The 50,966-nt window shown below is 33.7% G+C and overlaps 2 protein-coding genes and 1 pseudogene across 4 annotated transcripts; all 3 read left to right on the top strand.

Moving 5' to 3' along the window:
• Positions 1-5,970: 5,970 nt before the first annotated feature.
• LOC145619125 (MADS-box protein AGL24-like) lies at positions 5,971-23,589 on the top strand. Of its 3 annotated transcripts, XM_081673728.1 has the most exons (9): positions 5,972-6,164; positions 6,641-6,834; positions 21,237-21,315; positions 22,211-22,272; positions 22,363-22,462; positions 22,559-22,600; positions 22,801-22,842; positions 22,937-23,076; positions 23,241-23,589. In XM_081673728.1, the coding sequence occupies exons 2-9, from the start codon at positions 6,653-6,655 to the stop codon at positions 23,266-23,268; spliced, it is 675 nt and encodes a 224-aa protein (XP_081529854.1). In that variant the 5' UTR covers positions 5,972-6,164; positions 6,641-6,652; the 3' UTR covers positions 23,269-23,589. The 3 variants fall into 3 exon arrangements, with proteins under 3 accessions (XP_081529852.1, XP_081529854.1, XP_081529853.1); XM_081673726.1 differs by having other exon boundaries at positions 5,971-6,164; positions 22,801-23,076; XM_081673727.1 differs by lacking the exon at positions 5,972-6,164 and adding an exon at positions 6,191-6,293 and having other exon boundaries at positions 22,801-23,076.
• Positions 23,590-41,787: 18,198 nt separating this feature from the next.
• LOC145620128 (uncharacterized) lies at positions 41,788-43,758 on the top strand. Its single transcript, XM_081674771.1, has one exon. It carries the CDS (start codon positions 41,788-41,790, stop codon positions 43,756-43,758), a length of 1,971 nt encoding a protein of 656 aa, XP_081530897.1.
• A 3,471-nt stretch (positions 43,759-47,229) lies between these two features.
• Positions 47,230-48,306, top strand: LOC145619150 (cold shock domain-containing protein 4 pseudogene; annotated as a pseudogene).
• Positions 48,307-50,966: the final 2,660 nt, after the last annotated feature.

Below are 50,966 nucleotides of genomic sequence, written 5' to 3' on the forward strand. Positions count from 1 at the left end.
AATGTTGTTGAAGATTGTTCTTGATCAAAAATTTGCAATAATGATAATATAATTACAATGATCTTCATCCCTTTGTCATTGTGTGAAATGATTTTGAGTTTCAGAGAACTAATGGAGAAGAAGGTGGGTTTTATTTTATTTTCTCTCTCCTCCTTTTCTTTTTTCTTTTTTTATATATATTTTTTGTTTTTATTCTTAATCAATCATAGATCAGTAATTATTTTATCTATGATGAGTCAAGATTAGATTTAAGATATATAATCAATTTTGGAGTTGGAATAATTATAATCGAATATTTGTATAATTTATGTAAGAAAAATGAACATTTATTACAAAATGAACATTAGTACAGTAAACATGAACATTTTACTACAAAAAATGAACATTTTTATTATATACAATGAATTTGAACTATTTGAATATGAAAATCATGTTCAATTTTAATATACTAATTGTTTATCACTTTGTTTATCATGTTCATTTTTGTACGTGTTCATTTAGTTTTTTTAAATGTTTTATTCAATTGCAATTGTATTTTGTTAAATTTATATCAATTTGATCTATGTATGAATTTCGATTTATTATGTGGTGATTTTGTAATGAATTTTGATCAATTCGATAAGGTTTTTGAACATGTAATTCATATGAATTGAATTTACGACCTTTAATTATGAACACAAGAAAATTGAAGAAATAAAAAATAAAATGATTATGAAAGATACATATTATAAGTATTAAAAAAAATATGAACATGCATCAAAAATATGAATATACACATTTTAGAAAATGAATATACGTATTCAATATATGAACATATGCATTATTGGTTCATTTTTTGAATGCGCATGAACATAAGCATTTCAGAAGGTGAACATATACATAAAAAATATGAACATATGCATTCAAAATATGAACATATGCATTGGTTCATTTTTGAATGTGTATGAACATAATTAAGCATTTCAGAAGGTGAACATATACATAAAAAATATGAACATATGGATTTAGAAAGTGAATGTATGCATTCCAGAAAGTTTATAAATGGATTCAAAATATGAACATATGAACTTCAAAATGTGAACATAAGTATCCGTTTGATTTCACTATTTTTTTTTTTACAATTCCAATAAAAAAATTCGAACAATAGAGTTTCGAACAATTTCAAACAAAATTAAGTGATAATCATATAATTCAAACAAAATTAAATGAAATTTACATAAAATTGCCTTTTTTTAGGGAAGATCCTTTTGATTTTGCATCTCTTTTTTAATGTCCATTGATGTTTTTGCAGTTTTTCAGTGAGAGAAAATGAAATAGAGGAGAAAGAAAGTGAAAAAGAGGAGAGAGAAAATCATATAGAAGAAGAGTTTTGAGTTTGAAAGTGACGTTACATTTATTGGGTGTGGGTGGGTGTATTGGGTGTGAGTGAATATATTGTAGTTACCGTATTTTTTTAGTTTTAGGGCCTTTTTTAATTGGGTTGTGTGTAATTGGGCTTCTGGGCTGCTGTTACACCTATATAAGGTGCACAAGGGTGCACCTTAGACCAATTGTCACTGTATGACTATTGGATTCGTTGTTAGTTGTAAAATCATACTTTGAGGATTTGGACATACTACATATTGATTAGTAATAGTAATTGAGAATTGTATTATTCCGTTATAAAATTCGTTGATGTCAGCCTTACTTGCCTGGTTTATGATAGAATTGTGTTAGTAAAAAGTTAACAACTCCTAAAATCCTGAGTTTATAAAAGCATTCTTATCAATAGTACTTTCCTTGTGTTTTCTAATGACAAAAATGTCATTTTGATTCAATTCTAATCACCATTCTATGGTTACAAGAAAGCTTATGTAAAGTAGAGTAACATATTAGGGTTGCATTGATTTCTCTATCGATCATGAATAGCTAGATGTATGAATAGATGGAGTAATACTCAATAGGACTTAAATTTCTATTTGACTTATTGTTTTAATATGAAAGGCAAGTACTTCCTAATTTTTTTTTAAAACCAAAGTACTTCCTAAGTATGATATTGCCCCATAAGGGGCCATAATGTTTAATTCATATTTTTAAGACTTAGTACATTATTAAAATGTGACTATTCTTTTTTTTTTTTTTTTCCTATAAAGTATTGAAAATATATACTCAAAAGATGATTAGGAAAAATTATAAATTGAGTATTTTTTTATTTAATATGTAGGAGTGTAGGACAATCTTAATGGAATTAATTCTAAGGTAATACTCCACAAGGCAAAGCATGTGCTAAGCAAGTACTCATAGAGACATAGAGTCATAGAGTCATAGTATACTCGGTAGCAACCTGTGTTAAAAATGGGTCATAGAATCATGGTAAAGTTTTCTAAAGAAAAAAACATATATAAGGGCCCATGAGCTAGCAACTTGTGCTGGCCTGCTAGGAATGGGTCCTAGTCCTTAATATTGTGGTGCCATTCACAAGATAGAGCCAATTGTCAAGAATGTGAATCAATTGTCCACTTTATACGATCAAAGAAGTTCCACCTCAAAATCATATGCCAATGAAAAGAGTAGTCCCTTTAACCTTATAAGGTGGAGACAACTTTTTTTGTTTTTCAATGCGGGATACATTTCCCACCACTTTTGTACCCTTTCAATGTAGGACAACACTTTTCACTCACTTGTGGATTTCTCATGGGCTCAACACCCCCTCTCACATGTGAGTTGTCTATAATATTGGCCCAAATCACAATGCAACCTAACTTGGCTCTAATATAATGTTAAGAGTGTGAATCCTTAGTTTGTATTGCTGTGTAAACAAGGTATATATACAACCTAAACCAAGGGCCTAAGCTTAGCCCATTAAGAAACTAAATACAATATATATACGTGGCTTAGCACCAAGATAAGTAATAAACTACAAGTATAAAACTATTCCTTTTTTTTAAAATAGGAAACTACTCCAGTTTGTTTAGAAAAAAAAAAAAGAAAAAGTAAAAACTACTCCTGTATTTTGAAAATTTGTATTGATTCTAATTTATGAGTAATATTTTCAATACTAATCCAACGTGTTTTTTTTACATGTCGTGCAAACTGTATTGATCAGTTTACTTGAACAGTACTAAGTCGTAAACCCTTGTCATTACTTGTTGATTTCGTGTTTGATTCGTGCTATTTTAGTTTTGGTTATTTCCAACTTATATTTGCTTAAGTAATAATAAGATACGGAGCAAAATATTTAGAATAAGATGAAACAAACACACCCTAAAATTGATATGGCTAGATGAATAACTTATTCAAATTTGAAAATTCTTCTGACTACAAAGTGGACCAAAGTCTTTTACCTTATTCATCATCAATATGTTCCTTATCCTCATCTCATAGTTCAATGTCATAGATCCTTAAATGGTCAGTGTGAAATTGAAGAAGCTTAATCTATTGTCTGTTATAAGGGATTTGTCTGACTGTCAAACAACATTTTTGATCCACTCAACTCTTAATTTAATGGTATTATAAATGCACAAATGTAAATAATCCTCAAAATTTCAGGTGCATAATAATTAATAAATACGGAGTATAGAAATTATATCAGTAGGGCAACTTCATTGTACCAACTTTCCCATTACCCATCCTTTTTTTTTCCTCGTGCAAATTATACTTGTGGTTTACATTTGGTCATTTGGTAATATTAGGAATTAATGACAGACTTTTAGTTGTTGTCTCTTAATGGTAAGCTCTAAATGCGACAACTATGACTTTCAAAACGCGACACTTTTATATTTATGAAATAATTCCAAAGCATCTCTTGGGACCAAAAAAAAAAAAAAAAAAAAAAAATTTACGATTACCATGTAAAATAAGAGTGTTTTTGACTTTCTTTTTTGAGGGGTAGAATGTTTTCAACCTACGTTGAGGTTATCTCTTATTTTTTAAGATCTTGAAAACATAACTTGTAGTATAAGAGGTCATGATTGTACTCTAAATTTGTCATCTTAATTGTTAGTATTAAGTTGATGACAAAATTGATTATAATTTCTTTAATTTGTTATTATTAAGATGATGACATAATTGGTTGTAATTAACCTGAGTTAAATACTCTGTACATTGACATTGTTCAAGAATATATACCCACTTGATTTTTATAAAGTGCGACCTCTTTGAAAGGATGACACAATGAATAATATTAGAAAAGACACTCATACGTAGAACGAGGACCACATATAATAATTCATCCTTGTTTTATTCTAACAAAGACTAACGGGCCAAAAACTGCCACGTTATCCTTATCTAGAGAGCCAAACCCTTACAATACGCAGTAACCTTAGCCTATGAAAACGATTTTTAAACCACTGCACATAATCAAAATCACTACTATTACTTTGATTTCATGTACTAGCAAAATATTATTCTGAATTCAAATCTTCTTTTAAAAAATATCTTAAAGGTACTAAAAGGAACAAGAAATATGGATAAAATGAATATAGTACAATAGAGAGAGACTCGTCAAGATGATGATACCTAGTTTCTGTTTAAGACTGTATTAGTAACAGAGTAATTAGAGTGAGTATAAATTAAAAATGGAAAGAAAAGGCGTAGTAGTAAAAGTGGTGGGGAGAAGTGGCAGAGAAAGAAATGACATGACGATTGACGGGTACGAGGGTACACTTTTACATTAATACAAGGACCCTCACGCCATAACTTGTCTGCTCAATTTTTGTACCATTTTTTTTTTTTTTATAACTTTTTTAATAATTCCGTACGATTACTCGGTTTAGTGGAGAGTCTCAAGTCTTAAACTGTGTATATACTGTATTCATTTTTTTCTTGAATTCTAGAGAGGTTGCACCCTATCGTGCGCCAAAATTTGGGTGATCGTTTTTGGGTTCTGCGCATGTATCTTGTTTACTCCAACATACTCCACTGTACGTCTATACAGGTTTTTATGTCACACCTTGATCGGCATATTTATCAATGCGTAACTTTCATCAATAATACTCATTTTTTAATCATTTATAAGTCTAAATTATTAAGAATTGGATAGCATACATTGAAACGATTCTAATAAATACCAATATGACTATGTATAACTTGTGTATAGACATTAACCGAGGTTAAACCGTTAATGTAGTACATGTGAATAGTTAAAAAGCATAGTGAGATATTTATTTTGAAACATCTGGGGTATTGTCATATACAAGTAGAATCTATTCAAATTACTTAGACCGGATTAACTTGTGTAAGATTCTGATTCGGTAAGACATTCTCTTAAACTTACCGGAAAAAAACCTTTTCCTTTCAAATATAATTATAAGCCTTGTCACAATAATGTTTCCATGATCTTGTAATCTTAGTGTTAATATAAGATTTATAGAAAGACAACACATAATACCATAAAACTGAAAAAAATTAAAATTCCTTACAATTAAATAACATATTTTGTGGGAAATCTACTATATAAATCCCTTTGACTACTTTAAAATAATCTAAATACCAATTCATTATAAATGAATCAGTACCGTTCTAAAACATAATCTTGATACAATTACGTGATCATCTATTCACTTTATTATGTGGATGCATAATATCGTTCTAAAACATAACCTTGATACAATTAAGTGATCATCTATTCACTTTATTATGTGAATACATTCAATTGTGTGTCGAACACATGTTAGACACTCTATAGCCAACATTAGGATGCCTCCTCATACGAATGATGTACATTATTATTAAATTAAACAAAATTATTAAATCAAATCATACAAAATAAAAGTACAGTTAAAATCATACAAAATAAAGTACAAGTACACACTCAAAATACCAAAATAATAAAGTTACTAAAAAAAAATAGTTTCCACTTTGGTTAGCACAATAACTCGAAAAACAACCAGAGTTAAAGGAGCAAGTTGGCTTAGATTGGGCTATATTTGGAATCTCATTATCTCAAAGTGGGCACCCACCCTTTTTCCTTATTGTTAAATTTCATTGCTTCTCTCTCTTCTTACCATTGGAGCCTTTGTCTATGGTTTTTGTGATTTCTATTACCTTCACATTATTCCACATTTTTTTCCCTCTATTTTCCTCCTCCTCAAAAAAAAAAAAAAAAAAAAAAACCAAAGCTTTTCTCTTATGGCGCCCACTTAAAATAGTGGGGATCCTACTCATTCAGTCTAAGTCTCCAATCGGTAAACCTCTTTTTTCTCTCTCCTAAATTTTATATTTTCTCCCTAATTTTGATATTCCCTCTTTCTTTCTCTTCTAGGGTTGGTCCATTTTTATATTTTATATTTTCCGGTCTCTTTCTTCTTTTTTTGGTAATCAATTTACTAATTTGATTAGCTTGTTTATGCTTTAATTACTAAATTGGAATTTTTGTTCACAATCAATTTCCATAATAACAGTTTTAATTACTACTCCGTAGTCCGTATTACAACTACAATAAAGTATAATACGATATACTAGTTTTTATTTACTATTATGAACTTGGGTTTTAACTTTTAAGCTTTATCATCAACATTTGGAAGATCTGCTTGATTTTGACTTGAATATTTTGTAATAAAGTCTTAAATTATTCCTAAATTATTTTTGTTTTGTATTGTATAAATTGAAGTTTTAAGGTTGATAATAGTTTGTTTATTTTAATTTATTATTTGGGAAGCAGTAGTCAAAGGAAATGGTGAGACAAAGAATCCAGATCAAGAAGATTGATAATGTAACTGCGAGGCAAGTAACATTTTCGAAGCGAAGAAGAGGATTGATTAAGAAAGCCGAGGAACTTTGTACTCTTTGTGATGCTGAAATTGGCCTTATTGTTTTCTCTTCTACTGGCAAACTCTTTGAATACTCCAACTCAAGGTGACTCTCTATTCCTCACTCAACCATTATTGTTGATAAATTTTTTTTGTATGTATGACTTTATTTATTCGTGTTCGTGTTTGTTAATCTTCGATCAAATGCTGTAGCTGTTGTTTAATTAGTTGAAATGAGAGAATGATAATAATCATGAAAAATGAGAAAGTCTAATGAAGCCTTGAAAGTATGTCATATGATATTGAAGGGTTTAAATTAGTTATGGTACTAAGGTGTGTAATTGCACTGTGATTTATTATCTGATTTTTGGGATGTTAACTTAATGGTGGGGGCTATCTAGGGTTTTTGATTTTAGTTTGATTTTGATGGATTTTTCTTAAGAAAAAACTTATGAGGTATATGCTGAAAATTAGTTGTTTCGACATGTTTGAGACATACTCAACTAGGGGATTTAATAATTATATGATTTCATGAACAACTTAGTGTTAGTTTTCTGAGACTTGGGAGTAATTTATGCAACAGTATTTAAATATATCAATTCAAAATGATCACAAAACTTAAGCAAATGTATAGGCACTGGAAAATGTTTCTAATAACATGTACGCCATATTTGTATCATACAATATACGGAGTAGTATAGAGAAGCTGTGACCCTTCAATTCATATTTGAATGACACCATAGCTGTTATATCCAATCTTTTTCTATTTTCGAATGCCTTGTAATCAATTATCTAAGAGAAATAGTCCATTAGAATTTTTTATTTACTACAAAACAGCCCCCGAAATTTCTTTGGTGTAACCTCCACCAATGGTTCTAAGTGTGGATTTTTGAAAAATTCATGTTTTTGATTGCAAAGTAAAGGTTAAAAAAATAACAAAATTACATAGAAGTAACATATAGATAATTTTTTCTCAAGTTCAAAAAGTTGGTAAAACACTTATATTTCCTTTGATTCAAAAGTTTACTGATATGAACAAATTACAAAGTTTTACTTACATAAGATATAGCATGACAGATATAAGTTACAGCTAGTGCGTGTAATTATCACTGTAGTATTAGTGATTAGTCACCTAGCTAAGAGTCATCAATTTTTTTATTTTTATTTTTTTGTTGAGGCAAAGGAAATGGAACCTTAAAGAGTCATCATTTTGAAATGGAAAAAAGTTACATTATCATCTTTCTTTCTCGGATGATATGAGATTTTTTCTTTAACTTTTGTTGCAACAATGTAATTTGGAGTAGTCTATCTACTTGTGAGTTGTGAAAATTGTTGTTGCTAGTTGCTACTAATGCTACTTTTATGTTAGCATCAGCCTAGCAAATGACTGTGTTTATGGTACAATTGTAGTACAAAAGAAAATAGTTTTTAGGGTGTACTTAGAGTTATAAGAAGAAATGAGATTTATATGTATTTGTGGTGGTGTTAGCGAGGTAGATATGAAAGATTACTGCTGCTGATCTCTAGGAGATTATGAGTTTCCATGCTCTAAAGGTACTACCTTGAATTTATTTTAAAATTCGTTAAAATAAGGGAAAATCGTCTGCGTTGGTTTGGACATGTAAGACGGAGACCCGAGGGTGCACCGGTGCGAAGAGTGGAAGAGTGGGACCATGGAGGGATTAAACGAGGAAGAGGGAGACCAAAGATGACTTGGTTGGAAGGAGTGAGGAAGGATATGAAGTGCATGGATTTACGTGAGGATGAAGTTTTGGATCGTAAGGGATGGAGGAGAAAGATTTATGTTGATGACTACACGGAATAATCAAATTTGGTTCATGTTAGCCGACCCCACTTTTGGGATTAAGGCTTTGATTGATTGATTGATTGATTGATTTGTATTTTACACTGTTCCTAAGCTAGGTGAGAAATGTAAAAAGGGGATTTTTCCAGGAAGTGATAAGTGAGGAAGAGTAGATTCTGATGAACATAGTTCACAAGGTGCATAGAAGAATGTACTGAAAGCGAATCCCTTGGTATATAATTTTCGCATCATAAGCCCACATAACATCTAAATCGTCCTTTTTGTCCACAAAGTAGAAGAGGGCTTGTTTCTTTTCCACAAAAAAATTGTACTAAAAGTCAGATCAAAAGGACTAAGATAATAGACTTAGAATCTTTCTAAAACAAGCGGATTTTTAGTGCCTTTATCGGCTGACCATGGCATAATAGCATGTCATACCACCAGCCACTAGATAGTGAATCTAATGAGTACGACTCTTATCTCAATTGAAGTGGTAAAACTGACCTTCCCAGCACATGTCATTGGTCCACTTCCTTGCTTGTCTGAAGACAACCCTCTTGTTCATTGATAGCTAAGCTACTTGGGATACCCTTTGAAGGAAGACTAAGAAGTGGGGGGTTGAAGACCCACAGGCCACAGGCTGTCATGTGTAAATTAAAATTCCAGCTGGTGTTCTTAAGGGTGAATCCATGCTCTACCTATAAAGGAAGAAATTAAAACAAAAAAGAATTTTTTTTTTACTACTATTCTCTAGGAGTTAAGAAAAAAATGGAGACAAGAAATTTTGCCCTAGGAGGAATATTGTGCCTCCTTAAACAATTGGGAGAATAAAGAAGTGAGGACTAAATTCTTCAAATTTCTGATGTGGATTCTTGACAGTTTTTTTTAAAAAATAGAGCAACTCTTTCTTTCAAAACAAGATGTGCCTTCCTTAAGTTCTCTCTAATTTGTCATCATCAAGAACTCAAAGCTCTAACTCAAATAATGACAGCTGGTATTATGAAATCATGAAAGTTATGCAACATTCTTCCTTTAAAGAGCTTAAATGAAGGAGCAAATTGAAGGTAGGATCCCTATCATTATTGACTATGAAGCTAGTACTTAATTCAACTTCATATTTCAAATAGAACAAATTATGCCAATAATTATTAAGGAGGTCTTTGATATATATGAATACTTAGTTTTGGAGAACCTATGTACTCATCAATTACCTCTTTAAAGTTGAATGAATATCTAAGGAATGTTGGAAAGAATTTGACAACACACTTATGCTACTTTGAAAATATCAACTTCTTCATTCTTTTGACCTCTCTCTTTGAAGAATCCTTTTTAGTTTCACATATTCTTGTTTTCCTTAATGGATAAATCTTGAACAATAATGGAGTTTAGTTGCCCTCTTTCTTTTTCAATGACCAATTCGTGTTTTCAAACTCCTCGAATTTATTCTTTACTTATTGCTATAAAGTTCTATCTTTAATTTTATGTTAACATCAATATTGTAGTTTTAGGCCTTATTCTATTCACCTTAATTTTGTTGAACTAAAATTATTTTTGCTAAACTTAAATTTTTAGAACTGATTATTATATATGCTCTTTAACTTATTTTTGCTGAATTGAAATTATCTTTTACTAAATTTAAATCATTTTAATGAATATTATTTGAATAAGGTAAACAATGCCTTAGTTTATTTAAAAACTAGTTATACCAAAGAGTTGGCTCATAAGTTGTATTGTTGATGTAAATTCTTCTCTGATACTTACACCTATCTTCTTTTGAACATTTCATAGAGCAAAATTGGATGGCAATGCCCTTTTTAGTCCGTAAATGAACCTTTGTGAAACAAGTTACTCATTGTCTCCAATCTTCGGAATAACATACCCTATCTACTGAAACCGCATCATTTTACCCAATTATTTGGCTGGGATCTCCTTGCATGTCATATTTAGTAATTCACACACATGATCAAATAAGCTATGCTTGTTTATTCTGTTCTAATGTTGCAAAACCCTTTCCTAAAACTGTGAATTTTGTGATCTAACTCTAAAGAAAACCTTTCATTAGCTCACACTGAAAGAGTGAAAGAGCTAATGTCCAATCACTAATGAGCATGCTAGAGCTTAAAAAAGGTCAATAGCATCAAGAGTCAGAGATGGTCTTGGAGAGTGGTGAGAGTAATAATGTAATGCAATGTCTCTTATACTTTACTTTGATACTATCAACCATACTCTTCCTTTAATGCTTTTGTTAAGAAAAACAAAGTGCTTAGTAAATTTTGTCCTACCTTGCTTTCTTGTAAGTTTACTTTGGCTGCCTTTTAGCTATTTGGTTGATGTTAGGCTTGTTAGACTATAACTCTTGTGATGATTAGTCGTCAGTCCTCTTTGGTTTCTGAATTATACGGAGTATGGTGTAGGTAGATTATTTGTTATCTCAGGGGTTGGGATTGTCACCTTGACCAGAGAATGATGATTACTAGATTGAAATCAATTCTTTGAAAAGTCCCGCAATGAATTTCTCAAGTAGGCAGCTAAGACTTGTTAAGAGAAATCTTAGTTGAAACACTAGACATTTTTTTTTTTTTTTTTTCTGCTGGTAATTGGTAAAGCTTTCCATACCTTTGTGTAGAGGTCCAAGCAAGTTAGGCACCCAAGGTAAGAATTTTTCAAGTGCTATGTTGAACACTATGTCACGGTGAGGGATATTCTTTACCATAGTCTAGAATATGCTACTGTTCAATTCATGAGAGCAACTCTAAGCATTGAATTGAATAATGATTTATGGGTCATAGGGAGCATATGGTATTGGCCATTGGGAGGGGGGTTTGGTCTTCTTGAAGTTTGTATTTGTCTCAAGGTGTTTCAAAATTTGAAAAAAGCAAGACTCTCCTTGACATATCTAAAACTTTGCAATTAGAAAGAGCCACTAATGCAAAGGGTAACATATAGGGATAAGATGACGGAATAATAAGGTGATCAAAGTGCAAGTATTTAGACAACAAATTAACTAGTCACTTTTTTCTTAATCAATTGTGAACATGGTGGGTATATGATGTAAGAGTGCAAGCTATAGTGCTAACTTTAGAACCGTAATTACCGAAATTTTTATAAGGGGATCTACTCTAAGTTAAGAAATCTTGCTTGGGAGGTTTTCAAGCATCCGCGAACTTTGGAGATACAATCTCAATTCTAACTATCTTGAAAGCCAGGGCCGGCTAAGGGCCTGTGCAACCAGACCCTTAGCACAGGGCCCCGGAATCTCGAAGGCCCATTTCTATTGGAAGCCCAATTATATGAAAAAAAATCGTTGCTTTGTGTTTTGTGACTTTTGTATGACTACTCTTTATTGCTTTAGTCTATTTCAACTTTCAAGAATCTCTTCATCCTAAATTAACTCTTCAAATTCATTTATTCCATAATTACTCCCATTAATTTGTATATTCCCATAACAATAGTCAATTCTTGTATTATAAAACTTTCCATTTATCTCACTTCTTTTCTAATTTGTCAGTAAATATCACGTCTTTACCAAAAGAACATAAAAATTAAGCTTCCAAATTAACAACCCTTTTCAATTCATCTGTCAATCACAATGGTTAATTGGTTATGAAGGGTATATTTTCCAATCCCTGAACTGATTCCAATCGAAATATTATTTCATGTTTTCTACAATTAAATTATTTTAAATCTCAAATTTCGACAAACACCGATTAATTAGATTACTCATTATTGTGAATTTGGGATTACTCGTTCAAAAATCAAAGTTCATCCAATTAAATGAATCAGTTATGAGGTATGCATAAAGCATAATTTAATTTCACTTTTTTTTTGAGATTTGGTATGAGGTGGTGTTGCATTTTTAAAGGTTGAAAGTATGACATTGTATTTTTATTTGGAATTTGAAGAATTGCTAATTGGATTATCAGGTTGTTGTTTCGATCCTACTAGTTTGTTGATTTTTGTGTTTTTGGTGCATTATATCTTTCCTTTTTTTCTGATAGACTATTTGTTTAATTATTGCAGTGCTAAAAATATCATTTTAGTTTATCATCTTTGGTTGTACTGTTTGTTTGTTTTGTTTTTTTTTTTTAATTAACTATTTGCTGAATCATTTGAGAGATTTTAATTTTTACATTTTTTTTAAAAAAAATTGGTGTATACATTGTAATATGACCGACAATGTTCATTAAAAAAAAATTTGTAGTTCTAACTATTTAACTAGGGCCCAATTTTCAGAGTTAGAACAGGGCCTCCAAAATGTTTAAGACGACCCTGTTGAAAGCTTGAAAGGGGTTTGGTTTAAGTTTCATAAAGGGTTGTAGACAATGAAGGTTACGAAAAATTATATTAATAAGTTGCTGCCATTAGGCACCATTATGAAAATACACTTTTATAATGTCAATATTTTTATATTTTTAGTTTAATACAACTTATGATATTTAAATTATGAAATATGCAACGGAGAATGTGAAGTCCCTAATATTGAGTTTAAAAAAATAAAGGACGTATTTGTCTTTCATGGTTCTCAAAACACATATTTCAACATTTATATGTTTAATTATGTAGTATTACATAGTGGTTAAATTATGACATGTTAGGGCCTGTTCACATTTACTTAATTTCAGTTCAGTTCAGTTCCAATCAGTTCAGTTCAATTCAGCTCTTAATTTCCCTCTCACATAAAATATTCATTTCAGCTCAATTCAGTTCAGTTCAGTTCCAATTAGTTCAGTTCAGTTCAGCTCCAATCAGTTCATTTCAGCTCAGCTCAGTTCAGTAAATATGAACGGGCCCTTAGTATTTACCAAAATAAATAAACTTTGAAACAAATATAACTAGATTCCAAATGGTAAAAAAAATAAAAATAAATAAATAATATCATTCATTTTAAAATTATTACAATACTTTAGTTTTTGCACTATCTATACACTAGTGCTGCGCGCATCTCAATGACTTGCGCGCGCCTTGCGCTTGGAGTGGTTTGCCTTATACGAAAACACGTTTTTAAAACTTTCATAACTTTTGATTGCAAAGTTGGATTAAGGCGTGTGAGATATCATTGGAAAGCTCTAAATGTCTACTTTCCATTTCCGTTAGAATTATTATTATTATTATTATTAATTTCAACCACGATTACTTTTTCATATATTCAAAAGGGTGATCATGTAATTGTTAGAGTGATTTTATATAAGCTTTTTTTAGAAAACATTTTTACAATTTGATTATTAAGTATTACATATATAAGGGTAAAATTTAAGTCTTAGCAAACGTAAAAGTCAAATGATTGCAGCTGTTCATGAAACAAATAGAGTAAAATTTAACCATTAGTAAAATTATGGTCAAAGTTGTACAGTTTAATTGATAAAACAAAAACGATTGAATTGTTATGTATTCATGTAGGCTATGTTTTCTTCATCTTATTTTAGAAACTTATTTTGAGTACTAATTCTTAATGAAATTTGGATATGAGCTAGTAAATACACAATACTCCAAATCAATTCTTCTTATTTCCGTTTACTTATTAAAAATATCTTAAAATTACTACCTTTTAAACATAGTACAATTATTGAATTTAATTGCTTTTATCCTTTTTTTGGCGATTTTTGTTTGGAAAAAACGCCATCATCATGTATATTTTTTTACTAAAATTGTGTTAAACCCTTAATTAAATCAATTAATAAAAAAGATTAATTTTATTTTCCCGAATTCACAAACAATGATTCAATTTTTATGCCTAATTTATTTGAAGATCACTTGCTCATTGCTCAAATTGAAAAGGAAGAAGTTTAATTCAAAGATTTTACAAAAAATAAAAACCTATTTGCCCCAATTTGATTTATATGATAAATCGACAGAGAAGTTTAATTTGATGGAAAATAAATCTCAATACTAGGTTGTATTCCTAAATTTGAGCATAAGTTAACTTCCAAAATCACTTGAAAATTTTTCGAATTGGGTGGGTGATACCCGATAAGGCACAATTTTCTAATGGTGGTAGCAATGGTTGTGGTGGAATGTCGCGGGCTTTGATTCACCCCCCCTCCCTAGAACATCATGCTTTATTGTAAATCAGTCAAAGTCTGATTATTATTCCATAGAGTCATCTACAAAAATCCTCTTCCTACCATAGTGATTTATTGTAAATGAGTTATTTAATTTTTTTTGCCCTAAGGACATTTTGCTTTGAAATAGAAGAAAGTTGAAGAAGTAGAGTTCTTGGTCCTCCTCCTATACTAGAAGAGGATAATTATTTTGTGAGCTTAGTAATGATGAACATGCAAGCAAAGAAGAATAAGAATAAGTTGATTAGGTTTTGTTTGTTTTACATCAAATCTATTTATTTAAATAGTCAATTGATTTGGAAATCATGTCAAATAGGTATATGTAGTAATAGGAATAATAAAGTGAATTTTTAGTAATTAACAATTTTTTTTTTCTCTGAAAAAGTAATAATTATTGAAGTGTCTATTTTCTACGTAGTAATTGACAAAGTTTCCATCAAATAATAAGATACGATGAAAGTAAGACCATAGTACAGAGAATAATAAAACTACTCATGTTCAATTGATGAATTTAGTTACTGCACATTCCTTTTCCACCAATTTCAAGTTATTTATTGTCACGTTTTCGTTTAGCAAGGAAACTACTAAGAAGGTGTTTGGTTCAAGCAATTTATGTAAGGTAGGATTTTAGAATGGGTAGCCCCATACCTTGTGTTTGTTTAAGAAATTTTCAAATTTCAAATTTCAAACTCATATCTCTAACCCATCATGTATCAAATAAAAGAAAAAATTCATATATATCCGAACAATAACCAAAGGGGTATTAAGAATCAAGTTTCAACCCCTTAACACATTGAATTCATTCTTGATTCTAAAATCATACCATTACGTGAACCTAACACCCCTTAATATATTTCTATGTATTAAAAGAAGGGAGACAATTGGAAGGGAGATTCAGCAAGAAAACTCATCATTCATCATCCCTTCCCTCCCCTTTTTTTTTTCCCCTATATGTATCCAAACACTCTATAGAAAAAATATTAATTTGTTTACCTTTTCACAATTATTTTACCACTTTACACTATGTTTTGATAACAATAGCTAAGAGAAAGGGAGGAGAATAAAAGAGAGGGAAGGTAGAAAGATAGCCCTCCGTTTTACCTTCAAAGCTCTCCAATAGTGGTGGGATTTGGTTTATTAAAATGAAAAGGAATGGATTCCTCTCCTTCCATTATCTTTCCCTTCCCTTGTCGTATGTCATATAAAAATAAGAGAAATTATATACCTCACTTTTCCTTTCAAATATTAATACTCAAAAATTAAAGAAAGTCATGAAAATTTTACAAGAAAAAAATACAACTTGGAAAATTACCTACTTCTATCCATTTTACTTAACAACTAAATTTGCAAAACTTAAAATTCCCCATGAATGTACTTTTACCTAGATTTCTTCATTACTGTATAATTCTCAAAACCTTTTTTTTTTTCTTATAACAAGATTGATTTGATATGACATCTATAAGGAGAGTTTTGATCGTTTTTGCATATCGAATAGTTTCATACCTCCTTTCATATCTATGTACTTTACTTATTCTTCATGGATTTATCAATGTGTTGCTATCTGAAGATGATTTTATTCTAATTAAGGATTAATCTTTTTTCGATTCCACAATAATCATTACCGATAATTTTTTGGAAAATTTGCAAGTAAGGTCCTTTTATGAAAAAGGTGGCACAAAAGGTCCTTATATGAACATTGGGTTATGAAAAGGGTTTGTTGACCAAAAATTTTCGGCCATTTTTTTTCCCCCTATTTTCCCTACCTTATTTCCCATTCAACTCTTCTGATGTGACTAGTAGCTACCTATTAATGGCGAAACACTATAGAAGGAATTAATGGCGATAATCAGTGTGCACGCGATTAACCCCACAATTTCTTCATTAGGTAAGGCAACACTCTCTTCCTCTTCTGTCTCTTTCAAAGTAGTAAAAAGTTTCAATATTTTTCCAAAAGTAGCTAATTTGGTCTGTAAAAATGGTGAAGAGATTAATTTCAATTTGCGAAAGTAAACTTCAAATTGAAGTGGGATTGTGACCTTGCCCTTGTTCGACTTGCGTTGGAATGCCTTCAATTGGCCTTAAATTGTAATTTTTGGCTGGGATACACTACTAGAAAACAGGCCATTTCCGACAGAACATTCCGTCGGAAAAACCCTGAAATCCGTCGGAAAAACCCTGAAATTCGGTCGGAACTGGTTGTCGGAAAAGGCTTTGTACGAAAAGCACCTTTTCCGTCGAAGGAGGTAATTCCGGTGCCGGAAAAATCCGTCGGAATTTTCCGACGGACTGAATTCCGTCGTGAATTTCCGACGGAATTTCCGTCGGAAAATGCTTCTAAAAAAACAAAAAAAAAACGCACACCGCCACCCCGTACCACCGCCGCAAGCCGTCACCCCACACCACCTACCCCTACCTCACACAACCAGCCAAACCCTCACCAGACCCACACGGCCACACCCAACCCCATCCACCGTATCACCAGCCCACACCAGAACCCCTACCCACCAGCCACCTAACCAGATCTACCACCCCACCACCCACTTAAATCACCACCGCCACAGCCACCTACCCAATCAGATCTACCCATCTACAACCACCACCGCCACAGCCACCTACCTAACCAGATCTACCACCCCACCACCCACATAAATCACCACCGCCACCACCGAAAATCATCACAACCCAGAAATTAACAAAAAAAATAAAGAAAAAAAATTAAAATCCCAACCCAAGCCCCCAAACACGATCTCCAACAGCCACCACCCACCACCACCATAAATTGTAAAAAAAAATTCCGATAAAACAACAAATAACATCAAAATTGAAAAAAACGAAATACATACCTTAATTAGACCACACATAACCTCGAAATTGGGTTTAAGAGGCCAAATTCGACCATAAAAACTCTAGATCTAGAGTTTTCATGGTCGAATTTGACCCAAAAACCTTTGTTTTACGCATGAAGAGAGAGAGTAAGGGCGAAAAAGATGAATATTATTGTTGATGTTGATGCCGGCGATGGTGTTGTTGATGTCGGTGTTGTTCGTTGTTCGTTGTTGATGTCGGTGGTTAGTGTTGGCGACTATGGTGGGAGATTTGAGGGGAAAGTAGAGTAGAGGAGAGACAGAGAAGGAGAACGAGTGAGATTCAGAGAGAGGAGTGAGAACGAATTGAAAGAGAAGGGGAGTGAGATTCAGAGAGAGGAGTGAGAACGAAAGAGAAGAGGAGGAGAGAGAAGAGGAAAGATAAGGAGGAGAAGAGGCGGAAAAGATAGGAGTGTTAGGGTTTCTAGGGCTGGATTTTTTTAAAAAAAAAAAAAATTCCGACGGACTAAAAATCCGTCGGAAAAAGTAATTTCCTATGGAAATATCCATCGGAAAGCCCATATATTACGACGGATTTTTAGAATTCGTCGGAAATATCCGACGGAATAAAAAATCGTCGAAAATTTCGATATTTCCGACAGAATAATTGGTCTGTCGGAAGTAGTCCGTCGTTATTTCCGTGTTTTCTAGTAGTGATAAGAATTGAAGTTTGGGATTATTGTTATTCTCAAATTAGGGTTCAATAAGGTAGGGAAAAATGGGGGAAAACGGCAAAATCGAGGAAGAAGAGGGGAAGGGAAAAAAAGGAAAAAAAATAGGGTCATTAAAGTGTTCACGTGTTGTGCATGTGACTTTTTTTGGTCGGAAAATTTTGGTCAACGGACCCTCCTCATAACTCAATGTTCATATAAGGACCTTTTGGGCCACCGTTTTCATAAAAGGACCTTCCTCACAAGGTCGACCAATTAAAGAGAACTTCCTTGCAAATTTTCCTAATTTTTTATTTACTAGGGGGTCTAGCGCGCGCGATGCGCGCGATATGGTTAGCCCTTTGAGAAGAGTAATTGCAACTATATGCCTATCAGATCACTAATACTTTCTGACTATATGTGTATGGTATTTGGTTTAAATTATTTGCAAAATGAATTTTTGTTCATGATTAAGGTTTACACATCACTCAAAGTATATAACAATTTTGAAAAAAACTCTAATTTTTAAAAGCTTGGAAAAATATCTTACTATGCTACTACAAAACTATAAGTATTATGTAAAATCTAAATAATTCAATAATGTAAATATTATTTATTAGGACAAATTAATATTGGAAGAAAAAGAACTATTACCAATTTAGCATTCCACGGTAGGAAATATACTGTAACTAAGGTACTACAAAACTACAAGTATTCGAAACATCTAAATAATTCCATATTGTTAATATTACGATTCTTTCAAAAAAATGTCAATACAATGAAGTATTTAGTACAAATTAATAATATTGGAAGTAAAAAAAAACTACTATTACCATTCCACATATTAATATATTTTTAACTTTTTATTTTTTTTAAATGTTAATCTTACGAAGCATTTATTAGGGACAATTTTGCAAATTGCAATGACTACAACAATTTTGTAGCTATTGTAATCTTTTAATCTAAACCATTGATATACGGTATTAAATCTTGACCATTCATTTAATTGACAAATTATAAATTAAAATAAAATAACAATCGATTACTTTATTATTCCTTCAACAATGTTCACTTCAATTCCTCCCATTGATCTATGGTTTTAGTACGATGATCTTGTTGATAGTTTAATATCCCATCTTATTGCTGATTTTGGTATTTTATATGGGTGAAGAATTGAATTGAAGATGAACAAATATATATTATTCTACTTGTTCAATCATTTTGATGAAATAACTAATAATCACGTATCTGGCCTCTAGCCATTTTGATCCATAATTCCATAAAGAGTAAAATTGAAAGAATTGATCTGATTTCATGACTATATGTTGACAACTATAAAAGGGAATTGAAATCTCAATTGTTTGAAGAAACAATAACAAAAACTATGAATTGTAGATTTGTATGTCTGTCCATCGGTAGTTTTTTTCAGCAGATAAAAAAAGGAATTGAAAACAGTTTTTGAATATATATTTTTTTTTAATGAATATAAATAATTTAAAAGTCAAATATAATGAACGGATAAGATTGGCCCTAGATATCTTGTCAAAAAAAAAAAAAAAAAGATTGGTCCTAGATATTTAAAGGGCTAAGGTTAATTTTAATTACAATGACTATAATGTTTATGTAGCCATTGAATAGTCTTCAATTTATTAGTACAAATTAGTATTGAAAGGAAAAAAAAAAAAAAAACTATTACTATTCCACATAGGCATATACTAATATCTTCTTTCCTTTATTTTTTTTTTAATTGGGGGCAAATTGGTAAACAAACATTTTGAGGGACATAATTGTCATCATACTATTCATAAGAGCATTTTCATACTTTTTATAAGGTAGGGATTTATTTCTCTAAACTCAACTAATTGAACATGTGTCACCATAGTGACATTATTTTCGAGAAATTTGGCCAATTTTAACCTTTAAACCCTAGTTATGTGAACTAATAAAAGAAGGGGAGAGTATTGTTACTTTTTTTTTTTTTTTTTGATGGGAGAGTATTGTTAGTTAAATATATATCAATTTTCAATTAATTCTAATTAAATAATCTGTGAGGGAGTGAGTTTTGCCCTATGCCTAATAGGCTACCATTTTGCTAACTCAATTGTGGGATCATGGTTTGCTGACTTAGCAGAACTAGAAACAGATTGTTCTGTTTAGGGTTCTTCTCATGGATGATTTCAATAATCTGATCTTCTCACAAAGACTCACAAAGAACAGTCCTCAGAAAATTTCTTATACCATACAAGCTAACCTTAGTACAGTGCTTCAATTAGATGATTTCTGAGAATTATTTTTTCATTTGTTTTCTTTCTATATATTAAGTGGGTGTTGTTGCTTACTACCTTTTTTTTCCCATGTGAAATGATGTAAAGATTTAAGTTTGTAGGGTATTGTTTTTGACTACTTTTTTTTCCATGTGAAATGATGTAAAGTGTGAAGTTTGATGTGGTAGAGGCAGTTTCTTGTGGATTATTGTAGTTTTACTTTGTTAGAAAAAAATTTTGGGATTACAATTTGTCTCAATTGCATTTAAATTGAAGTAAGTGCAACTGTACAGAGTACAAACATAATGTCCTTCCTCTTGCTTCATTCAAAAAGCATATTCATGCAAACATGTTCAAAACCACTTAGTTTTATAACTTATCCAAATTTACTAATTTCACTATATCTATCTCTAGGAGCTTTGCTTCAACCCATATCTTGCCTCCTTAAATTTTAAGCTGTTAACCATTTTCATGTTACTTACACTTGTTTTCTGCTCTCTTACAAGTTTGATCTTATATTATTGACCAAATGCACATGACTGACGAAACAAGATCCTTATGAAGTTATGATAATAGGATCATATTTTCAACTTTTAAATTGCTTCACCTTTCTAAGTAAAAGTGATATTTGTTTAAAATAAAAGTGATATTGAAGAAGAATGACTTATTGTTTGACGATCAGTGTTCCTGATGGACAATTGGACAATTGTTCACAACAATCTTTTATGTACCTAGGATCATCAAAACTTTTAATGTGTGTTTCATTGGCTGTATGATGATTGCCAAAGCTTTCCCCAATGGTATTTGTAAACTGACATATAAGTAAATGAATCATAACTTGAATTTGTTTTTAATTGGTCTATCAAGGATGACACAAGTGCTTCAACGGCATATGCTACATGCAGACAACATCAACAAGATAGAGGAATCATCACTTCAGCTAGAGGTAAGCTATATCCAAAGCAACTGTGTTAACTACATTTTGAGGTATTTTTATTAGAAAATTTGCTAAAAGCGTGCATAAACACATAGGTCATAAGAATTCAACTACAAAGAACAAATTTGTGCTTTCTCTTTTGTAAGCCATGCTTTGGAAATAGGACATAAAATAGATGTCAATGCTACATCAGGTTCTTTAAGGAGACAGATTGAAGTTAGGGTTCTACTGTTCTCATATAGCATATGGGACTTTGCTGTTGGCATCATTGTTGTTTGCCAGGTCGTGAAGATGGAGTGATTCCTAGGTAAATTGGAGTCATTTATATAGCCTTTTTGTAAGTTATTAGTATATATTTTTTTTTTTTTTTTGAGGGAAAAGTTATTAGTATATTACTCTATAATATCTATTCAATACAATTATACCCTAGCTAATAGACTAACAGTGTCTGTTTTTCTTTGTCCCAAATGCAAGTGGCCTAGGGTAATTGGTAGAGCTTTCTTCTAACAGTCTCTTGATTCATCTATTCTGGAGTTATCGACTTCTCCACTTCTTCGAAATCATGTATTAATGTGTTTTGTTAATTTAGTCCTTTATGTGGAGAATTTACTTTTCTATTGCATATAGTTGCAAACATTTTCTTAGCAAAAGTAGGTTATGCAGACTTTCATGTGTTCATATAACTCAGGAAAAGTAAGTCCCCTTTAGTAATTTATTAAGATAGAACAGAATCAAGGAAATGGATCATATGCATAACTTGATTATTATTACTTCTTGAAAACAAAGAAACCCAGCTCAGACAATGAAACCCTACATCTTTCAAAAAATGTTGTAACATCACTTTTCAGTACTTAAATCCATTAGGTGATACATTGATTTGATGCATCTTTTCTTGTGTATGTAGGCTGAGGGTACTTTGTGTGCTATGCTAAGCAAAGAACTCGAGGACAAGACTCGAGACATAAGGTAAACTACATAGTAACTGTTCTCGGTCTAGCAAGCTGTGTGCTATGCTTAAAAATCCGTGTTTACATGTAAGTTATGATCCTGTTACAGCCGTATAAATGGAGAAGATCTTGAAGCATTGAGCCTTGATGAGCTAATGAAACTAGAAAGACAAGTTGAAAGGGGTCAAACCAAAATTCGCCGAGCCAAGGTTGTGTTCTTTACTTGAAAAATTACATCAATCATGCATATATTATTACATTAAATCATGAAATTTTTATTACTTGAACTTCGTGATCGTGTTCAGGGTGAAAAACTTCGGAAAGAGATTGTGACTCTCAAGGGAAAGGTACACTTTTGACTCATTGCATTTTCTGTTATGTAATTTGGACACTTCATCTCACCTCAAATACTCGTGTCACATAACTATATTTTTGTAGTCACTTACTTGTCTATGAGTTCAAGTAACATAGATTTTTACATATTTGCACTTATTTTCTTTGATGTTGCTGGTACATTGAAATGTGATTGCACAACTGGGACAAGTAGGAGATTGAAACGGCAAAGGAAAATCAAATGTTGAAAGAACAGGTGGAAGTGACCTCAAAATTTATTTTACATCTTCTGTTCCCAAAGAAAGTTTCTAGATTACGAAGTAAATTAGTTGTCTTGGTCAATACTACAGATGAAAGATGTGTCAAAAGAACATTTTTCTCTGCTGCATTTGGCTGCGGAATCAGATACCAGCGTTCCCTCATCAGCTCCAATTCAATGGCTGTCAAAACAAGATAATAACTCGATTTCGAATACTTTTCTTACATTGGGGTGAGTATGCTACCTCTACCAGTATTTTCTATTTCATATGCTTATCTGTTCCCTCCGTTCCTAAATAATCTTTGTACTTTCTGTTTTCATCCGTTCCATAATGTTCTCTTGGGTTAGTTTCCATCACTTAGTTGGGGCTTATGTTCTTATTATGTTGAATGCAGACCTCCTGTACAGAGTCAAAATTTATGAAGTGTATTGCAAATTTGCAATAAAGCGCGAGCTATGGAGTATATGAAAGCAGATTTATGTATACTGTAAGTCATGGAGAGAAGGATAAAGCTATATATATGTTGAATGTATTTAAATTGTGCTGCTTAGAATTCTTGTCAGCTTTGTAAACCCTAATTTAGACGATGCAGTAGTAAGTAAATAAAGCAGGAGGCAGAAATTGAAGGTGTTCTAGTCTTTGTAAGTGTTGTGTTCTCTTAATTCTCTGTGCCCTAGTTCTTTGTGAATTACTTTACTTTTTGACAGAAAAATATGTTGATATAATTGATGAGGTTTGGGTAATCCTACAGCATTTTTGCATCGCTTTTGCTTAAATGTCTCATAGATGTGTATGGGTTTATTTGGTGTGACTTTGTGTCGATGTGAGCACCATATAATTCGTGTTTGCTCTAAATAAATTGAAAAGTATCGTGTCACAAGTTTTGGGTCATTGTTGGATAACTAGCTAATTACTAGCCAATGCAATTGGATTTTTATCATTTCGTCTTTGTTTTGACCAATAGGGAGTATGAAGTTTTGTAACTAAGGTTTTGGGTCCAATTTGATATCTTGGTTGATTGTTACCCATTGTCATTTTTGGGGCTTTTATCGTTTCGTCTTTATTTTGATAAATGTAAAAGTATCTTGTTATAACTGTGGAGTATAATTTTAGGGTATTTGCAGTGGATAATTGCTAGCCAATTAGGATTTTATTATTTCGTCTCTTTAGGCAAAAGAAGAAGTTATTTTGTGGTTAACATTTTGGAGCCATTTGCGTAGGGCAATTGGCCAAATTACTAGCCGATGATCCCAATTGGATTTTTATCATTTCGACTTAGTTTTGATAAATAAAATAGGAGGCCGACCCGGTTGATCAGCCTGATTAACGAAATTTTGTTAATCAGCTGCATTTGTGGGCCCTCCTCAGCAAAAGTAATATTTTTATATTGAATTGTACTGATGGTGACATGGCTAAGTTGACGGCCAAATTTTGCACCGTTAAGAAGGTCCTTTGTAACGTCGTTTTATTCTGAACTAACATCCTTCCTCCATACTAAGAAAAAATTAAAAATTTATCATAGATCTCCTTCTTCTTCCTCCTGCAACCTATGTACTCAAATTGGAAGAGACTGAACTAACGTCCTTCCTCCATAATAAGAAAAACTTAAAAATTTATCATAGATCTCGCTCCTTCTTCTTCCTCCTGCGACCTATGTACTCAAATTGGAAGAGACGACAGAGCTCGCACCAGAGTAGATGTGGTAGATTGGTCAATTGAAGCCATAGCAAGAGCATGATGTACTACAAATTCAGTACGATTTAGTTCCACTAACCTTTTCTTCTCGAATTCGCTCGCACGCTATTATTGCTTTGGTTGTATTCCGACTACCACATAACCCTAAACACTCTCAATTTCACTAACAATTGATCACCGACGATGGAATGTCTAAGTTCCGGCCACCGAAGAAACAATCGGTAAAAATTTCGAAGTAGGTTTTCACAGATTAGGAAAGTAACCAGGAAAGGGTACCCAATTTGCTAAAAGACGGAAGTTTGAACATTGACTAGAGAAGCGTTAGTTTGACTAAAAAGAACGTCTGCCATGTCATTCAGACGTTTTCCCCATTAATGAGCGTTGCGACCATTTTGCCCCCCACTTTAATTGAGAAAGGACAATTTTACCCCTTGATTTACTGATTTCGCACATCAGCCTGATGAACATGAATTTCCTCATAAAATAGTGCCTTGTGATAAGGTTTTACTGTTTTAGGACCATTTGCGTTAGGGTAGTTGCTAGGCAACATCACTTATTGGGCTTTTTTATATGCCTATTAAGTTCATATTGCAAGTTAGTTAGTTATTTTTTATTTTTTATTTTTTTAGATGTAAAACCTGTTGACCTGCTGTTTTGAAGTTTAGATCTGTTTTTTTTTAATTTGCTGCACCACGATTTGAGCTTTTTTTTTTGTTTACGATAGAGTACATTGTTTTCTAAACCAAATTTCAATTCTATAAATTTGTGGAAAACTAATAACTCTAACAACATAGTTAGTTCAGATATCATATTAGTAACCTGCTATTTGGCCTGACTAGAAAGCTTCTTTTTACTGGACTGGTATAGGGATGACTTGATGAAGTACTACACATTATGCATATACTAATTGTTCGACAGTATTAACGAGTTCATTTAAAACTACACTAATTCAAAGCACTTCTTCGTGCATTTATGCAAGATTAAGGATGCGGATAGGTGGATGTAAGTGACAGTGTACCAGCCCTCCCTCCTAACACCCCAAAAACATTAGCAACGTGACTGCGTGAGAAAATAAAGCAAGTCCCGGTACCATTTAACTAATTACATCTTTTGCAACCGTCCTTGTAAATAAATAAGAGAAACTCGTACTAGCTGTTACATTGTTACCAACTTAGTGAGCTTTTTTCTCCAAGGTCATTTTCGTGCACTGAAACAGTTCAGTTTGAAAGGAATTGCAGGCATAGAGGCTTTTCATGGGGCCTTCAGACTTGGACTATACTGATATTGGAGTAAGAAATGATCTTAATCCCTTAGCTTATTTTTCGTTTTTGAGGCCCTTTATCTAACTCTTGTCTGTTAGAACTCTCGTAAATGATGAGTTGATTGTTTCCTTCATCACTGAGAGTGATTTGTATCTTAAATCATTGGTTGATAAAATAAACTTAGCATCTTAAGATTCACATTAAACTTTGTTTAAACCGTGGATAATCAAGTAGCTTAGTTGGTTAAAGTCTTAAAGGTTGATATTTAAAAGACGTGAGATCTAATCTTGTCTACATCATTTGCGTGTGGCTCTCCCTACACCAAAAAAAATGCAATAAACTTTTGCAAAATACTCCATATCATTTATTTGTAAAACACTACCACCACCAAAATTTAATAGCTAGTAACCCACTATTATAATATCAAGTACTGATGCTTATACTAAAAGCTATTGTTAAACACACGTTAATTAAGTGCTATTCTTATAGGATTACTCGATTAGTCAACAATAATGCATATATGATGATACAAGTTGAATCAATACCCTAAACTTATACACTAGCAACAAAAATACCAGGTCAAAAAATATGAGACACATGTGGGAGTTGAAAAAAGATTAACTTGGGACCAGCAAGATGTAAAAGTACACAAAATTGATGAGTTATATAAGAAATATCATAACCAACCCTGCAAACTAATAAAATCCTTTTGTCTTAAGCTACAAACTTTAGTGCATTATTTCTGTAATTTCTTTCTGAAGAGTTAAGAGTGCTTACAGAGTGCTGAATGTTAAGTACACTAATAACTAAAAATGTATGATGCGTAATTTTCACTTGGTAATTATTCCTTATGTATGCCCTCCTTATTTGATCAATGATGTTATTGTAACTTTGCTCGGTCGTTGTAGCCTTAGGAAGCATGAGTGTAGAATGCCTACATTTATATCCTGTGTATTCTTCTGCTTGAATTATTGGATGCAATGTCATCCAAAGGAAGCGAATTAGCGAAAGGTAAATTCGATTTCACATCAACGTAATTACATGTTAGGAAGCTATACGAGTATGTTATATGCTTCTTTATAACTTTTGTTCCCGTGTCATCTTTTTTATACTCTAGCTTTTATTTTTTTTTGTTCATTATTAATCATTTGATTCATTTCAAAAGATTTAGACAATGTGTGTTTGAATTTGATTAACATCTTTTATCATCTTCCCTGGCTTGGATCTTAGAAACAAGCCCATCAAATCTAAGATATTAGAGCAAGATTAGCCCAGCCTTATCTTAAGACTTTTTTTTCATGCCACATAGAATATAATAATTTTTATATTTTTTAATTATATTAAGACTCTTTAAGATTCAACTAAATTTATATTTTCATTCCTAAGATATAAGACTTCTTAAATATATGTATTATTATTTTTTTCTTTCCTATACATGATATTTTAATAGGAAAGTTTGCAATGGTGTCGTAATTTACGTATATATCTTACATTGAAAAAAATATTAAACCACTAAATACATAACTATAAATAATGATATGAAATTACATGAATATTGTGATATACATAATACCATAATCTTACAATGAAAACAATAGGAAATAAAAAATACTTTAGATTAAATTATAATGGTTGATAGCAAATGATAGGATACGAGTAGTAAAATACAACAAACTATTTTATAATAAAATTAAATACAACCATCAATTGCAAAACTCTACAAATTTTTTTCAATTATTTTTAAGCAAATATTATAAATGACAGTACTTTTAAGGAAAAAAAGGCTGATAATTGTTTATGTTTCATCAATACAGCAGGCTTTGGTAACGTATATAGGTAAAATACATTGTACATAGTAATGATATGAGTCTTAAGTTGGGTCTTGAATTTTCAAGACTCCATTTAAGACTTTGTTAAGACAAAGCTTCATAAATGCATATATTTTATGAAATCTTGTCTTAAGACAAATTTATGGTGATTTGCTGATGTCATGTATAGTCTTAAGACCTAGGGCTAATCTTGCTCATATGTCATTATGTGTATCCACACGATATTATACTAGTATCCTCTTTGATATAGTATCCACAAGATTTAGTAAACTAAGCTTTGTACAATTTACAAACTAACTAGAAGAGCTTGTGAAATTAATTAACATCTAGCTACATTAATAATTTTGGTTTGTACTAATCATAATCACGACCCCACTCTTATTCTAGTGATGTGCATTTTGTTGTTAATTACCACACCCTCTAATATTGGTTACCAATTAGTCACATAAGACATATTTTTGCAATTCTAGCCTTGGCTTAGAGTTTAACCCCTACAATTATTCTACTTGTATAAGTTAAATTCGCACATAATGCACAACAGTCCATTTTAATTCCATAAATTAGCTTCTCACTTGTCTGCTAATACCCTAATAAGTACTGTAATTAAGAAAAAACACCTACTAATTGTATAGGCTTACTATTATTGAACTCGAATTACGTTTTTGTTGTATACCAAAACGAATTAGATAGATCGAGATCGTACTACACTTTGTAGAATACTAGGAGATGACAACATTCTTGATGTGTCTATTATATACCCGAGTTATTTGTGATGAGTAATCGGATTGCAGAAGAATATCAACCCTTAATCATTAATTGTGAGTTGTGACAACAATAATCAACCCATATTCAATGGACTAAAACCACTAGAATCCGGAAATATTGTAGTAACGCCGGACTGTTGGAAGTTCTTGAAGTAAAACCAAGAAAGTTACGATGTTTATTCTTTTGACTGTTGGGATTTAATGGCTATTGGAATCCCTTGATTTTAGCTTCCTCTTATTGCTAATTTAATGGGCATTATTGCTGATTAATGTTGTTACTTATTGCCTAGCCGTTGCCTCCTTGATTACTCATTTTAATAGTTGGTCAATGGCACTTAATACTCCACTTATTAAGGTTGGCCGTTGCCTTCTTCTATACTTACATATATTCAAGCTTCCTTGACTACTAGATGACACACACAAAAATAAAACACTCTCTTATTCTTTTTTAAAAAATATTCTTTTGGTTTTTGGGCAAGTATTCTGAATTCCAGTCGGGTTTGTGAGTGCACACAAATTCCGGCGCCGTGCTTATCCTGGAGGGCGACCGCTTGATGTCTACTGCATCGGGGTAGCGCGGAATCGTCTTTTAGGTCAGTGGTTTACCACGACGCGGCAATTTTCAATTGGTCTACACAACATTGAGATAAGTATTTTTTCGTTTAATTTGCTTATTTTCTAACAATCTAAAAGACGTTTTATTGATTCCGTATATGTTGAAATTGCAAATTAAATACATACGAATTATTTTGTGTTGTGTATGTATAGTTATTGGTCATATTACTAATTTTATGATGAATAATTTGAGGGTATTGATGGTAGTTGTTTTATAAGATTGATGGTTGTCCCATATTGTGGGAAGGGGTATGTATTATTTGAAAAAAAATTGCCATCCTTGATTGTTCGTAATGAATATGGAGTATATACTTAGTTCTCCACTATTCTTATTAGTAGTAGGAATTTCCCTTGGTTTAATTTATTGCTGGGCTTCTTTACATGAAGTAATACATGCACATATATTTTGGTTCTATTTGATTTTGCTTTTATATGGTGGACATGGTTGCGTTTAACAAACTTTGATTTATTTGCCTATGGCCCTATGGGTTTGTGTTTATATGATGCATCAAGTTAATTTTCCTCACTAATTATTTAGTGGGTTCATCATATAAATTTACATATAAGGTTTTGGTTTTATTTGGACCATATTTTGTTAATTTGTTGGGTATGTGACGAGATGAATTGTATTGAAATAAGAACCATCTTCTTGTTATTAGTTGTCATGAGTTTATAGAGTATTTATTCTATACTTCTATTGGTTGATCTTCCTCCGACCTCTAATTAGTGGGTAATGCCAAAATTTGTAGAGTATATTGCTTCTAACTATGAGTTGCATGCATTTTTTATTTACTGTTGCTCCGTAGGCCTTTTGTTTATTTATTTGTACTACGTAACTAGTACGTTATGGACTTAGGGTCAACCGTAATACATGTTTATATGTATGTTTATGGAATTTTGGCCTTTTCTTTATTTTATTTTTAATCAATTGATTTTCTTGACATGTTTCGGTGGTTATTTGATACTATGTAGAAGAATAGTTTTGAGTCTTTGACTTTATTTAAAAATATGATTGGCTTGGTTAAAGCTTTATTTGGTTATTATCCTTCTACACATCAACACACATACTTGTTAGTAACGGTCGAAATGAGAGACTAATTTAAGCCATAATTAGTTAATTACCCATTTAATTAGCCTCTTTAAGGCTTATTAGTGTTGTACGTTACTTTTTGTATGGTTGGTGGATTTGGATTTCCTTTTCATTTGCTTGATTATGGCTATTATTAATTTAATTTCAATGACTAATAATGGAAATTATAATGTTACTGGTTGCACTCGTATTTGTTACGGTTTGCAATCTTATTTGGTTATTCCTTAAAATAAAGAGTTGTACAATGTTTTTAATTTTTTCATTGTAGTTGTTTGGGATTTAGTGTTTCCTAAATATCATTGTTTTGTGGAGTTTTTTGTTGATATTCTCTAATGCCTTAATATGCTATATATTTGAGACTTTAGGGCTTGTTCGTTATTCGCGGATTTACAGGAGCAGTCCCAAAGATGACCCCCGATCAAAGGTCATCCTTGGTCGGTTTGAGCTGAAATTTTGGGAGTATGTTTGGGACACATGAGGCTTATTTTTCACCGGTTGGATTCTCACTAGCTGTTCAGATTAGTGAGTTATGATGACATCTTGAGGCTCTTATTTACAACGAGGACGGTTGGACATCTCATAGAGGTCTCACACATGTTACTTGATTTAATTCAAGGGAGGTTCATTCTAAACCAAGTCTTATGTTATTATATCATTTGGGTTAATTCCTAGTAATCATCTAAACAAATATATGCTTTTGTGGTTGTTGACAAAGAATGTTGAATTTGTCAATTTATTATTTGTTGAATGATTAATAGAAAGTAAAAGTTATAATGTCGATATTTTATGAGCATGACATTATATTGCATAAAATCAGTTACCTTTAATTTGTTGGTTCTACATTTTGTGGATTAACTTGTTATTCAGTAGGATGCTTTGAGCAATGTTTTTTAACATGTTTTTGAGGTGCATGTATGTACTCCGAGTACTACTTTTTAGCATGATTTATGTATGGTGTTGAGTAAGGAGTTGAGATATACTATGTCAATTGATTGAACCCATGGTATGCAATACTGGTATTGAGAAGCTTTATTCATAACTCAATTGATTTCATTACTTTATTATTCTCGATTTAACATGCATGTGTGAAATTTATAAATTCTCAAACTTGTTGAGTTTCGTGAAGGGAAATTATGTGATAATTTTTCTGTAAGGATATTCTATGACTTTCTCTTTGGAGAATTTTCGAGTAAAGTGTTTTGGGAATTAGACTACTATTTTTCCAATTTTTTTATGGTGGTTTATTGTTACTGCCTATAACTCTTTATCGTGTTATAAATTCTTTATGAATAAAGCATGACTGAATTTCATATGTTGGCATGAGAATAAATATTTTGAAGTTGAATTATTATATATCTTTGATTAATTTAATGTTTCAAAAATCTATCTTTATTCCCCTGTCCACCTTATATATTACTCCCAAGTCCTATGACATAGTTATGAGTTTTTCCTCAATCATGTATTTGACTACGTTTTATTTGGGATTTGGACCTTATGTTTTCATGTGGGGGTTATAAGTTTTTGAACTTATAAAATTTCTATATAAGGAGTTTATGTCATTACAGACCCCATATGAATTTTGGAGGGAGTTTCATTCATTGAGAATGTAGGTTTTAGGCGTACTGCTAAGGGCTTTGATCTGAATCGGACTTTGTTGTCCAATGTGGGGAAAGTAATAAAGAATTAGTGTTGGACTCAAAGTCTAGGCTCAGTTTTTGCTTGGTAATTTGATGTATCCATTTTATATAGTATTTTACCCCCGTCCCTTGGTCATAGTTAGTAGTGTTTTTGGCTCTTTAGAGCCACTTTTATTACTAATTGGTGTTTTCTAGTGTTTTCGTAGATTTGGTTGACTTTTTCAGGGATTTATGCTTTTGGAGTATTTTCCCGAGATATTTAGGAGCAATCACGAGCACTGGAGAAGCACGACCAGATTTTATAGCCCAGGGCCGGTTGGAGCCATCGAACCGGTGATTAAGGGCTCGGTAGAGGTGTTACCGGGGCGTTTGGACCGAGTATTCAAGACCCAAAGAGGAAACCCAGATTGGCCCGAAGAATTGGAGCCCAATCGAAGTCCAAATATTGGCCCAAATGATCCGCCCGGCCAAAAAGGCTGGCGCCCGGAGGCGCGCCCGGTCGGGCGGGAGGCGCGCCCGGCCGGGCGGGAGGAGCGCCCGGTGACGCGCCCGGCCGGGCGCGAGATAGCTATTAAAGATAAAAAGGCGCGCCCGATCGGGCGGTGCCTCGCCCGATCGGGCGCGTGTTTATTTAGGAGACGATTAACGTCGTTTTAATTTGTTTCAGTTTAGGATTTTTGTACGGAGTATAAATACTCCTCCGTAATACGATTTTTGGGGATCTTCTTCTTCTTCTCTTAATCCTTTCTCCTAGACTTTCTCTCTCTACTTAGTTTTTCTCTCTTAAACTCTCTCTAAACCTTTGTTCTTAATTCTTTCTTTTAATTCCAGATTTACTTTGGTGACGATTTCTCTTCCCTTAATCTTAGTTATTTATTTTATTCCTTTGATCATGATTTATTTTATTGCTTTGCTTAGTCTATATTTAATAATGTGTGAGTAGTTTAATTTCTAGGGTTCATGGGGATCTAATAAATGATATGAAGGGGTAAATTATTGTTGTTGATTATTAATGCTAGATTAATTTCCTATTGATTGATTTAATGCTCTGTGACTAGATTAGGCCTATCTTTTATGCATGAGTTTGACAATATTGATTCAAGAATCGAGAGATGAGAATTAATGTTTAGGTCTAGTTTCAATAGGCAAGTTAATTTATAAATGGTTAAGTCAAGATTCGAGAGATGAGATTTAATACCGATAAATTAATCATGTGGTTGTAATAAGTAGCGAGAGCCCTTTACAATCTGGTTAATTGATGCATTGATGATTGACTATTATTGATTGTTGGTTTTGCATGATAATTTCTTATTGGATTGTTTTAATGTTTTACAATTGCGGCTTGTAAAAGTATAGCAATATTAAATTGATGAATCGAGCAGATGTTAATTTGATATTAAAGGCTATTTTCAATAAGAACTTAGATCTAGTAAATTGCGAGAGCCTGTTAGGTCTATGTTGGTTAATAAATTGCGAGAGCCTGTTAATCATGTTATTTGTGCAATGTCAATGATTGATTACCCTATTTTGCCCCAGAATATTATTTATTGGTGAACCTATACCCTAGATCCTTTTATATATTATTTTCTCCCTTTTCCTACTCTTTTTAGTTTAGTTTCATATTCAACTTTTAATATTGGTTACTTAAATAATTTAGATTATAATATTTAATTAGGAGTAAAATGACTTGTTTCCCTGTGGAGATCGACCCTACTTCCCTATCTACTTTAGTTAGTGAATTAGGTAATTATTTTTTATTAAGGGATACGACTTTACCTTGTCAAAATTTGGCGCCGTTGCCGGGGAAACGGTTTTATTTTTATTTCTAGTTATTATTAGAGTCTAGATTATTTTTAATTTATTATTATTATTATTTTTTTAATTTTAATTTTTTTTTTTTATGAGTTGAAAATATCCATGCTTATGTCACTACAAGAATTATATAATTTTTATGCAGCACCTAACTACTGTAGTTGTCAACGTCTTTGTCATGAAAATCCTGAATGCCCTTATAGTGAGTTTTTTGTGCGTGCTCCGGATGATTTTAGAGTCTTTCCGTATACATATGATCATATTCGGAAACGATTAGTTGCTAATGAAAGTTATTGGAAGGCTCTTGATGAAAAAGTCTATGGACACTATAATAATATGAATGTTATTGAGGATGAAGAACCATCGGTTATAGAATTTGTGGTTGAAAAATCATTGGTTGACGAATCGGTGATTGAAAAATCATTAGTTGTAGAAACGGTGGTTGATAATTCCTTTGTTGATGATGAGGTTATTTGTGAGGGTAAAATTTTAAAGTCATTATCGGATGATAAAGACAATGACTACCTCCATGTTCGTTCTATTAATTCTAAATTTTTAGCGGAGGAAGTAGAAGGTTGTGGTGTATTTTCATCTCCCTCTTTTGATTTTTCTTTCTACCTTGAGTTCTCTTTATGTGCTCCTAACTTTTTCTTTATAGGGATAAATGTGCTTGCTATTAAGCCCTATATAGTGCTTAATGAAATGTTTGCAGGAGCGTTTGATAAGTTACTCAAGGCATTGAATTCTTCCGATTGAGAGAAGGAGTATGGTCGAGCGGGACCTTGATAAACTAGCGCTTTGCGGGAGGCAACCCGTATTTTGTTGCTTTTTATTTATTTATTTATTTGTTTGTGTGTTTTCTTTTTGTTTTGTTTTAGAGAGGTAGAGGAGAGTATATCTTATATTTGTGGGAGTGTGATTTTGTGCACAGATACTAGAAAAGTTGAGAAAAGATCGAAGGGCTAAAGGAATCCCGGGCCAATTAGCAGCAGCAAGCTGCCCCGTCAAATCAGTAGCACGGGCCCGATCGGGCAGAGCTCGCCCGATCGGGCGCGCGTACGCGTCAGCAAACTACGTCAATTTCGACAGGCCATAACTTTTGCGTTTCTTATCCGATTTTTGCGTGTGACCTGTCGTTGGAAAGCTATTCAAGTCTAGTTTCCAATGCAATTGGAATAACTGCATTATCATTTATATATCAAAAGTTATGATCAGAATCGTGCACCTGACTCAAATTTGAACTTTTTCCCACTAACACTTTGTTTCTTTCTTGCCCAATTTTGTTCCAAAGAGATGTATTGCAATCCTCGAGACTTTGGTGACATTTATGTGGTGATGATGAAGAGTAGTCACCTTGACTACTAGCTTCCCTTTAAGACAATGAGGACATTGTCTGATTTAGCTTGGGGGGAGGTTCTCGTGTTCGTATGGTACATCTTTCACTCTCTCTCTTCTCTTTTTACTTTTATTTTTCTTAGTACAGATTTTATTGTTTTCTTAGGTTAGTTTTATTCCAATGAATTATGAATCATGCTTTCCTGTGCCCCTTGATGAAAATTTTTCGAAATTGTTTTGATTCTTGGTAATTGATGATAGGCATTGTGGATTAGTTGATCATGATATGATGTTTGATTGCCTTGAAACCTTTACATGCGTCAATTTTGTCCAACTATTTGTGAATATAGTGCTTGACTAGTTGATTTGGTAAGGATTGTGTGATAGTTCCATAATTCCTGGTATGTCAATGAATTTGAGTATTGGTTTGCTACTATTAGTAATATTTATATGATTCATTATTATGCACATTGTGGAGGACGAAGGCATTTGTTCTTTTAGGTAACCTTCAGATATTGTAGATACATTTGTTCCCTTCTTGCTACCCATGTTGTTGCCTTGACTTTTTATTGTTTATTAGCCACATTACAAGCCTATTTTGCCCCGTTGGTTACTAGTCCCAAGCTTGGCTTGGGGGAGCTATTAGTGAGTGAGGTGAGGGAGTTTGTAGTGTGCTATTTATTTGCACAATTTGGGTGGGATTTTGATAAGTAGTTTTGTTGATTGTTCATGTTTATTTTTGATGAGTTTGAGAGTTATATTTTCTTGAAAAAAATAAAGCATGATATTATGAAAAAAAAAAAGAGAAGTTCAAAGGAAAAAAAAATGTGAAAAAAAATATGCGAACTTCAAAAGAAAAAAATGTTCAAATGTTCTAGTTGGAGGTTTGTAAAGAATAATTTTGAGCCTCAATGGAAAAATTTTAAGTTGGGAAAATAAAGTTTGTTTATTCACTCTATTACTCCATTATTATATCTTATGAGTGAAATTGTAAGAGTTGGGTTTATTTATTATGATTGGAGTATATTTGGTTGATGTTAGAATTGGTTACGTAGGAGATGTTGATCATTATTTATTTTTGATCATGGGTTTTATTAGGATATTGCTCCCTTAAGCATAGCTTTTCTCTCACGTATTTCCAAATTTATCTTACCCTTTACCCTAGCCTTGCATTACAAGCTTTAAAGACCTTCCGACCTTTGTGCATAGAATTGTATGAATGTGAAAGTGTTGCTTATCAATGCAAGTTATGATTTGGCATATTTCGAGTCGACTAGTAGGATTGAGCGTTCATTGTTTTTATACACACGAGAGTGTGAGTTGGGAGGGCATTGTTCACATTAGAGGGGTGGTTGGAGAGCGATCGAGTACATCTTTTACTCGCCACATAAATGAGAGTCGAGTGTGTGAGCACTAGTCTTGAATTCTATATGCTCTTGTGGTTTGCTTTGTTTGACAATTGTTAGGGAAGAAAGGTAATTGGATGGATTTGATTGGTTGACTCTGAAGCGTGTTTATTTGATTTACCTTGGATCGCTTGTGCTTGATTTTTACTTATTGGGGTGAAGCATATTTATTGATTCATTGATGAGATCTTTGCTTAGGGACAAGCAAAGGTTTGGCTTGGGGGAGTTTGATGTATCCATTTTATATAGTATTTTACCCCCGTCCCTTGGTCATAGTTAGTAGTGTTTTTGGCTCTTTAGAGCCACTTTTATTACTAATTGGTGTTTTCTAGTGTTTTCGTAGATTTGGTTGACTTTTGCAGGGATTTATGCTTTTGGAGTATTTTCCCGAGATATTTAGGAGCAATCACGAGCACTGGAGAAGCACGACCAGATTTTATAGCCCAGGGCCGGTTGGAGCCATCGAACCGGTGATTAAGGGCTCGGTAGAGGTGTTACCGGGGCGTTTGGACCGAGTATTCAAGACCCAAAGAGGAAACCCAGATTGGCCCGAAGAATTGGAGCCCAATCGAAGTCCAAATATTGGCCCAAATGATCCGCCCGGCCAAAAAGGCTGGCGCCCGGAGGCGCGCCCGGTCGGGCGGGAGGCGCGCCCGGCCGGGCGGGAGGAGCGCCCGGTGACGCGCCCGGCCGGGCGCGAGATAGCTATTAAAGATAAAAAGGCGCGCCCGATCGGGCGGTGCCTCGCCCGATCGGGCGCGTGTTTATTTAGGAGACGATTAACGTCGTTTTAATTTGTTTCAGTTTAGGATTTTTGTACGGAGTATAAATACTCCTCCGTAATACGATTTTTGGGGATCTTCTTCTTCTTCTCTTAATCCTTTCTCCTAGACTTTCTCTCTCTACTTAGTTTTTCTCTCTTAAACTCTCTCTAAACCTTTGTTCTTAATTCTTTCTTTTAATTCCAGATTTACTTTGGTGACGATTTCTCTTCCCTTAATCTTAGTTATTTATTTTATTCCTTTGATCATGATTTATTTTATTGCTTTGCTTAGTCTATATTTAATAATGTGTGAGTAGTTTAATTTCTAGGGTTCATGGGGATCTAATAAATGATATGAAGGGGTAAATTATTGTTGTTGATTATTAATGCTAGATTAATTTCCTATTGATTGATTTAATGCTCTGTGACTAGATTAGGCCTATCTTTTATGCATGAGTTTGACAATATTGATTCAAGAATCGAGAGATGAGAATTAATGTTTAGGTCTAGTTTCAATAGGCAAGTTAATTTATAAATGGTTAAGTCAAGATTCGAGAGATGAGATTTAATACCGATAAATTAATCATGTGGTTGTAATAAGTAGCGAGAGCCCTTTACAATCTGGTTAATTGATGCATTGATGATTGACTATTATTGATTGTTGGTTTTGCATGATAATTTCTTATTGGATTGTTTTAATGTTTTACAATTGCGGCTTGTAAAAGTATAGCAATATTAAATTGATGAATCGAGCAGATGTTAATTTGATATTAAAGGCTATTTTCAATAAGAACTTAGATCTAGTAAATTGCGAGAGCCTGTTAGGTCTATGTTGGTTAATAAATTGCGAGAGCCTGTTAATCATGTTATTTGTGCAATGTCAATGATTGATTACCCTATTTTGCCCCAGAATATTATTTATTGGTGAACCTATACCCTAGATCCTTTTATATATTATTTTCTCCCTTTTCCTACTCTTTTTAGTTTAGTTTCATATTCAACTTTTAATATTGGTTACTTAAATAATTTAGATTATAATATTTAATTAGGAGTAAAAAGACTTGTTTCCCTGTGGAGATCGACCCTACTTCCCTATCTACTTTAGTTAGTGAATTAGGTAATTATTTTTGATTAAGGGATACGACTTTACCTTGTCATAATTGCATTTTAGTTCATGACTTTTTATGCGAGTCTTGGAGTAATTTTATCCTGAGCGTGATTGATCCTTTATATGGATAATTTGTCTTTGAGCATATTTGTATGTATGTTAGCACTATGTTTCAAGTGATTAGATATGCACATTAATGTTAGAGTTTTCTATTGTTTAATGCAAAGCCTGAAAGTGATTAATTGTGCTAAAGACGGTTTTTGATGGTGTTTGCCTTACAAGTTTGTTTTGGTAACTCTATGTCTTTAGAGTATCTACTTTAAATAAATGGAATATGAGTGATTATTGTTTTCCGTGGAAGAAGTCATTGAATATTAGTTAGATTACTATGTCTAACTATGTGTAGAATATTACAATATTTTTCCTGGGATTGTGATGCTTAATATCTCTTCTATGGATTGTGTTGCTAATTCACTGAGTTCTCGTTGGAAGTCTTTAAGGCTAAACATTTGATTTAGATAAGTCATTGCTATCAGATAATTTTTTGAATTTATTGATTATATGGGAGCAATTGTGTCCATTTAGTATTGCTATGTTTCTTGGGAACTATTCTTAGTCTGTTATTGCTTATTATGTAAGTAGATTAAGAAAGTATACTCTTAACTCAAGCAATAATCGTTAGATCGTTTTGAGGAGGTTGCATAGGTACTTGAAAAGTACACAAGATTAGAGTTTGCACAAATGCAAGTTTCCATGAATCTTGGAGTTCGACGATGAGTTCAAACTCAAGCGGTTATGTCTACTCCACTAAGTAGTGGAGTTATGTTTTGGAAATTGTGCAAAGCAACCTTGTTTTGCTATGTTTGTTTTGGAATAATCTAAATTTATTGCTTTTGAATTGACAGATTATGAGGCAAGATGGTCAAGGGTATATGGCTCTTATGAGCACATGTGCTTGCAAATGTTCCATTGAAGGAGAATTCCTTGTGATTTGCAAGTCGTGGTTACTTTTGATTGAACCATTCCTATAATGGTTGATGTCAAAGATGACTTGTCGAATGGGGTGATATCACTAGACTACATAAAGTCTAAAAGAAATGTTACGGATCCGTTAACTTAAGGCCTTGTACAAAACTAGTTTTGGTAACATCGGAGGGGATGGGACTAAAAGCCCAAAGTATGAATTATAAGTAATCAACTCCTACTCATTATGAGTTCAAAGGGGAACGTTATGAAATAATTCGGAAGCACAAAATTTTATTTTTGTCCATCCCTAGATGTTTGATTTGTGCTTGCTACAAATGGAAAGAGGATGAGCAAATGGCTCTTAATGAACCCATATCCATATTTTTGGTGGTGTGATGTAGCTCACACTTGATGGGATTCACCTACTTAGGTGTGGTGGCCGCTTCCTATGAGTATTGGGTGGGATAATACTCTAGAGCACCTATGAGCATCCAGGCTGGACGTATGGCCAGTATAATGCGTCACCTTTATTCGCGGAATTTCATAATATTATACATGTTCAATTGTGTGGCTCAAAGTGACGGGTCCCTAACTCCCTATTAAGTTCAAGACGAAGGTCACTTGGTAGGTGAGGGATCATAGCTTGATGTCCACTATGTGTTAATTCAAGTCGCGAGACATTGACACTTATGCAATTGTTTTGTTTTGCCCAAAACCAATTTTCTCTCTTTCTTTCTTTCACTTCTTCGAACCTGTGGGGGATTGTTGGAAGTTCTTGAAGTAAAACCAAGAAAGTTACGATGTTTATTCTTTTGACTGTTGGGATTTAATGGCTATTGGAATCCCTTGATTTTAGCTTCCTCTTATTGCTAATTTAATGGGCATTATTGCTGATTAATGTTGTTACTTATTGCCTAGCCGTTGCCTCCTTGATTACTCATTTTAATAGTTGGTCAATGGCACTTAATACTCCACTTATTAAGGTTGGCCGTTGCCTTCTTCTATACTTACATATATTCAAGCTTCCTTGACTACTAGATGACACACACAAAAATAAAACACTCTCTTATTCTTTTTTAAAAAATATTCTTTTGGTTTTTGGGCAAGTATTCTGAATTCCAGTCGGGTTTGTGAGTGCACACAAATTCCGGCGCCGTGCTTATCCTGGAGGGCGACCGCTTGATGTCTACTGCATCGGGGTAGCGCGGAATCGTCTTTTAGGTCAGTGGTTTACCACGACGCGGCAATTTTCAATTGGTCTACACAACATTGAGATAAGTATTTTTTCGTTTAATTTGCTTATTTTCTAACACGGACGACCGTTGATGATTCATGTGCATTGCACATTCAATGATGATATCACTCCCAGAATACATCACCATTTGTTGGGCCGTTGTTTACACGTGTAAGAGTAGACTCAATTGTAATGTTGATGAATACAGATTACAGAATACCTCTGCCTTTTGAATGGTCGCAACAAACCAATTGCTCAATCCGTCTTGTATTGTGCACCCATGTTTCGGTTAAAGTTTAGTTTGGAATTTTAGATAAAATTAAGAAATTTCTGACCATATTATTTTTTTCAATACACAATTGACAAATTTTAAGTCAAATATTTGACTTTTTATTACTCCCTCTATCTCATAATTATAGACTCGTTTCAATATTTTAGTACTCACATATATTCAAGAAACAAGTCTGTAATTATGGGACGGAGGGAGTAGTTCTTTTATACTCCGTGTAATATATTTGTAATAATTTGACTTCCTATTAGTACTATGTAATAACTGGTTTTTTAACCGGATTATTATATGTATATGTAATACGATATATGATAAATATGATCATTAAAGTTTAATTAGAACAAAATAATAATACGAGTAATGAAATATACGAGTAACACTTTATGAGCACTGGATGCAAACAAGTTTATGTGCCAAACTCTTCGCTTTCCAACTTCCTATACATAGCCGTTTTATTCATCAAAGACTCTAGAGCTCAAAAAATCCAAATAATTAGATGTAAAATAAAATAAAGAAAACATTTTTGTTTTTAGCATAAATAGTCAAAAATCATACTAGGTAACAAATTTGTTTGTAAGAGATTGAGAAAATCACGTTTAGCCATTTAAAAATAAAAAGCCCCACAATTTTTTTCACAAACAAACTCACCTTCATCCTCTTCTCTCTCTCCTCCATCTTGATTGTCCACCATAGCCACCACTTTCACCACCACCACCATTTCATGTATCACCCAATTCTTCCATTATTGAGGTAATTTTAATTTTAATTTAATTTTGTTTCTTTCATCAAAAATAAAAATGATGAACAAATAATATGTTAGAAAGAGTAATTAGATTTTACCATGACCCCACAAAAATGCATTAAAATCAAAACAAACCAAGACATTTTCCTCTCTTCCTTCTAACAAATTACCAACATCCAAAAGAAGGGTGAAGAAAAATTAGCCCTTCCTAGCATTTGAAGGAGGAGGGGCTTTAATTCATTTCTTGATTCTCTATAACTGGTTAGTTTTGTGCTTCGGGTTAATATTCTACGTATATTCTCTATCACAAGACACGAGATTAATTAGAACTATTGTCATATTTTTTTTGTTATTGTTATCAATAAATTGTTACGTTTGATAATTGTATGGAATAATGGGGGAGATAGTGAAGCAAATATTAACAAGGCCGGTGCAATTAGCAGACCAAATAACAAAAGGAGCAGATGAAGCTATACAATTCAGACCAGAATGTCTTGAGTTACAAGGCAAGACAAAGAAGCTAGCGGACTTAATCCGTCAAGCGGCTCGTGCTGCCAATGATCTCTATGAAAGACCAACTCGCCGTATCATCGACGACACGGAGCAAGTGCTCGAGAAAGCACTTGCTCTCGTGGACAAATGTCGAACACGGTCGCTTCTTAAGCGTGTGTTTACCATCATCCCTAATGCAGCATTTCGTAAGATGATCGCGCAACTTGATAACTCTATAGGTGATGTTTCATGGCTTCTACGTGTGTCCGCCCCTAAAAATGATGATGATGATGATGACGACATTGGTTATCTTGGGTTGCCACCCATTGCGGCGAATGAGCCAATCCTTTGTTTGATTTGGGAACAAGTGGCTAATCTTTCGACGGGGTCGTTGGATGACCGGTCCGATGCGGCTGCGTCGTTGGTGTCATTGGCTAGGGATAATGAACGATATGGGAAGCTGATTATTGAGGAAGGAGGAGTTGGACCACTTTTGAAATTGGCTAAAGAGGGAAAACCGGAAGGTCAAGAGAACGCGGCTCGTTGTATTGGACTGTTAGGGAGGGATCAAGAGAGTGTGGAACAAATTGTTAATGCGGGTGTGTGTTCGGTTTTTGCTAAGATGCTTAAGGATGGACAAATGAAGGTGCAAGCGTTGGTGGCGTGGGCGGTATCGGAGTTGGCTGCTCATTATCCTAAATGTCAGGATCATTTTGCTCAGAATAATGTGATTAGGCTGCTTGTTAGTCATTTGGCTTTTGAGACTATTGAGGAGCATAGCAAGTATGCTATTGCTAAGCGTAAGAAGATGTCGATTCATTCTGTTGTTATGGATAGTAAAGAGGGGTCAGAGAATTCGCCAAGAGGTGGTAGTTGTGGTGGCCTGCAGACTGATCATGAGGATGAGAAGCAGATGACGAATCAGATGAAGCCGGTAGGGGGGATGCAGGGGGAGACTCAGATGGCGAATGTGGTGAATGATACAATGGTGAGGCGGACTTCTAAGGGGGATGCAAGAAGTGGTAGTGATTGTAATAGGAATGCTAAAAATCAGAATCAGAATCAGAATCATGTGCAGCATGTGTTAGCAGGGGGCAGTATAAAGGGGAGGGAGTTTGAGGACCCTGAGATTAAGGCCGAGATGAAAGCTATGGCAGCGCGAGCTCTTTGGCATTTGGCCAAAGGGAACGTGTCTATATGCCGTAGCATTACAGAGTCAAGGGCCTTGCTGTGTTTCGCGGTGTTGCTAGAGAAAGGCCAGGAAGAGGTTAAGTACAATTCAGCTATGGCATTGATGGAAATCACAAGTGTAGCAGAGGAAAACACGGATTTAAGGCGTACTGCCTTTAAGCCTACCTCCCCTGCAGCAAAAGCAGTAGTGGATCAACTCCTTAAGGTTGTAACAGAAGCTAACTCTGAACTCTTGGTTCCCTGCATCAGGTCTATAGGGAACTTAGCAAGGACTTATCGAGCCACTGAGACTAGGATCATTGACCCCCTAGTTAAGCTCATCGATGAGAGGGAGACAGAGGTAATGCTAGAGGCAGTAATAGCACTACTTAAATTCGCTTGCTCAGAAAACTACCTCCGTGTTGTGCATTGTAAGTCGATTATAGAAGGGAGTGGTGTTAAGCATTTGATACAGCTGGTGTATTTTGGTGAACAAGTGGTTCAAACACCGGCATTGATATTGTTATGTTACGTTGCGCTTCATGTACCTGATAGCGAGGTGCTAGCACAAGAGGAGGTGCTCATAGTACTAGAATGGGCAACAAAACAAGGTCATATAATGCAAGATCCTCAAGTTGATGATCTTCTACCAGAGGCTAAGAGTAGGCTTGAACTTTACCAATCAAGAGGGTCTAGATTCTAGAGGCTTAATTTCACTCACTTTTGATAAGAAGTTACCTTGTGTTTGTTACATTGTGTGCAGTATTTAGTTTACAATTTTGACAAACTTGTTGTTTCCTAACAAGGTTTTCAGATTTCATCTTTTTTTTTTCAATTATTTTTAACCTTGATGGTGCAAGAGCAGGGGTGTATAACTGTATATACACAAAAGATTGGTTAGCTTTAAATTTCGGCTTTTGTAATCATTTTTGTAGTTGCATTACTAAATGAATTAACCCCTTAATTCATCATTCAATGTTTCTCTTGCATTGTTCTTCTTTTGAATTCTTAATTGGTTTCTAGTCAAGATATTAGTTAATAGAGGAATTTTTATACAACACGGAGTATATTGTCATTCAATTGATAAGTTTATACACTAATGCAATCATGTAGACCTTCTCCCTATTCCGACTATTCGTATGTAATAAAGCGATGTGTGATTACAATTGGTTCAGAAATGTGACTTAATGCGCTGTAATTAGAATGTCATATAGACATAATAGGCAAAAAGATGTTATGTTTAAGAACAGTGCTAAACAGGAATTCAAGCAATTCACATTTTTAGTTACCTCTATGAGAGTATGAGTCTATGATGTTGTTGGAATCGGACCAATACTAGAGTGCTGTTGGGCCTGTTGGCTAATGTAATGTGCTATTGAGCCCATCTTTTGTGCTATAAGGCTTCTGTTTTTAGGACAATTTATAAGATGATACTCGAAACATGAGATCATATCACATCATAAGTAGAATAATTTAAGTCTAACCAAATCACAACTTATAAATTTGAGATGAAAATATCTTAGTTTAGACGAAGATAACTTATACTCAAATTCTCAAAACTTTAATAGTGGAGATTGGGGTCAAATACTGGTAACTTTTGTGGCTCCGTCATTCAACAGACGAAAAGTTGATAATATTATGGTAGACACTCTAGACAGCATTGCATGCAAGATCTATTTTCGAACATAATCGATTGTGAGATTATGGACCGGCCCACTTTTAGATATGGTCCTCTATCTGGCAATAGGCCCACAGTTGCTGGTTGGTGCCTGGCTGCCTGCCACTGAATTTACGAGGTAACCTGAATGATTCTTACAATACTTATTTTGAACTTGAATAATTCTTACCTATTTTTACCATTAATTATATATTTATATGCTACATGCATTTTTTTTCATTATAATGTATGGAATACAAATGAAAATCTTAGTGCTTATTTGGTTGACAAAATGAAATAGAGAAAGTAAAAAAATCATGGAAACTGGTAGTAAGTTGAATAGGCGACATAAATTTCAACTTCCCACAAAAGTAATAAATAAATCGGCTATTTCACCAAATGCCACTGAGCAATTTAAAAATTCACCAAATGCCATCGGACTTTTCAGAATTCACCAAATGCCACCCAGTTTTTAAAAAATTCATCCAGTGCCATTAATGACCAACGGCCGTTAACTTCGTTAGTAATTAGGGGTTAATCATGACACGTGTCATGATATAATTGGACCATTTATCTTAATTCATAAAAAAAATTTAAAAAAAAAAACAAAAAAAGTTAAAAAAAATACAAAAAATAAAAATAATAAAAAAAATAAAAAACCCAAAATTTTCCCAGCCACCCCCACCACCGCCAAACCCTAGCCCCTCCCCTCATCTTGCCGGAAAACGGCCGGTCACCACCGAAACCACCAACAATCAGCCGCCCGACCATGTAGATCCCCACCTGACCCACCGCCGACCCCCAAAACCACCCGCGTTGCTCGTCCCGACCCCAAAAACCCTGCTCCCTCACTGCCACCACAACAACTCCACCTCCAAGCACCACACTGCCCCCTTTGCTACACCCACACGCACCACCACATCAGCCACGATTAGCACCACCCAGCTCCCTTCGCTGCTCCCACGCGCACCAATTGGTCTAAATCCTCAACCCCGATGCACCGCCACTTCACCGCCACATTACAGAACCCATTTGGGTTTCGGGTTCAACCCAGAAATCCCATTTTCTAGGGTATCGGGTTTTCTGGGTTAAGTCGATTTTTGGTGGTTTAAGGTGAGGGAATGGGGTTTATAGGAGCCGGAAAACAGGGGAGGGGGTGGTTTCGAGGCTGTGGTGGTCAGGAAGGGGTTGAATCAGAACCGTTGCTCGTGAAGGTGGAGGTTGGTTGTGGTTTTCGCGGGTTAAGGTTAGATTGGATGGGTTGCGCGTCAGGTAGGGGAGGTCAGAGTAACAATGGGTGGGGGTCGGCGACAGCGGGTGATCCCGACTCCGGCAAGTCGGTTTCTGGGCTGGGAAGAGGTGAGTTGCGTGAAGGGAGGGGGAGAGGGATAGGGAATGGTGGTGAAGGTGGTTCCGGTGGTGACTGGGGTTTTTTTTTTAATTTTTTTTAACTTTTTTTGTATTTTTTTTGTATTTTTATGAATTAAGATAAATGGTCCAATTATATCATGACACGTGTCATGATTAACCCCTAATTACTAACGGAGTTAACGGCCGTTGGTCATTAATGACACTGGATGAATTTTTTAAAAACTGGGTGGCATTTGGTGAATTCTGAAAAGTTCGATGGCATTTGGTGAATTTTTAAATTGCTCAGTGGCATTTGGTGAAATAGCCGTAAATAAATTAGTCAAGTCCCCCTTGAAGTCTTGGACCTTTGGTCAATTAAAATTAATGAGAATTTCAACTTTCCATTGTCACATCTAAACATTTTCTAGGAACTTCATTGGGGAAATAACTATCATGAACTATAACTTCCTATGAGAACTTATTTTTGAGTTAACCAAATGAGGTCTTATTAAACTTCCTCCTATCATGATGAGGTGGATGAGGATTGAACCCCCATCACTCGGGAAGAGACGGAAGGACGAATCATCCTTCCACTTATTTTACCTTTTTTTTTCACTTTTTAATTTTAAATTAACTTCAAATTTAATGAAAAATACGTTGTATGTGTTCTTTGGTCCATTGGAAGTACAAAGTTCATAAAGAATGCACCTTATTACCATCTCACATTTATTTATACAATCCCCTATTCCCCTTTGAATTTGGTACATGAATTGTCTCAAAAAAAACATTTTCCTCGTAAAGTAGTCCAAAATTTATTCACCTAATAACTCCTGCACACTAAAACTACCGTGACCCCTCATTTCTCATTTACTCACTTCAACTACCCAACCTGCCCCTGCCCGTTTCCCCTTCTGCCCGTTTCTCCTTTTCTCTCTCCTCCTATACCCACAATCCAACGGCCCACATTCAATCACCACCTCTTATCCCCAACCGTTGGATCCCCACAACATAGAAACACTCACCCAGGAAAATGACCATCCCCCTTTTTTAAAAAAATAAAATAAAATATAAAAATACGTGGCATAAGGATAGAGCCAGTCGCCAAACATTTGCCAATATAAGTAGCCCTCACCTCCCCCACACCCCTTCCTCCTTCTTTCTCACACCTAAAATATCTTCTTCATCTTTTATTAATTCTAGTGAGAGAAAGTAAGAAAATCAGTCTACTCAAAAATGGAGGACCAAGGCGGAGAGAGGCTCAAGGGGACGGTCAAGTGGTTCAACGACACCAAGGGGTTTGGGTTCATCACCCCTTCTGAAGGCGGCGAAGATCTCTTCGTTCACCAGTCATCCATCCGATCTGAGGGGTTCCGTTCCCTTGGAGATGGTGAAGAGGTTGAGTTCCTCATTTCGACTGGTGATGACGGTCGTACTAAGGCTGTTGATGTGACTGGTCCTAATGAAGGTCCCATCCAAGGCTCCACTCGTCGCGGCGGAGGCGGCGGTGGTGGCGGTGGAGGGTATGGCGGTGGTGGTGAAGGTAGGAGATCTGGAGGAGGGTATGGCGGTGGTGGGTACGGAGGTGGAGGCGGTGGGTATGGCGGTGGTGGGTATGGAGGAGGTGGAGGTGGATATGGCGGAGGAGGAGGCGGTGGTGGGAACTGCTACAGCTGTGGTGAGGCAGGACATATGGCGAGGGAATGTCCCAGTGGTGGCGGCGGAGGTGGAGGAAGGTACGGCGGAGGAGGCGGTGGTCGAGGAGGAGGTGGTGGTGGAGGGAACTGTTACTCCTGTGGAGGTGATGGACACTTTGCAAGGGACTGTACTGCTGCTCGTTGATCAATGATGATGAAGAATTTAAATGTTTTTAAGGTTATTATTATTATTGTTATGGTTAATTAAGTGTGTTGGTTTTTGTTTTAGGGTTTAATGAAAAATGTTTGTGGGTTGAGTTGGGGTTTTGGGAGAAAATATTTTGTGGGGTTTAAAGATGTATTTTCTCTCTAATTTTTATTGTTACAACTAGTTTGTCGGCTATGGTGAATTAGGGTATCATAAGAAGGGTAGTAGGAGTCTTTTTTTTATTTTATCTACTTTTGAAGAAAAAAAATTAAGAATGGAGATGTGTTTTAACAAGATATTTTAGATGAGATTGTGCATTATCATCCTTTTGATTGTTATAATCTCTGTTGAAAAATGTCAATATTAATGAAATATACTTCCTTCCCTTTTTTTTTATTTGTATATTATTGTGTTCCTTGTTTATGTTATTTGTTTCCTTTGTTTTGGATTAATGCTTGATTTTGTTCATGAATAATATTCAATTACTTTTTAAACCGGATGTCAAAAAGTTCAGTACGAGTATCTTTTTACTGTTTTTTTTTTGTGAAAGTAGTTGATGATAACGGAGTATCCATGTTGGTTGGGCCGGGTTTTGTTTTACTCCTTGCTAATTTAGAAAAAAAAAATGCAAATTTCACAGCTCAAACTTGTAATTTGTATGAAATTTATTTGGCTAATTAGGGTTAATTGTTAATTAATGTACTCCTATAGTCTCTCCAATTGGTAAGCTCCAATTACTTTATTGCCTAAAAATTCTTGCTTAATTAATGGTAATGGCCAATAAAACATTGTATATTACGGAGTACGTAATTGGCAATTTGATATTATGAAATAATTGTTCATCTTGAAAGAAGCAAATAATTTGGATTTTGAAATACTGTTGTCTAGGTTGGAATTTGAACCACATACAGTAGCTCTTCCCTTGAGGTTCCTATGTTAATGTTTATTAATAGACTTGAATGCTTGATGTATCGGAAAGACTAGATAGTCCATCTTCTAGGGAAGTACTGTATTCTATTCTACTCCAATTAATTATCTGCTTCGAAAATGTAGTTTTGAATTAAAACCTTTTTTCGAAGAGTGACACACTTTGACTCTTAGCAATTAATCAAAAGGTCAGTTACTCGTACATAGGAACAAGTATGGAGCATTATTGTTGAAGCATGTGTGTGTGATAATTACAGTAAAAGCAAATATTATGGCATGAGAAATTATTAAAACTGTGTATTAGAGGGATTTTTCAAATAATGGGCATCTTATGCTATCACTTCTGGTTTCATGCCATTTGTTCTCTAAGTAGGACCTTTGAAATGAGAAGGACAAGAAACATTCATTCTAAATCATGAGTCCCATGGGAGTGTTGTGAAGGCAGATTGAATTATGGAAGGAATGAGAGAGACTAGACACTAGAGATAAGGATCGCATCACGTGTTACCATTGTAATAGTATCTGGTTATAACGATTAATAATATCATTATAGCACACTAAAACTATTTCCATGGTGTTTAAATTGCTACGGTGTAATTATGCCATGGAGTGTGAAAAATTACAAAAATTTCTTGGTACATGTTTATGTCGTGTGCATAAACTCTATGTACAACTTCTGTTTCATATTATTTGTAACAATTAAACATTTATATAAATGGAGCTTGTATTTAGAAGACAAATATGTCAAATCGTTGCAAATAATATGAAACGAATATACTTCGTAGTACTTAGAAGACAAATATGTGACCGATCAAAACTTAACATTAAAAAAATGAAAAGCATAAATAAATTGTGCTGAAATTATGTAATCGCTATTTTAAAACAGATAGTAAGCATATGCACTAAATAAACTACTCGTACTCCGTAATAAAGGAAGAAAGAAATACGGAAGATTGGAGAAAATCTTGAAAGGACAAGGAAAAATGGATATGAAAGACTGGTCAAAGGGAAAAAGACAAATATACCCTATCAATTTGGGGGAACTATGAATGCGCACTATGAATGCATGTCAGTTTGCCACCACCCTCAACTGCTGCAAAACAAGGTGCGACCATATTCTATTTTTGTGTGTGACACTAAAAGTGTGTCTTCGTCCTTCTTTTTACTAAGAGTACTATAGTCAATGTTAATCATATCAACCCAAATTATACGACACCACTAAACAATTATTTTTTTTTTTGCCACCACTAAACAATTATTAGTGTATAATCTCTGTGTTATTTAACACCCCATCATAACACCCCATCATGGTTTCAAAAAAAAAAAAAAAATTTAACACCCCATCATAATAATTTATCCAATTTTTTTATCTTTGTATCAATATTGATCATGCTAAAGTATTTATTCTATATAAGTAAGTAATACAGCCTAAACGTACTTACTTTTTTTTTTTTTTTAATATAATTTTGTGTTTTATTTGTACAATTATTGTAGTTTTGCACTTCAATTATTACGATGAAAAAAAAAAGGCACTAATTATAGTTGCTTAAATGATCATAGGTCTATAGCTTTTTTTTTCTTGTGAGATTAAAGGCTTTTTCGATAAAATATAATTATAAAGATAATTAAATTAATATTATATGAGTGTTCGGTAAAGTAATTATTGACTAGTTGTAACAAAATATTATAAATTAAATTTTCAACGACTACTTGTAATATTCAAAGCTAATAATTTTAAAGTTACCCCAATTACTACATTATCACAAGTTGAAATTAAATTCTATATTTTAACTATTAAAAGCAATTCAAAAACTAGTGTTGAACACGCCTTATGTGTTAAATTAATGATTCTATATACTTTTCAATAGTTTCAACCACTAAACTATATTTGTGTTCCTACAAATTCTTCAATAATATACTTATCATCAGTCTCAACCACTAACTATTCTTGTGTTACTAATACTACAGTACTCACCAAGGTATATATAAACCACATTGGTCAACATTCTTTGTAACTAAGACATCAGTCAACTATAAAAAGGAAAAGTTTACAACTCACTTGCATGAGATAATTAGAAAATTTCCTGAATATAGATGGAAGTAGCCTTGAAGCCTTTAATTTACTCTTGATGCAT

The sequence above is a fragment of the Chenopodium album genome, chromosome 27, assembly GCF_948465745.1.
Source record: "Chenopodium album chromosome 27, dcCheAlbu1.1, whole genome shotgun sequence".
Taxonomy (NCBI): Eukaryota; Viridiplantae; Streptophyta; class Magnoliopsida; order Caryophyllales; family Amaranthaceae; genus Chenopodium; species Chenopodium album.

Excerpts from the sequence above, each read along its gene's own strand:
- LOC145619125 (XM_081673726.1), top strand. The coding sequence starts at position 6,653 with ATGGTGAGACAAAGAATCCAGATCAAGAAGATTGATAATGTAACTGCG. Across the intron at positions 22,273-22,362 it reads GACAAGACTCGAGACATAAG|CCGTATAAATGGAGAAGATC; the intron begins GTAAACTACATA and ends ATCCTGTTACAG. Across the intron at positions 22,463-22,558 it reads CCAAAATTCGCCGAGCCAAG|GGTGAAAAACTTCGGAAAGA; the intron begins GTTGTGTTCTTT and ends GATCGTGTTCAG.
- LOC145620128 (XM_081674771.1), top strand. The coding sequence starts at position 41,788 with ATGGGGGAGATAGTGAAGCAAATATTAACAAGGCCGGTGCAATTAGCA.